Consider the following 70763-nt stretch of genomic DNA (forward strand, 5'->3'; position numbering starts at 1 on the left):
AGTCACCGGAAACTTAATTATATCATTTAACGTTGACGTTAAAGCTCCAGTAATGAAGCGGTGGGTTTACGGAACAGGCATCTCTCAGTGCCGGTTTGGTGACCAATTAACAGCCTTTCGATTAAAATATTAAAACACAGTGGAAAATAACGTTGTCACAAGGGCTGCCCTTGTTTTGGCGTTTGGTGTTGAGTTACACAATAGTCGGACGCACTTCCATTGTCTGGGATTGAAAACATTGACTGTACTTTCCATTCTGACCCGACGGAATCGGGCGAACTTTAGGACCAAGCCTCTCTTAGCGAGCGTTAAACTGAAACCAGTTCTGGCGAGATGGTTAGTTAATTCTGAACTGCGGTCTCGCCGCATGGCCACGCATTCCGACACAGTGGGTACAGTACACGCGCGAACCAATCCGAGCTCTGCAAGCAGTTGAAAAGCCGCTGGAGCTCTTTTTGTGTGGAGGAGTATAATCCTAGTTTGTGAATCGTCATCTCTCCCCGCCTCTTGACTTCCTGCTTTGCAGTATTCATATTCCGCAGCTGGAGTTTTGCTATGCTAATTGTAACAATGTAACGGAACCGGAGCGACGGTTTTAGTTCAGGGGGGGTTATTCATTAATCCAGGGCAGGAAGAATACACTACATAAGGAATGACGATCGCCACAGCTGCTTCGGCCACCGGGAGAAGAGCGCGCGATCTGGGAATTGGGATGGTAACATCGGGAGCTGATACATTTGAAGAAAAAAATCTTCGACTACTGAAAGGTACAGCTACAACCATTTACAGCACTCGTGTCGCTGCCGGCGAGAGCGTGGTCGTGTACGGCTGAGGTACTAAGTTTGAGCTGCATTGCGCAATGTAGGCTATTTTTGATGATGTCCTTATCCTCCTATAGGTGTTTTCTACAAACCGAACGATTGATCGTACGATAGTTAAACGCTAAGACGACCCCAGGAACACGAGCTTCTGTACATTTAAAGAACCAGCGGACGTCTTTGACGCATGATGGTTATTTGAAAAATAAAGTAACACCTTTCATGCGTTCTTTTCACTGGCGAACACTGATTAGGCGACATTGAGTCTAGGTGACGGATTCGGGTTTGATGCTTCGAAGTTCAATTGCTGCGGATGTACTGTAGAAGGAAGTCAGTGGCATGTTGCGACTGTTGCTTTCGAAGTTTTTTATCAGCAGTGGCGTATCTTTAGATAACGAAGTGGATTGGAGTAATCATGAGAGTTTTGTAAACCCACGTCGGAGGCGGCTTGAAAGGTTCCTTGTATTAGTTGGTACAAACTTGAGCTTTTACCGTGTAAGGCGCACCAGAACATCTCAAGCCTCCTATTTCTTACTTGCTTTGAGAGGTGATACGGAGGAAATGGAAGAGTAGTACTGCTATCGGAATTAATGTTGCTTTGCTTAATCCTGCCCACCCACCGTTTTAAGTAGCATGCCGCTTTGGTAGTACAAACAAGTCCTGTTAATTTAAAGTAAAGGGTTTTGCGATTTTACTTCTGGCTTTTTTAAACTTTTGAAAAGTATGTCTATTAATATGTGTTTAACATAACGAGTGCCTTTGGAGCTGCATCTTGCTCACTTGTATGCTGAGAGCACACCGAATGTGCGTGTCATTGCTCAGTTCCAATGCTCGGTATGGTGCTGACTGGTGCGCCTGTACAACACGGCGTTTCCAGCTCATAGCGCTTCGATTCCGCCTGCTGAAACCCAGGCTTAAGAAAAACAACCCGCCGTCGAGCTTGTAAGGAATATCACTTGGGAATTTGCAGTCTCTAGCACCGCGGGAAATCGTAAAGACAAGAACGAGGTGGGAAAAATCGCTATTACCCAGGCAATAGGGAATTTAGATCGATTCGGCGGTTACGACTTAAAAATTCATACAGATTGATAGGCGGATTCATCGCCTTCGAAAGACGTTATTTTCTCTGTCGCACACAGCAAAATTGCAGTACTGGAAGAGATTTAACACAGTATCATGTATTATCCGAGAGTCAGTAAAGATTAAATGACATGTAAATGCAGTCGATTCTGTAAAAGTATCAGCCGTTGTTAAGAATAATTTCGTCTTTTCTCGTCCCGTCGGTCCTTATTTTATCATGCAATTATGTCGCGATCTACACAGCAGTTCCTAAAGGAATACATCGAAAAACAAATACACTAAATGATTTGCAGTTATAAAAATCTGAACGCAATGGTGTCAGTTTTAATTTGCAGTAACGTACATACGCGTCCCTTCTGTATTTCTAGGTAACCGGGTGGATAAAATCTGAATTTATCCAGGCAAAGACCTGCTATCCAAGTTTTACAGACCTTTAAATATAAAAAAACCCTGCCACGTGTTGAAAGGTGAGACGATTCTATGCCCTGAGACGGCCTTGCAAGCTGGTTTTGAAAGTGGAAACACAGCTCTGAGCGCTGAGGAACTGGCGCTGACGTTGGTGTGACATCTGAACGAAATCCGAAGAAAAAGGCCATTCAACCAGGAATTCGGCGATTACAGCCATCATAACGTTTCTATTTGTGGGAGGATCAGCCAGTGTACAAATGTACATTTCTTACAAGAGTCCCTACGAGCTCATTTCAAAATTAGGTTTCGTCATTATAATGGAAAGTCTGTGAAAAATTGTAAACTTCTGCACTGAAGGTTAAAAAGTTCAGCTGGCTTTAGTTTTTCATTTGAGTGAAATAAAACTAAATTTGCAGAATAGTCATTTTTAACTTCCCCGTTTCTGGAAAAAAAAAGAGGTGCGTTGTTTGATGGAGATTGTTACCTGTGTGGTCCGCAAGCCAAAGTTACACTTGAAAGAGAAGAGAAGAACATCTGTCTTTGTTTTAAGCGCCTTAAAATAAATATTTTAGTACTTTCCGAAATATTTAAGGATAAATCATTTTGTAATATATAGTATGAACATATTTGAGTTCTTTAATGGGATAAATTAATTTAAAGCGTCGCAAATTTGGAGGAAAAGCAAGCTGGGAAGAGACTCGTTGCTTCGCCTGTTCATCTAAATAATTAATATATTTCCTGGAGTAACCGTATGGAACTTTGGTCGGAGGCTCAAGAAAAACAATCAAAAATGTCCACCGTCGCTGGAGAATCCAAAAAAGAAGCGTCTCTTCCCGTTTTCCACCACGCGAATGGGACAGTGCATCCGGTCATAAGGCCCGACAGCCAAGAGGAGCTTCGGCTAGAAGCTGGGGACTGCGAGCTGACGGAGGTCCCGGCCTTTTCGGACCGAGCCGAGCCTGACCGCGACAGGGCCGAAGTAGTGGTGATCGACTGCCGGGCCAACGCCAAGGGGCAGAGGGAGGAGGACGCGCTCTTGGAGAACGCCAGCCAGAGCAACGAGAGCGACATCAGCGCCGACCAAAGCCCCATGCCCGCGGCGCCGCTGAAGGAGACGTCCTTCTCCATCGGGCTGCAGGTCCTGTTCCCCTTCCTGCTGGCGGGGTTCGGAACAGTAGCCGCCGGCATGGTCCTGGACATCGTGCAGGTGAGTGAGCTTTGCGCCGCAGGAGCTGCGGTCAAGCAGCCATTCGGAACCCAATGACGCCCTGCGGCTTAAGGAGACAGAGTTTATCGTACATTAATAGTGTGCATAAAGACAGAATAATTAACTTGTATGTGTGTTGGAGTTAAACAGGACTGTGTCTTCTAGGTATACGTTTGTAAACTATCAACAGTACAGTAGTTATTCCCGGGAAGGAATAAGGGGGAACTCTGAACATGTTTACACTTGACTTTCTTTATGTGGTTACCCTAAATATGCAAAGCTCTGCAAGAATTGGCATTGAGTTTTGATGTGTTGTTGGGATGCCGAAACTCCACAGCCCCATGGCTACAGGCTACGTCTTTAGCTGACTGCTGTCACACCACAGACAGGGGTATCTCCAGATAAGAGATGAACACAGGGCTTTTACTAGCAGATTGCTCTATCATGGTAAGGAGAAGAGCTTGGAATGATATCAAACTGCTCACTGGTGATCCGCCCTTCCCCTAGGGCTGTGTGCAATTTTGAATAATGCAATAATTGTTATTCTATTTAGAGTCAAGTTACCATAATGGACCAATTTCATTTACTGGCTCATGTCCTAAAGCTTGAAAGTTACCCATCTCTGATAAATTACGACTCATTGATGCCAAATGGGTGGAATGCCGCCTTCTTGCTTAACAAAGGGAGATAAGGTGATGGTATCAGTGTACAGAATGGGTATCATATCTAAGAAAACAGTTTAAAGCTCTCGATCACTCAGTTGTAATCTACAGTAATTGGAATACATGCTTTAAGGTCTGGTACCCAAATGCTCAACAATCCACAGTTCTGTGAATAGAGCTTTTCAATTTTACAAAATTCACTGAATAATTTCCCAACCTTAAAGTAACCCATGTCATCCAGTTATGCTGAACTAAATAGCTGCTTCTCTTAAAAAAGTCTCAGAAATATTGCAGGATATAGGCATATTCCTGGCAAGTATCAACAATTCTCTATACTGTACATTCTCTTACAGCATGAATTTTCCTCATTCCCTATGTTTTGAATGTAATGTACTCAAAGCTCAATTTGGAGTCAAGAAGAGTGAAGCAAATTTTGCATTAGAGTGGGAAGTATTTCAAGTCACCTTGTCAGTGCGCAGTTTGTGCACATACAGTAGATGTAGTAGTGTAGGAATGTCTGTATTTAGAAAGCCATCTCCTTTGGATCTGGAAAGTAATTTGTTTTTGGCATTCCTCACTTCCGTGCATTTTGCCATGTTGTTCCCAAGCAGAGATCACAGTGAATCTGTTTTTCCCATCCTTTTCCCCCAGCCCAGAAACTCTCAAAGCATAATGATTTACAGATCTAGAGCATCATCTTACAAACTGCCAAAAATAGGAGATTTGGCTTGCTTTCCCACGGAACTTGCTGTCCTGGGGCGTTAATTACCCATGAACCAGGCCCCCTGTCTCATGATCCCTCATGAAGCACCTGCAGTTGTTAGTGTTGGTTCTGTTTTGTGAACAGTGGTTTCTCACATGGGTGCTAGAATCTGTGCCTCAGACGCTCGTCTTGATGTGACAGGGTTCCATGTACACACGTGTCCTGTAGCAAGTGTTGAGCCCTGCTGGCCAGCATCCACTTTTAGAAGCTGACGGGTAGTGGGAGGAGATGACCTTTTCTTCCTGTTAATGTCCTTGGGACCAATGCTAGTGGAGCTGCTGGCTCTGATGTCATTGGAAGGGGGTGTGGTCCTGGTCCAAGACCCAAGGACCAAGGACCAAGAAGGAGAAGGAAAAAAAAAGCCCCAACAAGACCCTTATCTCTGTCTGTGACCCTTCTGCTGTTGCCCCCAGTGCTGCCTGCTCGACTGTAATAGAGCACTTCTTAGTTTAAAGTCAACTAAGGTGCTCTTTCATTAGCTGTGGAAAACCTAGCGTGCTTTGGGAGGGGAAAAAAGTCAGTGTGGAATTTCTGTAATTGATTTGAAAGAGAAAAAATAACACCTGAAGGTTAATAGGCAGCTTTTAATTAATTTCACAAGATGCAATTTGATAACAATGAAAACCAAACCTAACAGTTGCAGGTTGTGTCCTTTTTCAAAATGTCTTTCTACTTTGTGCAGGGTGCATGCGTAAGTGTGTGTGCCCAGCTGGTTTAAAAATAACAGCCCCTGCATCGGTGGCAGGTCATTTATTTCTAAGGTCAGTCTTTCCTACAGTCGGATCGAGTTTGGAGTGTCTGGTTTCAAGGAAACACTGACGTTTTAGGGAGCTGACTGGCACACACTGGTGTCCTAATTCCTGTTGTTTCAATTTTATTTGTCATAATGTGACCTCGAATGACTAAAAACATGCTTTGACACAAGTTGCCTAAGGTTTGGAGTCTCACTGAAGAGGCAACTGTCATTTCTTAAACCTTCTGTGTCTTTAGCTCCTGAAACCTCTGCTTCTCTTTGTCCTTCAGCTGTTTCCTTCACTTGTTCCTGTGGAGTTGTCTGAGCGGAAAATAGTTTTCTGTAAAATAAGGTTTTAATAAATTAGTGATCATTTATTAATGACTAATTATGGTACTAGAAAGATCCATTACTTTTTTATATTTTTTCATATTCAATTTTTCATTCCTTGTAGAAGAAGTCTCGGTATTTATATATATTTAAAAAGCAACAATAAATACTTCATATGTCACTAAGGGCCCAAACCCTCTGGTAGGCTAATATTTTGGTCCCTTTATTGAAGGGTGAACAAGTTACAGTAGGCTGATTTTAATTACATACTGCTCCTTTTCTGCTTCCCTTTCCAACAGTTTTGTGCTTTGTGTTTAATTCTGGAAACCATGAACTCTGAAACCTAGCATAGTGACCCAAAGTGCATTGTCAACACCCTTGCCAAGTGTTGCTGAATGGGGCAGAGGTAATTGTCAGACTGCTTTTCCGGCCTGTAACGTATTATGGAGTGCATGCCGTCTGCAGAGTACTGCAGTTTTCAGGGTAGACGCCCCAACACCAGAAGAACAGGTGACAAGAAGACAATGAGATTGCCGTTTTGGTTCCTTTGCTAGAGAAGATGAAGAACCCAGGCTGTCCATTGAAATACCTGTTTCTCTTTCTTAGCATGCAGTGGGAGGAATGCTGCTAATTCCATTATCCAGGGAGCAGTCAAATAGGAGCTTAGTTCACCTGTGTCCTTGTAGGCAGGATTATAATACTGATGATGAACCTCTGCCAGCTTAGGAAGGGATGGATTTTCAGAAGCTCCTTAAGAACAATGTTAATGATAACGAACAAACAGGCACGCACAGAGGGGTGCCTTGGGTCTTTGTGGACAGCACAGGGAATGTTTAAGCAAGGCTGAGAGCTGGGTGTTGATTGTGTCATGTGGGGTACTGAACGGAACCGTGCTCTGTGCTGCAAGACCTCGGCCATGGCCACTTTTCAAGGAAACACTGCCATTTCAGACGGCTAATGGGAACAGACCAGTTTACTGATTCCTGTTGTTTTGACTTACATTTGTCATAATGTGATATTGAATAACTAAAAACAAACTTTGACACAACTGTTATTTCTTAAACCATCTGTGTCTTCAGCCCCTGAAGCCTCTCCTTCCCTTTTCCCTTCGCCTGAGCTTGTTCTTGCGGAATTGTTTGTGTGGAAAATAGTTTTGTGCAAAGTACAGTTTGTTACTTTCTACTTTGTTCATTCCTTACTAATTAAGATGCTACAAAGAATGTTCCATAAAGGCTAAGGTTTTCAAAATCTTTTTTTCCTTTATACATGTTCTGGGTTCTGCATACGTATTTAAAAAGCAGCAATAAATACCTCCAATGTCACCAAGGGCACATTACAGATAAATATCTATTATTATCCTCGTGAAGATGTATGTGGGTGTATGCATGAAAAAATTTGTATAAGAGTTACACATGTATACACTTTGAAAAGGTAGTTCTCCAAGATGCTAAGCTATTACTGCTTCCTATTCACAGATTAAGTCCACTGAAGAAAATTAATAGAAGAGGTCTGTGGACTAAATGTTTCTGTAATTTTGTAACAATTGCCCACCCAAGGCAATGTTTACACTAATTTTATTGTGCTCTGGATCGCTGCAGAGTGGCCATGCCCTGACTCCGCTGTGAGGCATGCTGGGAAACGAGCTTCTCAAGTACACAAGAGATTTCCCATTAATAAATGTATCATGTTTCCCTGGCTTTTGTGATTTAAATAGAAAAAAAAACAAAAGACTGATCTTAGCTGTTCCAGGGGCAGGAAGAGAAAGTGCAAGAGCTTACACATTCAAGAGGAAAATAACCTGTAAACAGAGCGATTTTCTCCCCCGCGGAAGGAATTCTTGGTTCACCACATCCAGTACCCAGCACATCATTATGGCCACTGCTGCGATGAGGAGAGAGGCACAGACGCTGTGTCTGAACTCAAGTGACACAGCTCCTCTCCCCCATCTAGCACAGCGAGGGTCTGTTCTGCCTCTCCCTGAGTCCCAGCTCACCCTCACATCATCCGCCCTGAGCCGTCGGACTGTGCATCCGGTTAGGAATTTCCAGACAGGGTCATTTTTATTCCTGGAAAACGAGGAGGTCCAGAGCCTGGAGAGGCTAAAACAGCCAAAACCTAACCCAAGACACTATGACCTACTGCTGAAGCCAAAGTGCCCATTTTACTTTTGTTTTTATTTTGTGAATTGGTTCATTGCAGTAACAGCTAGAGTGACTGTGACTGTCCCAACACATCAGGCCCATCACAGTGGCTTCCAGATTAATACAGTGATAGCACTTTAAAACAATGGGCTATTCAATCAGCCTTCATTATGGATAAGGGGCTCTTAACAATCACCAAGCAATAAACATCATTTGTTACTGTAACATCCTCAGAAATCAGTGGAAGGCATTCTGGGCATACAGTGCCCTCCATACATGTTGGAACAGTGAAGTCAAAATTGCTATTTTCGCCATATCCTCAAGTAATATCACTCAAAATACAGAATGTCACTTTTAGTGGGCATTTCTGTGTTTATATGTTATACCATTGTAGATAATCTCATGTGAAGGAGGACACAGTCAATATACTGGGCATTAGTTTGAAATTTCTGGACCAGGGTGAAGAGCACCACCAACTGGTCTACAACAACGCTTACACATAACCTAATTTTCCTTAGAGAGATACTATCGTCTGTAAAAAAAAAAAGATAAAATGGATAACTTTTAGCAAGGGGTGTACAGCCTTGTACCCAGAGAACCCCAACTCAGTGCTGTATAGTTCACCCCAAATCGCCCATTTTTAAGGATTCAAAACATTTGATTACAGTATACTGATCAATGAAGTAATTTATTTGTGGAGTTACATGAACAGTGGAACTAACCAATTTTCATTTTTTTACTAAATTTAATTTAAGAAATCTATGACTGAATTCTTTTAGTTTTCGGGTTGTGTTCAGGCTTATGTTCCTCGTGTTCTGCCTGGCAAAGGGGCTTAAAATGCTTTCGGGAATTTTGCATTTAATGTAATTAATGGTAAAGGACACACATTTTTACTGGCCGTCTTGTAATCCCTGCCCTGGCCCGTGACCATATATGCTGTAGTTAGCAAACAGCCTGCTCAAGCTGGCTATGCTACACAACTTGGAAACCTGATATGTAGCTGGGGAGCTGTGGAAAGGGAGTGTGTGGAATTCTGGGATTGGTGACTGGTGATCACCCTCATGGTACACTGCTGTGCTGTCCAGTGTCGTAGATCACAGGCACTGGAGCTAGGGCCAGACATCTCTGCACTAAGCATGCTGGACCTGTCTGAAAATTGTCTTGTCTCTGGGCATTCAGAGGGATTGTGATTGTAACTGTAACATCTTCATGTAAAGAAAAACGTTTTGTAATCTTCCATTGCAGTTATTACTCATTAGTTTATTGAGTTGAATTTAAAAGAAAACATTAAAATAAAATCCAAGTTGTATGCAATGTCGTATCCTTGTACCACTTTCAAGTATTTTTTGTAATGTATTTTGAGAATTGAAGCATGGCTTTGTACAAGCATGCTGTAAGTTTATACTCCTGTGCTGTTGCCAGTTGTGCTCATTTCATACTGTACATTTCTTGGTGTTTTGCCTGCTCCCTGTTTGTGTCGCAGATAAATTCATCTGGCACTGTGGCCATCCAACAGTGTGACTAATTCCTCTTGTTTTACAAAAATAAGTTTTGTTTTTTGTGGTCTCCCAAGAATATATATTCCTGGCCTGTTTGTCTAGGTTTCAATCTGGTAATGCTGTTGCTTTCTGAAAAAAGATCTTCTCGGAATTTGCTGTTTTTCAAAACAAACGCATCTGAAGTTTTTTCAGAGAGCGGATTATTTTTGTCCAACCAACACTTTTGTCTAATAAATCATATCCTTTATACCAAGGGCAAATAGTATGAGCAAAGGTCTGAGGATTTCAAGATGGATTCCAGTGACAGGAGATGGTGTCAAAATTACATGGAATCCCTGAGGTGGTTTCCTCGACTGTTGCCATTTTAAAACTGTGTTTTTTAAAAGTGCTGTGAGTTTGGGACTCACAGTTTGGGGTTATTTCCTTGGTTTCTATGCAGGAGTTCTCTGTTGCTGACAGCACGAGATCTCTGCTCAGTGGCCTGTGTCGGACCAGTGGGCATAGACAAACGGGGGACATCGGGCAGGGATGCGGTCAGTCCTAGCGCTGTGCGCGGGAGTCCTTGGGCAGGCACCACACTGAGCGAGCAGGCAGGCGGGCGAGAGTTCTGCCATGTGCCCTTGATCGGAGAAGCCTCATGATCATATCTTCACAGGCCGTCGCACGCTGCTCCTGGAGACCCCCTGAAACGGGGCACACAAGCTTGGCACCTCCCAGGCCCCCCGCTGGCATTGCTCCTCATGGTAATTCATGTGCTTTCCAGCGCCGCAGCATTAAGTGGGGCTTTGTTCTCAGTGTGCGGCCTTCAATCTGTCGTGCACAATCAAAGGGCTAATATTGGAAAGGCTGCTGTTTGTGGTTATACTGTACATCTTCTTTTTATGGTTTCGCATTTCTGCAGTAAAAGGTGATAGTTTTTTAAAACAGTACTTCCAAGCAGAAACCGGTACTGACATATCAGGCTTCAGTGTTTATCACAATGTAAATACCTGTATCTGCACATCTGCTGGTTTGTTTTAAAGCAAATAAGATGAGTCACTTTAGGGCCGATGTGTATACAGTTGTACTGCATGACTCTCAGCCGGAAAGACCTGATGCTGTTGTTGGTTCTAGAGCTCTGAAACAAGTTTGTGTACTTGCACAAAGAGCAACACAATCAGAATGCTCTCTCTTAAGTCACTTTAGTGTAACAAGTGTGATAGCAGTCCAGCCTCAGTCTGTCAGGGGTCTCCAACCCTGGTCCTGGGGAGCCTTAATCCAATCACAGGTTTCTAATGACTTGGAGCAGCAACTGAGACTACATAAGCAAGTAATTAGTTTAAAGTAATTTAACTAATGTAGGTTTCAATTAAGCCTTAAATCAGTGCTCTTCAGCCCTCAAGAACCAGAGTTTTCTTAATTGAACAGTTAACTTTCTTCATTCATCAGTAGTTTACAGGTCTTTCACATCTTTCAAAAACTGGTTACCCATAAAACTAATTGGATTGAGGTTCTGCAGGGTTGGTGACCCCTGGTCTTACAGAACACTGAGACAATACATTGATCTTGAGATGTATTGTACCATCTGGTTACTGTCAAAAGTGAAAGATATGCATCATTAGTCTATGCAAAGGTTTTCAAGGCATAAGAGACTTGTCCCAACAGAGATATACCCTTGCCATGTTCCATTATGACTGAGTCACTCTTCAAGATTTAAGAATGAATCTTTCTGGATTTCCTGTCTGTAAAGACCAGTGTAATTCAGCTAGTTTCATGATAATTACTGATACTAGCAATGGTTTACTGTAATGTGCAGCTTCTCATTCATCAGTATAATTTTTTGTACTCTTCACTACAATCAGCAGTTGGAACAAAAAACGTTTTCATGGTAAGAAATTAGTCATCATCCCCTTCTTGGTCTACTGCAATGTCTTTAACACCTTCTGGCCTGAACGTGTCAGATTTTAGAAGCTGACTAAGAATGGGCCTGGTCTGTACTGTGATGGGAGACTTTAATGGTAAACCTGGTAGATCCTGTATGTGGTGTTGGTGGACCAGTAGGTGGCGCTCCTACTTCTGAACCACAATGTCTAAACCAAGGTCCTGGTTACTTGGTTATTAGTGTTCCCATGGCACTGTTTGTAAGAGTAGGGTTGCCATAACAAAGTTCTTCTACATTCCACTCTTGGCTTGTACAGAGTAGCCTACCTAAAGCTCCCTTTTAGATCATTTAGCACAGGAAGTTCTTAGTTCCCATGATCTGCTGTGTAGTGGGGCTGCTGTGCATCACCCAAGCTCTTCAGCAGCGGCTCAACTATATTTCAAGCTCTTTGGAATGAAAATCGGTATTGAGACGTCAAGCGGTTATTCATTATTATTAATATAACAGAGGATATCGAATCCTTGACACCCTTACCCCTCCCACTGCAGGTGCTCACTGTACAGCTGCAGTAATTATCAAGCATTACCAGGTGATTATTTGAGAGGGTTTGGTTATTCCAGGACCTTGCAATGGAGTGATTTGAAAGTTCTGCTGGGTGGCAGCTTCGTACCCAGATGACGGGGGTCTGTTCCTCGTACCAGCGCCCCCTGCCAGGAGGCTGTGCCCAGTCAGGAGATGGAGACGGCGGGCCCCGTTCAGTCACCACATTGTTCTTTGTTTCTGTGTTTTCAGCACTGGACGGTGTTCAAGGAGGTGACGGAGGTGTTTATTCTAGTTCCTGCCCTCCTGGGGCTCAAGGGGAATCTGGAAATGACTCTGGCTTCCCGGCTCTCCACCGCAGTGAGTAAAACGCCAGACGCCGGCCGCCCCCTACGTCTCCTCCTGCCCCGCGTCTGCCTGCTCCTTGAGTAATGTCCCCAGGCACGGGAAGTTCAGCTCGTTTGGCCCCGTGACTCATGCGGGTCCGAGGTTTCGGATTTGGGTTCGGGCGCAAGTGGTCTGACTTTCTACACGGTGCAGGCCTGGCGTGCACTCCGTGCCACGCTTTATGATTATCCCTCCTGCTAATTATCTGAAGATTAACCACAATTACAGTTGCTAGCTGTGATGAAAAAAAATCTAATCCGATACCAACTAAGAAAAGATTAAGCAGAATGAATGCACATGACTGCATTATTTGAAGTTTTCTTTGAAGAAAACGTGTTACTCGTTCAAGGTCAGATTTGCCGCAGTAGTGAAAGGATTTTTTTTTCCTTTTACACTGAAGTGGTGGCCAGTGATAGCCTTTTCTTTTCCAGCGGGTGTCATTTTGTGCGGTTGATATTGTAAAAGAAGTATTTCTTGGGCAAGGTCAAGGTGAAGGAGAAGGCGACAAATTAGAAAATTCTCCTTCTCGAGTAGAAAAATACCTACTTTACTATGTGAAAGGTTACGCCCTCAATTTAGATCATTTTGCGGTGTCTCAGTAAGGCAGGTTTTCTATGCGTTCGTCAGTTCTAAAAAGTTTAATTTCATAAATTACATGTGGTTCTGATTTGATTTGATTCCAGAAGGAGGTGAAGGATTCGGACAGTGACATTTATAGTTCTGGTTATCTTTAAATCTTTGTAGATGTAACATTCATAGCTTTAGTCTTTTCCCTAAGTTAGACTCCAGTGGATTTCTCCAGTGGATCCCTGTTACTGTCGCACATGATTTCCACAGCCTTTTAAATACTAGGCTAAGGCTGTGTGACTCATAAACTGTTAATGTGCTCTTGAGAACTGAAGTGAATTTTCCCTGAAATGTTTTTGGGTGAAAACGTGACAAATAAAGAAGCCTATTTTTTTTTTTGCCTCCCACTTTCTCGGTTTCATCCGAGTTTCTCTCAGTGTGCAGCAGGGCTGGCTCAGACCTTTTATCTGCATCAACATTTACCCTCTTATCTCCCTCCAGACGAGAGTGTGTAGTGGGTAGATTGGAGAGCTTTCCCCCTGTGTGTTGCCAATACATGCTGTCAGGTTACTGTGACCAGATCAGGGGCACCTGGTTCTGAACCCTCAGCCAACACAAAGCTGGCACTCTGCAATGCCTCCAACTGCTCATTGTTGGGCGGAATTTAACCCCTGCAGTTCCAAAGCATGATCTGTATTTATTTTTCCTAATACTCCTTGTTCTATGACCTTTTATTTTGAGCAGCTGAGCTGAGGCTCAGGAGGTTTGCAGCACCATTGCTGAAAATGTTTTTTTTTCTCCTGAATGTCTGCATTAAGTTGGATTTTGTTACAGCCAATCAGCCCACTGCGTTAGCAGCAGTAACACACGTTCAGAGCAGCTTCCTGAAGTGCCAGAGGCTTTTAAAGGTGTTTAAACCTAATTATTAGCAGTGGTTTGGCAGAACACCTGTCAATGTCCCAGGCTTTGGGTTAAACATTGATTCAGTTTAAGAGCAGAGCAGCACGGCGAGGCCCTCTCAGTAACAAGCCGCTGCTGAGTGAGGAAATGGGGAGACGGATGACACAGCAACACTGAGAGACAGAATGACAAAGAAAGGGAGAGAGGGAGAGCTGCCCTGCGCTGACTTTAACACTCGGTGTTAAAGCTCGGTGGCCTTTCAGTTATTGAGGTTAGGAATCCTCAAAAAACTTTCATGTTTTTCTGCCTTTTGATCGTCTTTTGCAGTGTGACAATTAGCATAGACTTATTAGTAAGACGATACCCTGCACTCAGCCCCTGACCCTTAATTATATGTATGAGGACCAGGTCTTTTCAATGAAAGCTGTGTGGATCCAGTGATGCAAGAGTCCTCTTCAAACTGCCTGCAGGGTCTGTGCTTGGAGGTTGTAATTAACAGACAGTGAGCTGAGGTTAGCTGAGGACTTAAATATATGTTGACGATGATAGCTGTAGGGGTTTTATTTGAAGATCAAAACCTTTTTGTTTAAGATAGCAATCAAATAGACAATTTCTGGCTCAAGGACTCAGATCATCTTTCCACAACAAAACAAGCCGACACAATCAAGTTTGTCTGTGTGATGTGAGAACCCTTGACAGCACTTGACTGCTGGAGAAATGAAATGTAAAGGTGAAGAAAGATGAAGGCAAAATGTGTTGCTTTTCTTAATCCTTGAACCTTTTTTTTCTTATTCATTATGTTTTGTAAGATTGACATGACAGGACGTCATCAACAAACCTATTTATAACATAGTATATGACAAACATTCCCAGAATTCCACTGGGAGTAAAGTAATTTCTTGATTCCTTGTTCTTCAGGCCAACATTGGGCAGATGGACACTGCCAAGGAAATGTGGAAAATGATCATAGGAAACTTGGCTCTTATTCAGGTGAGAACAACCATTGTAAATCATGCACCTGATACTCTGTGGACAGCATGTCACCTGGACATTTTCCCTTAAGATTCGCTGCCAGCAAATTAACTTCCTGAAGATGCTCAACAACAGGTATATATAGCTTTTAGATTCCTGAACCAAGAGAGCCCTAGTTCGGCAATGCTTTAAGGTTACCCTAAATTGCATTTTCATAAAGACTAGTATATTTGTAAGTTTTTGAGCAGTCTGACAAGAAATGTGTTTAAGGTAACTCTGCTCCTTGTGGGCTGAAGGGTTGTCTGTTGTCAGAACTGCTTATTCATCAATGACATCCCTTCCAGGTTTATTGAGTACACTCATTCATCACAGGAGGTTTTCCTGCTCACATTTTCGTTAATGCACAAATAACATACTAGACTACAACACTTAATGTAGTAATATTGATTTTACTGCTGTATTGTATTCCTTTACCTAAGCCACTCTGTCATACTGGGTTTTTGAACTGAATTAAGGCGTATAACAGATAACAGCAGTAATTAACACTGAAGAGAAACGTTCTCTCCCATCTCTGGTGTAGGTTCAGGCCACAGTAGTGGGATTCCTGGCCTCCATTGCTGCTGTCATCTTTGGCTGGATCCCAGAGGGTCATTTCAAGATTGGCCATGCAATACTGCTGTGTGCCAGCAGTGTGGCCACAGCCTTCATCGCCTCCCTCCTGCTGGGTAAGGGTTCAAATAGGCACAAGGTCACATGATACACACATCCTGCTTCTAACAGCTCCACAAAATACTTGATTGATTTAACCCAGAAATATTTATCAACCTTTTTGCTCTAGAAGAGGTCCTTCTCCAGGGCCTTGTGTAGCTGACAAACATAGATGTGTGGGCAGGTATCACAATATTTTGGAGTCTTTAATTCCCTGCACTTTATAGGATTTTTACATGCCATGTCTAAGTTGATTTGATTCTGCCAGCTGCTTTCTGAATCAAATCTTTTAATGGGCTCAAAGAAAGGGTACAACAGCAAGAATCCCATTGCACAGCAGTTTGGTACATTTCAGGTTTTACAGATTGTATGCTCTTGTGCAAATAGTACTGATAAAGCAATGCATTTTTTTAATGAGAAATTCTGAATTCTTTCTGGGCAGGTCTGATCATGATTGGAGTGATCATTGGGTCTAGGAAGATAGGCATAAACCCGGACAACGTTGCAACGCCCATCGCGGCTAGCCTGGGCGACCTTATTACGCTGGCGCTCCTGGCTGGCATCAGCACGGGCCTGTACCAACAACTAGGTAAGACCTTGGCTGCCCTGAACACGGTCAGTGGAATTGTGCAATCAACGTTTTATGTCCTGTGACACCTGCCATGTTTCTACTGCAATTACAATATCTTTACCAGTGTGGCTTATGTCTTAACAGCTGACATCTGAAAGCAAAGACCTCGCTTCAAATCTGGTTTACACCCAGTCGGACCAAAGTTTTGAAAACACTAATGAGAGGTCATACATGTCACACACTCTTTTGTGTTTCATTTCAATCTGCTTTTCATATTGACAGGAAACCCGCCATTTGCTTATATGCAGAAATGAATATCTGGATTTTCTGGTTTGCTGGTGGACAGTATTCCTGTCCGTCACGGCTCAATAAAAGGAATAAGATAAGAAGGGGACTGCTGACGGGCACAGGACGAGCGCCCTGCTGCTTCCCAACTTTTTTGAGCAGCAGCATAGCCTGATGTTGCTCTAGTAATCGAGAGATTACGCTGAGAAGAGCTCTATGGGGCATTGCCTGTGATCAGAGAGCAGAAGAGAGAGATTCGGTGCCTTAGCTCGCAGGCAGCCCAGAGGGGTTTGCTAAACAGTGCCTGGGCTCTGCAGTGAATTATCTGTTGCCATGGATCTGCAGCTTTTGGATTGCATTAGAGCAGATCCCTGGGAGAGCTGGGGGAGATTGGCTTGCCTTTGCTTTGAATGTACTCTGGGAATAAAGAGGGAGTGGGTGAAGGTACTGTAGCTTTGTGCAATAAACTCATGCAGCTAGTTTCAGTTGCAAAGGCTTCTTCTCGGCTCTGCAAGTACACCGTGGCAGTGATGGCATCACGTGTGCTGAGCTGCTATCGATTCGCTAGCCGGAATGCTTCCCTAGGGGCTGTACGCTGCAGGTGCTGCAGATGCTGGAATCGTGCCAGCCTTTTTTTAACGATGCAAACTTTTCATTCAAACTATCATCGCTGCTTTGTTTCCCAAGACAAACCTAAAGCGGCTTTAGAAAGTCATGACAGAGAACGTGAATGGTGTAGAAATTCTCTATCCGATTTTTGTGGGCATTCTGAATATTGTTTTGCTGGGGAAGGGGGAGGGGGAGTTAGGCATTTGTTCACAATGAGGACAATTGTTCAAACAGAATTTCTGGACTCTCTTAAACAGTCCTTCATCCACAACAAAGAGGGCTTTTGTGTCAAGCAGAAGGAGCAGGACTTTGAGCATCCTGCCTAATTTGTCAGGTGTGCTCAGTCGATGAAAGTTGAAGGTTTGAGAATTGCACTGTAGAGGTGCTTGTTCATCTACGTGGTCACACCTGCCCGTCTCATACAGGAGCCTGAAGCATCATGGTGTTTGTTCAAAGAGTCTCACAGGTCATTATTAGTTGAAGTCTCAGAAGAACCACACCAGGGCCCTCCAGGCGGCGGTCCACCATGCATTAAATAACACAAAGGGCGTGTAGAGGTGCTCCTTGTCTTGCATCAGCCTGCCCTATGTAGCAAACACACCCCAAGCTCCCCCTGTGATACTAATGTAGTTGCAGACGCCGTGGGGCTCACAGTACCAGAAGCTGGTGGGAGGCTGTAAGGGTCCTAGCAGTCTAGTCTGCTGGCAACTCCACCACCTAAAGAAGAAAAACGTCAACATGTTTATTAATTTCAGAAGACAACAGTGTAGCCTGGGTGGGGGAGGGGTAGGTGTACCCCACCATCCTCTCAATATGGCCTGTCTGACCATACGCTTTGGTCACCGAGCTCTTTACAGATGTCTATAGCAGTTAACAATCTAGCTGTACCTAACAACAGTTGACCATTGGGCACAGAAGAGAGGTAAACAAAAACTCCCAGTAAAGAAACCTGTGGAGGTCCCAGGCCCAGTGGATATACCCCCCCCCCCCTCCAGGCAATACAATGGCCGTATGCTGCCTCTGTCTCCCAGTGGGTTGGGCTCACAGGCTGTGCTGTGTGGTTGCAGAGCTGAATGACTACGCCAATCCCCTGGTGTGTGCCTTCTTTGTGGCGCTGACCCCCCTGTGGATCGTCATCGCGCGCCGCATCCCCTCCACCCGCGAGGTGCTGTACTCGGGCTGGGAGCCCGTCATTATCGCCATGGCGATAAGCAGGTAACCAGGCAGCCTCACCCCCAGCCGTGCAGGTGACCCATATACAAAGCACATTGTGCAATACCCCATGTAGAAAGCAATGAAATGGGCACAAAGTCTTGAAAAAAAAATTCAAGCACCATCTCAAAACATCTCCACATAGTCATGGTACTTTAAGGCAGAGCCACTGTATAGAAGAACAGTAAAGTAAAACACGCTAACAATGTTTAATAAGTAAAATATCTCAAAACAAATGCAGTTTGCATTATGGATAAAGCACCTGGTTGTGAGTAGCTAATAGGTCACAGAATCTCATCCAGCCTGTTCTAAAAGGATCCCAGGTGATCAGTTTCAATAGCTTGGGGGCTTATTCAGGACCACTATTCTTAACCTTCGATGTAAGGAGTCGTCTTGTGTTCTTTCAAATAATTTGCACTTTATCTAGGTATTAAAATAGCTGTTTCCTATGTTCTTAACCAGCATTTCTGACTTCTGAAGCTGAAACGCCAGGTATTTGTGCTGTGCCAGGCCTCTGACTGCCGCCTGTTTGTCCCCCCTCTCCAGTGTCGGGGGGCTGATCCTGGATAAGACCGTGTCCGATCCCAACTTCGCTGGGATGGCGGTGTTCACTCCGGTCATCAACGGTGAGCATGTTCTCCTGCTGTCTCTTCTGGCTGAATTGCTGTAGTCCTCCAGATGAATTTCCCTCTCCCTATTCGTGAAGATTTAAGGAGCACGTTCTGAAGAATGTCCTGTAGCTGGAGTCCCTTGCCCTCCATGCCCTGAGTTGGAGACTGCTCTGTATTTACCAGCTCATGCATTAATTCCCCTAAAACACGTGTGAGTTGCTTGGTAGCTGTCTCCTACCTTCATCAGAGTTTTTGAGGCTGTTGTCCCGAGAGCCCTCTGCTATGGATCAGTTAGATGTTCCAGAACCATTTGAGGCTGTTGTCCCGAGAGCCCTCTGCTCTGGATCAGTTAGATGTTCCAGAACCATTGCACGTTGAAGCTACGTTTGCTTTATTTCTACAACATCATCATAATAATAATAATAATAATTGCTTACACTTATATAGCACTTTTCTGGACACTCCACTCAAAGCGCTTTACAGGTAATGGGGACTCCCCTCCACCACCACCAATGTGCAGCATTCACCTGGATGATGCGATGGCAGCCATAGTGCGCCAGACCACTCACCACACATCAGCTATCAGTGGGGAGGAGAGCAGAGTAATGAAGCCAATTAGGAGATTATTAGGGATTATTAGGCGGCCATGGTTGGTAAGGGCCAATGGGAAATTTGGCCAGGACGCCGGGGTAACACCCCTACTCTTTTCGAGAAACGCCCTGGGATTTTTAATGACCACAGAGAGTCAGGACCTTGGTTTTACATCTCAACCGAAGGACGGCGCCTGTTTACAGTATAGTGTCCCCGTCACTATACTGGGGCATTAGGACCCACATGGACCGCAGGGTGAGCGCCCCCTGCTGGCCCCACTAATACCTCTTCCAGCAGCAACCTTAGTTTTTCCCAGGAGGTCTCCCATCCAGGTACTGACCAGGCTCACGCCTGCTGAGCTTCAGTGGGTTGCCAGTTGTGAGTTGCAGAGTGATATGGCTGCTGGCTTTGAACATGAGAAGCCCCAGTTATCCCCCACCCTTCTTCTGCTCTGACGGCGGATGTGTGGGCGGGCTGCGATCCTCACGGGCTTGCTCTCGCCGGGCAGGTGTTGGTGGGAACCTGGTGGCGGTGCAGGCCAGCCGGATCTCCACCTACCTGCACATGAGCGGCATGCCAGGCCTGGAGCCCAGCGTCCCGCAGCGCAGGTGCCCCACGCCCTGCAGCACCTTCTTCGGATCCAGTGAGTCCCCCTCGCCTCCGCAGCATCCACACGCCCTGGCCCGTCGGCCAGCTGTCCTTCTGCTCTCAGTGCTCTGATTGTTTTGCAGGGACGTAAGTGACGACAGTTGGCTCATCTCCTTTGGCTTCTCTAAATCGTGGGTGGGCAGGACTGGTCCCGGAGGGCTGGTGTGTCTGCAGGATTTCTAGGTCTCTTCAAAGCAGCAGCACCTGGAGAGCTGGGAAACGCTGCTGAATTGGTCCCATTGAGCCTGTAATGAGCTGATTGAGGTTGTTGAGCTGGAAAGAAAACCTGCAGAGACGCTGGCCTTCCCAGCTCTGAGCAAAAGTATTAGATTGACTTGGGATCTCTGCGTTTCAGAAGTTTTATGCATTTTTTTTTTACTCTCAGTCAAAGACATTACACACTGAGTCACAGCTGCTTCATAAAAATGAAGACATTTACAAAAGGCGGCATTTCAGTATTTCTCATTAGTTTTTACAGGTGCACTCTCTGGGGATGATACAAATATTATAATATGACCAATTCATTAAAGATGTGTGATATGTTTACAGTTGGTCCCCTACTCAGTGCTGAGGCACTGTGGCGCTTACAATGTGTATCAAATAACCAGTTCTTCCTCCGCAGCACTGCAGGAATGGCTGAGGGCCCAGACGTCAGTTTGGCCATTCCAGTTTGGGTGGGCTTTAAGTCTGACTTTCTCACAGTGCTTCAATGCCCATGATTTAACTATCGCCCCTCTGCCCGAGTGCTTGGTGTCTGGCTCTGCCTGATCGTTCTGTGCTGCGACACGGTTGTATTATCTGTAATTGGTTTAGTACTTCTCTGTAATGCAGCAGGCCATGGTCAGCAGTTCTGAGAGTGTCCAGTGTGCGGCTGTGGTTGTGATGAGGGCCTTCTTGCTCTCTCCCTTGTCCTGCAGGCGTGAACTCGCGATCTTCACGGGTGCTCTTCCTCCTGGTGGTGCCCGGGCATCTGGTCTTCCTCTACACCATCAACTCCATGCAGGCGGGACACACCACCCTCACCTCCATTTTTGTTGCCTTTTACATGACTGCTGCACTGCTACAGGTACACAGTGGGGGAAAAGGGCTCTTTATTTTTTTTAAAGCTACTGCTTTGTCTGCTTAACCCAGTTCTGAAAAATGTATTGGCACTTATTGAATGGTATTAGGACACAAATTTAAAAGGACTTGCTCAGGCTGTTTTAAAAGTGTTAATTTATGAACAAACTATTGCCTATGTTGTCTTGCATGCCATAAGGAAGTGCTTCAGATTTTTAACTAGTGTTACACAGTGCTAAATAACAGCTTGTTCAGTAGGACAATATTGACAGCTGGTGAGTCAGCATCTCAGATGCTGACAAGCTGGGCCTTTACAATGTGCAAGTGCTTCTGACACACTTTGAACAATGACTGTCACTATCGGCAGATTTGTTGATGCTCTTGATCAGTGGAGGCTGAGACATAGTGCAGCATACAGGAAGTGCACAGACTCTGGTTTGGTCAGTGCTGGTCAGATCCAAGCCCACATAGACCCCTATACACTGATTGTCTCCATCAGCAGCGATGGCTAGCAGGACACTGGCGGTGACCTCAGGTCTAGACACCGGTCTAGTGTCGAGAATCATGGCGGACAGTGGTGTGCAGGACAGGAAGTTTGGCAGTGTCTTCTGTGAACGGCTGCACCCCTGGAGTTCCTCACATGAATAAATGAAGACCTGGAAAAGACCTATAGTGCCTGAACTGAGAAAATAACTAGGGCTTAATGCTGCTGAATTGTGTGCAGGCGCTCAGTAACACAGCGGGGCTCTCCTGTTCTCTCTCCAGGTGCTGATCCTGCTGTACTTTGCTGACTGGATGGTGCACTGGATGTGGGGCAGGGGCATGGACCCTGATAACTTCTCCATCCCGTACCTGACCGCCCTGGGGGACCTGCTGGGAACTGGCTTCCTGGCTTTGAGCTTTCACATCCTGTGGCTCATCGGGGACCGCGACACCGACGTCGGCGATTGAACGGCCCCCTGTGCCGGCCTGCCCCCGTCCTCCCTCTCTCCTTCCGCTTCCAGGACTTATTTATTAGAATAATTTGTTATTCGTTTTAGCGGGAGAAATCATTTTCTCATTATTTTTCAATGGGGATTTCTTTTTTTCCAATGGCCCTGTCGGCCACGTTTGTAAATGCGGAGATCATGTTAGCGTGCAGTGCCGAATACAAAAGCAAGCGTATAAAAACGAGGACATGTTGAGTTACGAAGTGCCGTATGTCATTGTTCTTGCTTTGTTCTTGAAAGGAGGTGCTGTTACAATATCCTTTTCGCCTTCTAGCCGAGCCCATCTACAGCTACAACAGAAGGCAAAGAAGCAAGCTGAGAACTTCGGACCAGAACGTACTGACCTGACTTCCCTGCTTGTCTGAAAGCTAGTAAAAAAGAGCTGTGGTGCCATTGGAATAGCTGTCTCGAGTGTTTGAGAATATTGCCCTGGATCTCGTACAGTACTCGTACAGTACTGTAGTCTTCAAAACTTGGAAAATATGTAGATCCTAGTGGCATTTCAGACGTAGTATGGCTCTGGATGACATTGCTCAGGTGACTTTAAGTGGATCAACTTTTTTTTTTAGTGTTTGACTTCCTACAAAATTTACTTTCCATCACCTTGTTACTGTCCAACAGGTTGTATATTAGAATTTGCTCTTGGGAGCAAACTATACCATATAACCTGCTGGGCAAGTTGAGGTGTCTTTGTGTTTAGATGCACAACCAACTAAAACCTAATTTACAACATGACATGCGTTTGCTTTGCGACCCGAAGCATAAAAAAGGCGTAAGGGCATGGAGAGATTTAACAAAGTACACAGTGGAGCAGGGTGGACAGTAGCCGTGGCCTACAACTGATGCAGCTGGTACAGATGTCTGCACCCTGGTCAGGGAGAGCCGTGGTCTACATGTCAGACAATGCAGGGAGATGACCGTAGAGGGTACTCTTAGCATCCACCACATACTGCATGACACTCCCAACGCTGCGCCGTGCACTCTCTTACAGACTCCTGAGATACGAGCGCCCCCTTGTGTGAACTGGCACCGTCACATTCTCACCGAACATTTCTCTCGGTACGTTTTCGTTTCTCGTTTTCATGTTTTCATAATGCAGGTGCCAAAATGCGCGCTACAATCTGCATCTACCTTCTGTGTATTTTTGCTGATGAACCCGTAGGCTCGTGGAATTGACCGGAGTCCGTGCGGCTCCCCCTGCCGAGATTTGGAGATCCTTGTTCCTTCTGTGCGGAACAAGAGGAAAGGAAATAGTCTCTGCTCGTGGCTTTGCAGTTTTTTTTAGACGTTGCCTTGAGGTCTTTCACTGATGTTCGGGTTTCATCTGCCTGGTCTCGGTGGATTGGGAATATTCGTTATTCTTTACCTTTGAGCGAACTAGACAACAGTGTGGGCTCTAAATTATGATTCTCGATGGGTGTCCATTATCTCTAAAGCTTTAAAGCTCCTGCCCTAAGTGATCCGGAAAGCAGGTCTCATGCCAGCGCAGTTAAATTACTGGCTCTGTAAGGACATTGGCATTGATAATGAGGGTTGAGCGCTAACAGGACGATGGGTTTGTTGTTTGGCAGTGAAATTTAATGCCGGCATAACTTCTGCTACATCTATGACAGATTTATAATCAGCTTTACGGAATGAATGACCGAACCACTATTCCCTTGTTGATATTATTAGCCAGAGGAACATTTAGCTCAGTAAAACGTGATTTTTTTTAAATAGAGGACGTTCTGAACACGACAAAATTGAGCTAACCAAAAACTGTTTATTTAAATAAGTTTTTCATTGAATGTATATGAAAGATAAGATTCACTGAGTTACAAAAATAGAGGCGAAAAAGAAAATTCTTTAAGTCTAGCAAAAATAAATATTTTTTTTTTATTACCAAAGCTGTCACTTTGAGATATATCAGGGTTACGTTTATTTTTGTCTCCTCTTCACACAGTGTCATTGCTGAAAAAAACATCAAGAATGAGTAGCGCTTTTCGATGTTTTTTTTTTCTGCGTAAAGCTTTTTAAAAAATGCTGTGCAATTTTACGGGCTATATATTCAGACGTTTAAACGTTTTAAGACATTTTATGTTGCAGCCACCTAGTGGAAATAGCGTGTAACTACAAAGATGTTTTCTGGGACTTCACTGTTCCAGAAAGGTAGCTTTTTGTTATTGTTCTAGGATTTTATAAAAATTAAATAGAAAACATTTTAACACTGGGTCTTTATTAAGCGTTCCGGTATTTGCCCTAAGTATATTTTGCACCATTTTCTTCCACTGAATGCTGTAATTATGTTGCAGTTCTGCCCTGTTTGGTAGGTCTTAAGCTTAATAGGTGGTCCAAGCAAAGACACCAGGATAAGATAAAGATCTCCTTAAAAGGACGTTCTCGGTTCGAGTTTCAGTTTTGGAAGCTGTGTGTTTGCCTGTGTGAGTGCTTGAACCTGCTTCTGCTGCCCTTACACACCTCAGGTGTAAAACCTGCGGAGTTAATATGAGTGATTAGCTAATAATGGCACAGCCTTTGATTGATGCATCCAGTGTATAATCAGTCTCCTGCCATGATATGTGCCTTTGGGCAGACCATGTGGATTTGTGTCTTAGCTGTTCAGGATGGCTCTCTTAAAATACAGCAGGTTCTGGGGAAACACATCAGCTGTCAGACACATGATTTCAGTTTTTATGAATCTGAATGGTGTTGCTCACGAAATATTTTTAAAACGTGTGTGTATGGAAGGATTTTATGTAATGGATGAATGATTGATTTCAAGTGTGGGGAAAGACATCTCAAGGCAAGATTGCCCATCCCCTATTAATGAAACAAATCATTTGTAAGATGTACTGTAATACTGTCCTCTTGAGCATCCAAAAAATGTCCATTTCTCTAGGTTCAGGAACAGAGAAGGTGTTGCTTTGTGAAAGGAAGGCCAGATCATTGCAATTCCATTAGATTCTGCTCTGAACTCTACGACTCAGAACTGGTGCCAACTTTGTGCCAGTTGTTGAGATCTTGAAAGTGCCCTTAGTGATTGTGAGCCTTCAGTTGCAGAAAAGTAGTGTCGAATGTTAGTCTTGTGGATTAAGATTATGATGCTATTTTCTATGCATATGTGCACAAATTATACATAAATATATTTATTCTGCAAATAAGTTATTTTTAATTTTGTGTTCTGTACTCTGTTTTGAATTTTGCCAGTATAGCAAACATTTAGTAACAGTATTGTGCCTAACGAGAGCAAAAAAAACAGAACAATCACTTACTATACAATGAATTAAGATAAATTATGTAAATCCTGTGCAAGATATGGAGTACCTTAAGAGCAAGAAACTGACTTTTCATGGTCATTCTGAAGTGAAATAGCTTTTTTATATTTTAAGAGTTTATTAGTTCAGAGGAGACATTACTTTATGCTGAACAAAACTGAGTATAACCTATTTGACTGTGATTATTAAACATGGATTTGTGAATTGCCTGCCAGTAACACTTTAAAAGAGAGAGAAACTCTGAAGATTAGAAGTCATCACTGTTATAAATGTCTGCATGGCACAGTGCACATTGTACACAGTGCACTTAAATGACTTGTGGGCTTGCGGACTCTGTGTTTTGGGTCAGTGGTCTATCCTCAGCCCAATTGCAGTTGGGTCCCAGCAGCTGCTCTCCGGATGAGGACGGACTGAGCTGGTGTGAAGTCCTGTGAGGGCAGGCAAGAGTCCTGCTCGAGTCCGTGACTGCAGCTGTGAGGAGGGGTGGGATGCCCATAGTGCTCTGCTGTTTTGCAGTGTCTGGCACTGCAAAGGCTGGATTGCATGCTGGGATGCACTTCTTCATGGTGATGGAGACAATATGTGCTTATTTTGGACTCCAGTTGCTTTCATCATTACAAGGCCATCATGGTTTATGGGGATGCAGAGATGATCTGAGCCCTCCATCTTGTTTTCAGCTTGTTATTTTCCGGTCTTTGCCCCTTTCCACACAATGTTAAGGCAGCTCTGCATGTTGGCATGATTGCCTGCACCCCAGTGCTCTTATGTCCCAATATTAATCATGGACTGCTCATCTGCTGTACTTTATAAATGTAAATTCTAGGAATAAAGAAATGTTATTTCTTAGCTCTGGAATCTTCTATTCAATACCAAAGGCAATGTCAACCATGAATTCTTGCATTTCAAGATTAAAACACTGTATCACTTTATTTTTTGCCTTTTCAAGCAGTTTTTTTTCTTTAAATGAGAAAGCCAACTAATATGACTAATTAAAACTAATTTGGCTGGCATTGCAGCTTTCAAAATGCCTTGTTTCATTAGAAATGCCTTCTGGAAAGCTCGCTACTGTTGCAGAGAGTGAAGGTGCTCATTAGGAATGCTGGTTGAACCTGATGCTAGAATAGTTTACAAGGTTACCCCACTGTGGCACAGGTTCACCCAGAAGTAGTGGCACAGTTGCCTGAGATGCACCAGGGCTAGGTGAGCTTGCCACACAACAGGGACTCTTGTAATATCTGGCAATCTATTTCTGCCAGCACTGGGCACAGTACTGGGCTCCTGGTTTGTGGTGAACAATGGCTCCGAGCTGTGTTCTACTCTGGCCCGCTGTCAGGTGGGGGATCTAGCAGCAGGGTTTAGATCAGTCATCACCTTCAGCCTGTGACTGTACCTGATGTGAGTTTCCTAGGCACTCAGTTTACACAGAACTACCCTGTATCCACAAAAAAGAAACTCAATTTGGGTTATGTTTTATGAGGGAACAAGCACACAAAGCTATGCTTTTGTTTTCTCTGTCTGAGATGAGACAATAGCCTCTATTGTGGAAACAAGTAAATGTATCCTGGGTAGACTGAATGCTACAGAAAAATGAGTCATCTGTTCACAGTACAGGAATTACAGCCTGAAAGTTAAATATGGACCTTGTGACCTGATCTGGATCCAAGGCCAACTGTATTGTGCCAGCGCAGCCCTGCCAGTGCAATCCTGCACTTCAGCTTTTGCTTCATCTCCTGTGGCTGGTGACGTTACACTCTTTGCTGTGGAATTCACAGGCCTGATAGCAGTTTGGGCACAAGCGCATCACGCCAGATAAGGCCACTTACATTACGTCTTCCACAAGATATCGGAGAACTCAGTGTTCGAACACGTCTGCAAGTGTCACGTTTAAAGACAGAATGTTGATCTTCAAAATCTACATGTATCTAAACTACTTTACAGGTTTGTTAACATTTTGATTCCTGGCCTAAAGCTTCTGAAACTTCTGAATCTGAGTTTTGGACATTTTTATTTTTATTTTAGATTCCCACATGAGCCTTGAGCAGAGACAGAAGTAAGAGAGCAGGGTCACTTGCAGTTTCATTACATTATTAATTAGCTTAGAAGAACTATGCTCTGTTACTAATGATTGATTCTCGAACAAGAGAAACGATGATCAGTCCCTCAGGGAGGGTTATTTCATAAGAATCCCCAGCTTAGACCTAAAATCAGTAACTGAAAAGGATACTCTTAATTATGAGGTACTGAAAGCAGAACTGCAGGTTCATAAATCCCCCACGAGCTCTGTCAGATTAGACTTGGAGATAGAGCTGGTTTTACACACTATTGGATCTGAGGTGGAAGTTTTCTCTGCATTTCTGGAGGTGTACTGGACAGAGGTTGAAGACCCCACCTCTCTCTCTCTCTCGTACGTCAGAGTCTGCAGTGTGAAAACAGAATTTACAAAATTCAAAATGAAAGAATCCAATTTATTCCCTGGCCTTATATTTTTTGCTGGCCCATCTCTTTCCTTGCACATCAATACTCTTGAGCTAAAGCCTTTCATTGCAAGCCAAGGGTTGAATCATGTTATTTCTACATTTTATTTTTGCTTAAATCAGTGCATTGATATGGTGAATCTTCCAGGGTTTCTTACAGTACATTCACAAGCTGTGGAATAGAAAGACAATATAATATATAGTCTAGTTACACAAATCCCCAATTTCACCATGAAACACATTGAGGAATGCAAAAGGCGCTGATTGAATTACTACACTTGCAACACAAGTTTTTTTTCTATACACCTTTTTACCAAGATGTGGACAGTTAGACCGAAGAGACATTTCAAGGAAAACAAGAGAGGGAGTTGTATGTTACATACAGACCATTCCTCTGCAATAAAATAGCACAAAGGGATGCTACATGTCATAAATATCATCCATTTATACAGTACAATTCTGAATAACTATGCATCTGTGAAAATCATATTTGGATAAACTTAGCTTTTGAATTAGGAGATTGTAGGTACCTGAGCTGCGGCCGAGAAACAGGACTTGAAGAGGTCTGGCAGTGAAAAAGCCAGGGCACTTTGTTGGATGAACTTGCCTGAACATCCTTTGTCTCATTGACTGTCAGAGCTGCTGTATTTGGAGCCAGTAAATGGACCCCTTGGACAGGAACAACACCCCCAGCAGTCAATTGATCATCTTTACTCAGTCCAGCTTTCATGCCCACCTCTTCCTCCTAGCAGCTTTAAGGGTTCCAATTCATCCAATCTGTGTAGGAGCCCCTCTGCTCTCCGATGTTCCAGATCCCAGGAAAAGCTGGGAGACCCAGTGGAAGCACTGGGATGTCCTGTCCCTGCATTCCCATCTACTCTGGGCTTGAAAAGGACTCCAGGCATTGATCGGATTGAAATGTTTTGTCAAAATTCCACTTGATGTCCTATCTAGTTCACAGGGTGTCCATGGTCTCTCTGCCTCTGCCTGTCATTGTTGCCCTCACACCCTGTCTGATGCCTGGAATTTGACCCAGATGCCCAGATGCAAGCTTGATGGCTTACAAGAGTGACCCCTGACTGACTAAAAAGGCATCAGACCAGGACCGTGATCAAGTTGCGTGATTCAAATCCAAAAAGCCCCTCTTCCCTGGCGTCACTCTCAGCCGCAGGGAAGCACTGGGGTTGAATCTCTTCCACCCTCTGTACCATCCCATAATGCACCCGTGTGCGCTCAGCAGGAGATGAGGAGGGGGTTGGCCATGCCACGCGGGTTCCTGCTCCCAGGCTGCCCTCCGCTGCATTCGCACAGCAGCTCGCAGGCCAGCAGCTGCTGGCACAGAGTATCCAGGACCTGAAGAGAGTGAGAGGGGCCTGTGGGGAGACAGGTGAGAGAGCGATTGCACATTTTCATGCACGACAGTACACATTGCGATGGTTGATGTGCTATGCTGCATGATTTTAGGCTGATGCTTTTATCCACAGTGACTTGCGTTTGCACCCATTTACACAGCTGGGAATTATACTGGAGTAATTCAAGTAAAGAAACTTGCTCAAGGGTACAACAGCAGTGTCTCAGCTGGGATTCAAATCTACAACATTGCAGTTACAGGTCCAGAACCTTATCCACTTCTCCACATGGCTTCCAAAAGTTACTGTTGTACCATACCCGTATGCACATAAATGATTTCACTTTGCTTAAGCACTCTTTATGCTTCTGAGAAATGGTGCAGCAATTGTTTGCAAGTGGAAGACTTTACTTCATTACAATACCCAATATTTTTTTTAGTGTGACGGAGTATTGAGTCCACTGAAACTGCTTGGCAGATTGCTGTGATAATGTTGAGTCTAAATGTCTTTAATAAAGAGGTCATAAGAAAGAAAACATAATAAGATCTGTTTAGAAAACTAAGTATATAAGCGGGCTGTGATATCACAGACTAAAGAAGGAATGCATAAAATTAGTTTAAAGCTTCTCACGGTATCTGGTATCAGGATTTATTAGGTTCAATTTTGATAAAGGCAAGAGAGAGGATTACCATGACCAGCTTTGCTACAAACTTCTAAAGTGTCCATCAGGATCTTCCCCAGGGCTCGGCGAGATATATTCTGTAAAACAGAGGGTGGGTTTCATCTGAGGCTGTGCTACAGTCAAAACATCGTAATTCTCAGAAATGCAGTTCCACCACTTACTCCTAGGTGGCACTGTTGACCATGGTAACAGCTGAAGCAGGTGGGCTGAAAGAGGTGATCTTTCTAATTCAAGAGAGGGACAGATGGTGCTGCCTCTGCTTTTCTAAACACTGACTAACCACTTGACAGAGTGCAAGCCTCTGGAGGAGCAGCAGAACGTCAGTGGTATTTTCCTGAGTTTGATCATCTTTCCACTCCCACACCTGGAAACTCTGTGGAAAAGGAAGCGTTTTCCAGGGCAGCAGTCCTGGCGCTCTGCTTCTGTATTACCTTGCTGCGCAGCTGGAGCAGCAGAGTCAGCACGTCGGCCAGCTTCTCCTCCAGCAGGGACAGGCGGACGCGCTCAGTCTCCACCATCTGCAGCTCCAGCCTCAGCATCTCTGCTTCCTCCTGCTTCAGCTGGAGGTCCTTCCCCACCGAGCACAGCAGCTGAGGGAGAGAAGCCCCTGAAAACTCAGCTCGGTAACTCTCCTTGATTCCCATTTCCTTAGCTCTCATCTCTAACGAATACGCCGCGGCGTATAACAGGGATCTCAGCCACCCGGGCTGGGGGAGTTCTCCTTTAGCTCAGCTGACAAGTTCCCTGTTGCGTGACCTCAGAGACCTGGGTTCGCACCCAGGCAGTGAGGGATGAACTGGCAGGGCAGGAGTGGCAAGGGTGGAAACCCCAAGAACCTTTATAGTTACAGCCTGTGAAGAGATGTGACTCATCAGTCCAGGCAGTAGGACAATAAGGCAGAGGGTTTCCTGTTCTAGTCTTACGGGATCCCTGAGTCTTCTGGTTTGTGCTCCAAATGAGAATTTCACTCTTGAACTAATGTCTTAAACTGGCCCAGCGAAGTAACTGAGGCCTGAGACAACAGGAGATATGCCTGCCTTCTGGGGAACTGAGTTTCACGCCCCTGATCCAGGTACCTTCTCCAGCTCGCTCTCTCTCTCCGTGCCCCTCTCCTTCTCTTCGGAGCGGGCGTGGCTTTTCCAGCTCCTCCCTCTGAGCTCTGCCGTCATGGAGATGCCGTCTGGGGTGTTACCGTGGTAACAGGTCTGGCTGATGAGCAGGTGGCGTGCAGCAGTGTTCTGACAGCTGTCAGGAAAGAGAAGGAGGAGGCAGCAGTTCACTAAACTTAATCAGAGGAGAATGAGAAAAGGCAGGTGTTCCCATTTAACTTATGTACCTACAAAAGAACAGTGTACATGGCTCACTGAGGCAGCACAATGCATCTGTGGGTTTCTAAATTTGGACAGTTCTTGGTGTCTCACGTACACTTTGTAGGTTGTGTGGCTTGTACACTCAAGGTTAGCCAAATCCACTGGCATCTTCTTAAAGTTCATTGGGATGTGCCGTAGAAGGTGAAGTGATATCAGGGTGAAGCCCTGGTACAGCACAGAGAGATCTGGTAAAGAATAGCAGTCAGGGGCAGGCATGACAAAGCAAAGCCAAAGCAAGGTGGCAAGTAAGGCAAGGCATAACAAATCCATCATGATCTACTTTCATAGACACAGATGCCGATCAGCGGCCAAGCTTTGTCTGTCTGTGCAGCTCGGCTCTGGAGCAGAGGTGCTTATGTGACAGCAGTTGCAACAGAAAGACAGCGAGTGGACTGGACTGGACTGGCTGCTGTGGGCCACAGAAGCTCAGCCTCTTCGAATACTTCTAAAGATCGGAATCGCAGGGACCTTCCAGACGAAGAGACTTGGAAAATGTCCTATTTGTCCTTATAAGGAGAAGACTGAAATTACATTGGAGAGAGTTCTTTATTCTGTATCCTCGCGCTGCACTAGTGAAACGAGTCAGATACAGTTGTGAGGGAACAGGGAATTGAACCAGACCTGAAAGGCCCGAATAGTGGGTTCTGTCCCAAAATATGAACACAAACCAGCAACCAAAACAGAAACAAAGAGGTGTTTTTTTCCTTAGTCAGGATTCTCTTCAATCTAGTCTTTGTAAAGCAACAAGACCCATTTTCCCTGTTGCAGAGACACTAAATGTGTTCTCTCCTTCTTCAGCACCTCTTGTTATTAAGTTATTAAATACAAAGGGGGGCACAGTGGTGTGGAGGTTAGCACTGCCTCTCAGCTGCTATATCATGGGTTCTGGACAAGGGAACGGTCTGTGTGGAGTCTGCATGTTCTGTTATGGGCCATGTGGGTTTTCACTGGGTGTTCTGGTCTCCTATTGCAGTCTAAAGATTGTATGGAGGTGTGAGTGAATGTGTGTCTGCCCTGTTATGGACTGATGTCCTGTCCAGGGGAGAGTCACTCGCTCTGTGTTAACTTATCACTATGGAAGCCAGGACAAGCACTGGCCTGACAAGCTCTTGGATTTTGAAATTACCCACTTACAGCTCTTCAAGCATAGAACCCATGAGTCCAGTGAACTCATATTTGCCAGCAAAAACTGGACTGCAGTCTGTGAGTGGGCAATGCTCTGTGAGCAAAGTGGTACAGTGAGTCAGAAGACATCTAAAAATGGGAGGTACGTCCTTATATAAGGCTGTAAGGCTAAGGAACAAACTGCCAGGCCGAGTTATTGGATGAGATCTGGGACTGATGTCAGCAGTAATAAATGAGCAGGCGGGCTCCCTGCTGTTCTGCAGCTCACCCCTTGGCGCAGCAGTGGAGGCGGCTGATCAGCCTCTTGACTTCCACAAGGCAGCACTGCCCTTCCTCGCCGCCCCTCTCCTCCTCCTCGTCTGAAGCGGCGCGCCCCTCCACGGCTCTCTGCAGCCCCTCTTCCGCCTGGGGGGAGACGCAGACTGCCGTCACGGCCTCGCTGGCCGCCTGCTGCCCGCTTTGGGAGCGGGCTTCGTCTCCTCGGGCGCAGGAGTCGTCTCGGCCTGTGGGGGAGTGGCGCTGCGAGGGGCCCTGGGGGTCGGAGGTCGTTGGGGCAGCGGCCCCCTGACTCACAGTGTCCGTCTTGCACGTGCACCGAGCCCGAGTCCTGCGGAAGACAAGTCAACACGCCCTGAAGGGGGAGCACCTGGGCTGGTCTCATCTCTGCCCTGCGAGACCTTTATCTTCTCTTTCATTTACTCATTTTCATCACATTTTTCTGTCCCGCAGGTGTGACGACAAAGGCAAATATTGCAGCTATTTATTTAAAAGAACAGAAAAAACACAAGGAAAGAAATGCAATCTTGGACGACCGAAGGAGAAAAACCAGAGAAGGCTGCAGGTTATAGAAATGAGATTTCAGATCAGTTTTAGAAAAACAAATCTGAGGATAGAAACTTCTGAGGCAAACATCGCAACAGCCTGGGGTGACAAAGCTGACAAAAAACGCTCCTGTTTAACTAATCTTGCGTTTTCGTTTTGGGTCAGGCACCAAGAAGAGGCCTGCACAATGACACCTACAGTGTGAAATGAGGTATTGTATGTCATTTGTTTTAAATAAGTATTTTGTGGCCTCTGAACCATTCCTCAGACAGCAACAGCTGCTTTCCTGTTTGTCATCAGTCAAACTGATGAGGATGAACTCATTGCTCTTGGGAATAGACCTCTCTTTTTTTTCCTCAAACAAAGCAAATATGCAAAGGTGTTTACACAAAGTTCTTGGCATCGTGGGTGATCTAGGGAATGAATGCAGTAGTAGGGCTGAAAAGAGAGAAGTCATCTCCTGTTGGCAGTGTCGCTGTTTGCCTTCAGCTGTGGGGGGTGATTCTTCTCCTCTGCCCCAACACCTGGAATAATGTGACCTTGCTCTCCGTTGACAAACCCCACTGAGCTCTTTCTCACTGGGGAGGAGGTTGGGGAAAGTGGGGGAGCAGTCACGCCTGGCGCTGAGGCTGTGAGTGGGGGCACACTGTCCCCACAGGATCCTGTTTGCTCAGAGCAGGCGAGAATGGAGATTAGCTGGGCCCTGCTGGGAGGGAGTTACTGGGAGAGAGCTTTCCCGTCATGCTAAGGGGTCATCAGCCTGGTAAGCACCAGCTGCTCTCGCTGCTGCAGTCCTCAGCCTTCCAGCCTGCAGCTCTGATTGCCACATTCCAAAAACACACATCGCTGCTCTGGAATATAAGAAGAGCAACCACTATATTCATGGGCATTAACGAACATCTTAGACTTAGGTTAAAAGAACTGCCACTGGATACTCTTTAGTTTTGAAATAAAAAGGCTACAAGAGGACTTGATCCACTGAGAACAGGAAGCATGTCTTTACATACAGGGTTATGGGAGTCGGGATTTCTTTTAAGAAGCAAATGGCAGCAAAACCAGCTAGATGAGCTGAATGTCTTCCTCTCCTTTGTAACCATTCTTTTGTTCTTATCTCTCTCCGCTTGCAAAGGTGACCAACACACAAGGACAGCAAACAGCAGTCAGTGACGCTAGCCAGACGCACTCCTGTCCCTGCAGCGACACGCTTCCCTGAGGCGAACTGCTGTTCCTCCCTGGGCAAGAGCACCGAATTCAGTGGAGTCTGAGGACAACGGGTCCTCTGGGGAACAGGAAGGAGGCAGGCGCATGTCTTTCACTCACAGTGCTCCAGCCCGAGCTGTTTGCTAAACATGTCAGTGATTCTTCATTGTCAGGTCCTGCGGGTGCTGTGCTCAGAACGGAACAGCAAAAACAATATCATCATTGTATCCTTCTCTTTTTTTCCTCATCAAACACACACATTTACACAATAACTAATATTTATAAATCTGTCTTTGCACCATGATTAAGAAAAAACTAGTAGGTTGAAAATTTTTACTAGGATTTTAGATATTTTAACATGATTTTATATAGGGTCTTTAAAAACCATCTCAAAGTGCTTATTTCTTCAACAAGTAAAGACTTCTTAATCCTCTAGGGAAGGAAATAAAAGCATAATAATAAATTATATGAAAGGCTAAACAGGAAACTGGAGGAATTGTGAAATGGTAATTATAAGGTCAGAATTTAAAAGACGAATCTGAACTGGCAGCTCAATCAAGGAATGAATTTTAAAAAGGGCTAATTCCCTAAGTCTATTTTTTTGGTTTACAGATTTTAAAAAAGCATCTACAGATAACTCCATGGAGACATCACGAGACGGAAAATTCGATCTGGCCATCCTGAAATGTGATGATAATGCCTTTCACTGCCCAGCGCTGCTTTAATTGGAGAAGCCTGAGTTGGAGGAGGTAGCACTGCATGAGCCTGTTAGCAGCAACTAATGAGCTCCACCTGCCTCTCTCCGCTCACTGCAGCGCGTCAGCCGGCTCACCAGGGTGGGCTTCAGGGGGGCTAACAAGCAAAAGGAGGGAGAGGGAAGCAGGAGGATAGCTGAGCTACCCCTGGCTTCTATACCTCCCACACCGGAGCTGGGCTTGAGAAGTGGGCCCTTCTTCCTCACGCGGTTTGGCTGGCTAACTCGAAACTCGGAATACACACACCCTGCAAAAGCTTGTCCCTTGCTCAAAATAAGGAGGGCAGGAGCACATAAGAATAAGAGCAGTTATAAAGGACAGGAAGTTGTCTGGCCCATCAGTCTTGTTTGGTACGTGGCTAATTGATCCAGGGATCTTTTGAAAGAAGCCAAGGTAACTTGTTTCATTCTCCCACAACTCTTGGGGTAGCCTCCTGTTTTTTAAATGCACTTTCCTCTTAGTTTGCATGTGTGCCCTCTGGTTTGTGGTTTACTGAACCCTGTAAAAGTCTTACAGGTGCAGTGTGCTTTGATCTCCAGGGTCAGGGTTTAGTGAAAAAAGGAGGGGCTCACTGCAATTTCACTCACTTTCTGGAATTGATGCTTCTCTGCCGTATTTTGGCCTGGGCAGTCAGGGAGGCTTCACATTATCTGCTGATTTACAGATCAGGAGCAAGTACTGGCCTGTCTGCTCTAAAAGACGAGGGAATTCAGGGGTCGGCACCCCTGATCCTTAGGTATACAACTCAATGGGCACATTTCCCTTTCATCAACATGACTCAGAAATGTTGAACATCAGCTGGCCAGTAGGTGTGGAGCAGATTAATTAACAGAAGACATATGAAAAGACAAAGACTGCATTATCAGAATCATTATATATACTGCATACTGTACACACTGTTTTCTTCTCCTGTCATTTGTTCAGCAAGTATGGGACTAACCCTGCTCTCCTAGGGAGATATTCTGACTTAGAAATGTTCATCCATGAGCCCACAGATAGTATCTTTGCACAACTGGCTTCTCAGTCACGCACATACAGCAAATGCATGATTGGAAATTGCAGGTTCGTCTTGTACCAGGATTGCTATTGTAGAGGTACAGCAGGAGGGCACAGCTAACCAGCTTCATGGCAAGATACCTATTCCCTATTAGTGCGTGACCAATCCAGCACAGGGTGAATTTTGCTTAAGCAGCTTTATTATTGGCTTGCTGTAGTGGAGAGACAGGGTCTTAGGCTTGTGGGTTCAGTGGGAGTCTTGGTGGGGAGGCTGGTCACTGAGCTGCTAGAATAATGGCTATATCTAGAGCACTGAAATTGTGACACTTTGTAATTGTGTTCAGGTTTTGCTGCTTAGCTGTTCTCACAAGTGGTCAGCAGGTCTGTCCCTAGCGTTGAAATTGGAGTACTGTTTGCTGTTTCTCCCTCTGCCATCTATGCTGTTTTTCTTATTAAATTACATAGTGAACCCGTGAAGCACTAGGGTTATTTCAAGTACCTGACATCCACAGCTTTAGCAGGATGAAAACCTTGAGTAGAGTCTTGGTAAACCTAGTCTAACTGCTCCAGGGGTCTGTTCACTGCGGTGCTGTGATTCACTTTGCCTGCAGCTGTGGACTGAATTAGTTTTCGCATGCGAATACAGAGACAGGGCTTATTGAAACCTGAAAAGACAGGAGGACAAGATTCAGATCCTCCCCCCACCAGGCTGCATGACACCCCCTGCTGGGCACTCCTGTATTAAACCCACACTGTCCCCCTCGACCTCTATTCCTGCCTCCAGGCTTTTGTCAGCTCAGAAGAGTGTCAATTTGTCGGCTCTGTGGGCAGCAAAAGAGCTTTGCTCCCTGCAGCCTAGTCTTTCCCCACCTGCAAAATGTGCATTTGACCAGCCAGCCTCTTTTCTTTGTCTTCACAAGACCTCCCGCTTCAATGGCAAGTGCACTGTCCCTCACTTCTCTGCCTTTGTCATTCTTGCCAATCCAAAACCTTCAAACCCCCCTACATCTTTGCAGGCCCCTTGAGAGTTGCTGGGTCAGTACAGGAGCTCTTCTGTGTCCCTGTACAATCACATCAAATCCCATTGCTTAGCCTCCTCCTGCACCGATTAAATTAGTAAACTGAATAATCAGCAGAGAGAGTCATGCAGACCCTTAGACTTCACATTTAAACATAGGAATTGGTCCCCTGAATCTGAAGCAAGAAAATCCATTAATGCACTGGGTACCATAGATATTTGTCAGACTGCTATTTGTCCACATCTGTGTACGACTGTACTTTCTATTCAAGAACAACAAAGATCCTTGCTCATTAACAAAGTGCTGAACTACGATCTTCTCATGTTCCTGATTAATAGTCATCGAACAGTTTACAGAGATAATGAAGGAAATGCCTGACTTAGTACAGCCTGGCCGTGGGTAGGAAACAGAGGACAGACGGGGTGGAAGCGAGTGTCTGTGTCCCAGGCCCTCTCCCTCTTGTTCCAATGAGATTAGGAAACCCTGAGGTCCTGTATTCACTGGCTTCAGGATGCAGGCTGGAAGAATAAACCTGGCCCTGTAGATGGTAATCTCCTTAATAATAACAAGCCAGAAACATATAATTAAGTCGTCCCAAAGATTTCCTTATCTGTTGATGGCAAATTGTCCACTCCATCCCCTCCCCAGCTGCTCCCCTCCGCAGCCGGCCAGCCTGTCTTGTGTCTCAGAGCAATCCCAGGCCTCCTCTTTGTCTCCAAACCTCACACCATCTCAGACAGTAGTCGAGAAACACAGTAAATGAGGACATTTTGCCATCTAATTAAGTTATCTAAATCAAACTGAACAATCCGTGTGCCTACTCTACATTATTACTCGTAGAGAAAAACACTGCCCAGGACACATACTGTAACAGAGAGGCACCGCAGCACTGTCTCTGAGCTATGCCTGTGCTCAGCTATTTTATATTGCACTAGCACATAATGGTCAGTGAGACACTAGCGCAGGACTTTCCATGGTGAACGGAGGTGTGATTAAGTTTTTTTTTACCACAATTGCAATTACAATAGTCTTTTCAGCATTTTTTCTGGGTCTTAGTTAGGGCCAGGCTTAATATGTTTAAATGCTGAAGAAACTCCCAGACTAAAACACACTGGTAAAAACAAGGACCATTCTGAAAAAGTCTCAAAAAAGCAAGAGACAGCACAGGAAGAGATTTTGTTTCGTAATGAGCCACCGAAAATAAAACCAAATCACTGCAGGAAAGTGTTTAGAGGGACCAGTGTCTTGGAAGAGTCTTGGAGTCAAAAAAGAATTCTATCAGCACTTCATAGCTCTTTTTAGCTCTTTTATCAAAATTATTTTAACTCTTTTCTTTCCTTAGGATCACATACTCAAGTCCAAAAGACAAAAGAACGCCTTCAAGATGAGAATCTCAGCTCTAAAATCATTTAAGACCCCCTAGCACAGCTTAATGCCCAGCAGACACTGAGGAAGGCCTGTGTCATCATTGAAGACTCTTCTCCTATTCTTCATCAGTCTTTTGAACTTCCTTCAGGAAGACGGTTTCACACATAGAGGAAAATTTAGCTTTGTTCCAGAGGCCATCAGACTTGCAAACAATGAGTGCAAAGAAGTTTTATCAATATGATCTCTGCCCCCTCTGTATAAATACATGTATGTTAATACTTTCTTAAATACCTAACAAACTGATTATTATTTTAATTTGTATTATAGTACAGAGATCTTACAATGCATGTGCATTCCGTTAATGTCATAATCATTTTATGGACCTTTAGCAGTTTTTACTTTTTTTTCTTAGCAATGTTGCGATACCATGTTTCTTCCAATTGTATTTGGGATGTGTTGTGTTTTGCACTGCTTGCTCTCTAAGTTGCCTCCATTGGGGATGAACTGAACTGGGAGTGTCTGACTCACCTGTATGACTGGATCTCTGCCTCCAGCTCCTGAACCCGGTCCTCTAAAGCAGGGACCAGGCTTGCTCGGCCCTGCATCTCTCGCACCTTGGCCAGCCCGGTGACCAGGGCGGAGCGGGCGTCCTCCGCCTTCCTCTTAATGTCGCCGTTCTCGTGCTGCAGCCAGGAAACCAGCACCCCCAGCCGGCGCGCCTCCCCTGCCGCTGCCCCCAGCTCCTCCTCCAGCCTCTGATTGAAGCGCATGGCCTCCTCCAGCTGCCCGTCCCGGGACGCCCGCACGAGCTCCAGCTCCCTGAGCAGCGCTCGGGTCCCCCGTGTGCTCCGGTCCGCTCGGGGGTCCCTGTCCGCGGGCACCTTCTTCCTGTCCGCATCTCGGGGAGACCCCTCCCCCTGCCTGCGGGCGGCCACCTCCAATGCCAGACAGCGGGCGTCGCTGCCCTGCAGGGCTGCGCGCATGTCCTCCACCAGCTCCCGCAGGCTGGCATTCTCTATCTCCAGCTGGCTCAACGCCGCCCCCTGTGGACCGGAGTCTGCAAGTAAGGGGAGGGAACAGGAAAGTCTGTTACAATGGTGCACAACTGCTGTGCTCAGACACTCTCCTACAAGTTTCAGATGTTTAGCTGGTGGTTGGTACTAAACATAATTAATCAATTTAAGAATCCAATTAGAAAAAAAATAATTTCTGGAACCTTTCCTCCCAATTTAGTGCTGCACTGACCTTGGAAGATACACAGTAGCCATTCTGTTCCAGTCACTCCTCTACACCACATACCAGGTGTGAGCAGTTGCTTCAACATTCCAAGTGGATGGATGGGAGGCCAGATTAGACGAACACAAGGTGGAATTCAGCCAGGACACTATGTCTAAGAACCTCCTCCTGAACAAGGCCGAGAGATCATCGAGGACTGAGTTGTCAGGCACCTCCTACAACAGTGTCCACAATCACCTGATAGAAGCATTGCTTTGGAAATTTGTTAACCAATGTGAACAGTGTCACCTGCTGTTCCACCAGAACAACTTGCCACGGCAACCTTGTTTTCTTTAGCCTCCCATCCCAGTACTGACATGGCCCAACATTGCTTAACTTGTAGGATCTGATGAGATCAGGCTATAAGGTGGTAACGCTGTTACCTCCTTAAATCAGATACTGTGTTTAAGGGTATAAATACAGTAACAAAAAAGTATGTCATTTTTGGACTAGGTGTTCTTCACTGCTGGTTTAATTGGGGATGTGGGGTTTATACTGTGTCTCAGTAGTGCATGTCTCTGAACTCCTACTTTGTCTCTACTGTGTATCCATCCCAGCAGGGCAGAGCTGTCAGTCTGGACTTGGGACTCAAAGGAATAGGCGTGGCCTCAGTGTTTCCAGGGGGTTGACTGGGCAGTGTCAGATGAGTTTTCCCCTCTGCTGTCCCACAAGACCAAGATTAGCTGAAGATCACCCTGGTGTTTACATGCAGACTTCTGGACATTTTGTAAATCTTAAAATATGATTTGTACTGTTAAGCACCTAATCTGTAACTCAGATTTAAGTCCAGCCCTTATAGCCTAGACTTCCACAGCCTTGATCAAGACCAAGAAACAAGAGGACACCCACTTATTTTCAACCCTTTTGTTATGTAGGATTACCGCATTTAAAATTTCATGCTGGGTTGTTTTTTTGGATGTTTGCAGATATTGTAGATCATTAGTGACTTGTCTCAAGAACCATACGAGACACTCGTGACACCAAAAAGCAGTAAGCCCATAGTGGAAGCTTGCTTAAGTTTCATTGTAAACGTTTCTCAATCTGCACGGCTGTCTTAATTTCTTAAGGGTGACAAAAAAAATGACCCATAATGACAGATCAGGTGACTAGGAGCAAACTTTGTGATGAATAAAGTCCATTGTGCCCCGACCATTGCTACCCCTTATTTTTGTAATATAATCAATTTTTATAAAGCAGACAAAAGTCATCTTGTATTTCAAATGCATAATGATATAGCCTAAAGGGAAAGTCTCACTATATGAAAATGTGGAGAGCAATCATGTCATGTATTTCCATTGCATATTCTGACTTGTTCGCTCTATTTTTTTTTTTCAAAAAGCAAGGTCATCTCTTATCGGGTTTCTGCAGTACGGGAATCACAAGTCAGACCGAATCCAGGATGGATCGAGGCCCTGCAGCACTGACCTGACAATCTGGGGTATGTGTTTTTTTCCTTGCTATTCTTGTTGTTTTACATTCAGAAGAACTGCACAAATGTGGCACAAGCTGTCCGTGAGCCACAGTTTCAGCTTTTACGACATTTTAAAAATGCATACAGTATGCACATAATAAATCTGTCATGCAAATCAAGCAAACCTCAAGTCCCAGAGGAGCAAAAGTGCTGGATATTAAGTTACACCAAGGACTTCCTTAGCGCATCCTGATCTGGACAAGATTAGGACACTTAGGACACTGGGTAGTAGTTCAAACGGGGTGAAATTAGGGTAAATAAAATGAGCTGGGACATCCTTGAAACAAAGGAATTTCAACCAATTGCTAGATGCAGTATACTTATCTGGGTGTTGTCAGCCTGCCAGTATTATCTTTACCTCTTGAAGATGACTTGATAAGAAAACAGATTGTAAAAGTGACAAAGGCAACAAGTTCAAACTGATTGATTTTGTTTGTAATGACAGACACTGTTATAAAACCAGGCAAGGAGACTGTGTGTGAGAGCATGTGTCTATAAATTGACCAATCAATTGCATTAATCTTTTGGCCAGTTACTATGGATTAGAACTCTTTCATGCATGCCTAAAGCCAAAGCTCTTGCAGCTCAGGCAGCTCCTTTTGAGATTGAAATAGAAATCGTTTTTACCAAAGGGAGGAGGATCACCACTTTTTTAAAGCAGGATTTCATTTGCAAAGAAAAGCAAAAATGTTTTCGGTAATACGTTAGTCTTTTAAACTGTTCTTAAACTGGTAAGAGTGAGCAGATGCATGTTTAGTACTTCTTAACTAATTCTTAACTGAACATGCAGTTAAGAATTTAAAAGATTAGAATATTAGAGTTCACTATAAATACACTGAAAATATCCACCATAAAAAAACAGAAACACTTCTGAAACTGAGACTGGGAAAACAAGTGTCAGGCACAGGTATTGAATAATTTTGCAGTACTTCCATTTCTAATGAGTAGTTTATGATTATGACAATTAATGTATTTTGAGCTTCATACCATTAGTGTCCATATACTGTACACTGCCCCTGATCTATGCAGTCCGTACACCATATACAGTCCCCAGTGGATTTATTAAATGTTATTACTTAATTATATACTTATCAGACAATGGGAATTTAGCCTTGTTTGATAGTTTAATTATTTTTTCTAGTCAAATTTTACTTCGACTGATAATAGACATTACTGATTATATAATCGTGTCTACCTTAACAGTGCAGAAAACGAATTAAATGCGGGACTTGAACTTCAAATGTAACGTTTTAGCGTTGGGGGTTACATAAAGGTTAATTTTCAGAAAACAAAAGTGTTTTGTTATTTGTTATGAGTAACAACATGTAAAGAATTGCGCGAGTAGTCAAGGAGCAAATAACAGCTCGTGCCTTGCATGGAGAGGTCTACCTGTCTCATCCTCTGACTCCTCGGAGCAGTGGTGCAGATTGTCGAGCTTCAGGATTGACCGCGATTTGTGGATCTGTTTCTTCCCTGAAGGGACGTCTTTGGAGAGGTCGAAACTGACGCACTTTCTCCTCCGAACCCGCGGCCAACGGAGCCTGATCTCGCGCTCTATGTGTTCAGTTTCCTCGGCCACGGGAAGGCGGGCGTCAGCTTTACTGCCCCCGGAGCGGAGGCAGAAGTACCCGCAGAGACGAGAGTGGAACTCCTTGAAGCCCAGCTCCGGGGGCAGCCTCGAGCAGATCCCCTGTGTCTCTCCCCCATCTGCCTTCTCCTCCTCTCCCTGCTCGGCCTCGAGGATTCCCAGGACCGCACACAGCAGCCTAAAATCCTCCGCGGACACGAGGTCGTCCCCGCTGTAGTAAGCCAGATGGTGGAATATTTCCTGCAGGTACTGGTCGATGCCAGTCGCCAGGACCACAATCTCGTTTTCGACGCCCGGGTCCGGATCGTAATGGTGAGTTAGAGCGCTACGGAGCCACTCGCTCTTGCGGGATGGACGAAAAGTTGAGAGTGTCCGAGGAGAACTAGGTGGATCTGTTACTGTGGGATTCTGAGAGTGTCGCATCTTTTACTGAAGAAACAGTACTTAAAGAGAATTATCTAGGTAATCCTGAAAAATGTATTGTTTTTTGAAGCAGGAAGCATAAATTTAGAAAATGCTCGCAAAGTTCTTGTAATTTAAATTTGTTTAAGCGTTTAAAGAAAATTCCAAAGCTCCAGTTTTAGAAAAAAAAGCAATTAATATTCGTTCTTGACTGCGATAACACGCTCGCCTATAAAGTGACAAAGCAGTGACTTTGGCGTTCACACCTCAGCAACGACAGGTAAATCATTTAACTCGCTGGCAAATCACTTTCAGTGGTAGCGAGGTGATAAAACTAAAACGTTTTTAAACCTCTCAAACTCAAAACCTGTGAAGGGTTATAGGAATGTGCGTTTATTACAGTTTTAGAAAAACCGCAGGTATAACCGCCTAAATGATATACCTGCTAACTAAAGCAAATAAATGAGATATACGAAGAGAAACCAAATCTGTTTAAGAAAGGAATAGTAATAAAGATTCCCAATAAAAAGCGTCAAGAGCTGTAAAGCGGTATTTAGTCCACAGATGAGCACGCGCAAATAAAAAGTATACAAAAAAGTTATTAGTTATTCTCTTAATGGATAGCGGTCCTGTAAACCACAGATTGAATGTGATGACGATGGATTACATCAGAGAGATGTCCCGTCCTTGAGGGCTTCTGTAACATCCAGTACGGATCATCTTCGTCACTTTCTTCCTCCTGCCGGGCTCCGGGCTCGTGTCCTTCAGCTCTCGCTGTGCTCTGACTTGACTGAGCCGCAGACGGGGGCACGGGAAGTTTTCAATTTACTACTCAACTCCCCCCCTCCGCTCGCTCGCAGACCGGCCAGCACCACCCACCGCGCCCGCCCGGGTGTTGTCAAGAGCTGAGATCAAGCGCAGCTGAAGAGTCGAGTCCTGGAATTCATCGAGCGTATAGACAGCGGGTCCTAGCGCCTCCGGGCTGCTAATGCCAAATTATCATGTGGTTCACACGGAGCCGAAAAAATAGTCTTAATTTATTTAATGAAAAGCAGGGAAAACAGTAGGTAAATTTGTAATATGTTTTAAAATTACGAATATTGCTTTGAAACATGGGAAGGGAGAATCTAACACAATAATCCGTTGAAAGTACAATTTCACATTGCTGATCTATAAATTAATTTTTTTATCAAGTTAGAAAAAAATGTGTTGAGACAGCTTCACAGCTGATGGGTTGAGAAACGTATGCGTAAAAATAATGCGCAGAAGTGTGGCTTTGAATGGAATCTGGACTTGTGGATGTTGGGGGAAAAGGCAGGAAAAAGCATACATATTTATAGAAAATGTATAACTCAAGTTAATCAATAACTAAAGCAGACTGGCAGGTGTGTATGCTTTTCTGCACGGTTTACTGTCTATTGGGAATGTTCTAGTCATCAGTATCGTCGTTCAGTGAAGTGGGTTTGTCTGCTTATGGAATCTGACGGAAATAACCCGCTTAAGATCACACTCGTTGACTTGAGCAAACAGGGGAGGGGGATTTTTACGAAACTCTCCTTCCCTACAGAATAAGCATGGGAATTCCTGCATAATGTTTGTTTAACGTCGGACTCTTGTGTTTTTGCCGTGCACTTCACACAATGGAGCCCTTGTGTGGTAGCGGGCCCTGTAGCTGCAGTAAAACAATTTATATATTTTCAGTGATAACGAAGCGGGCAGCAGATAGGTACAGCCTGCTTCACCCAACTGTACATTCTTCCGTTTTTCACCAGGGTCACCGAAAGCCCCTCTGCGCGTTAAGGATAAGAATTGAACTGATAGAATTCTTGTGTCGTCCCCTCGCCCTGCTATCAACGGTGCACGTCCAATTTAGAAAATTAGTACTTTTGCTCCCCATACACGGAAGTAAGAGATTTTACCTTTTAAGTTAAATCTGATATAAAAAGTGAGAGTCGGATAAATTTATAAAAACATATAGCGCGACTACCATACTAGGACACTACCAATGCGACAGTTTCCGAATTTATTACACGTATTCACCGGAGACGCATTCAATAGCGGGCGCACAGGTCTGTTAAAGTCTAAGAAACTAAACCGCAATTAATAAATCCTGTCCTATTCGTCAGACATCATTATAGCATATATGAACACGATTTCAATCTTAACAACTCTTCTAAATGAGTTTGAAATGTCTCGTTAGGATTGGTATTATAAACTTACAAAACCATCTTTGGTCTTTTAAAAAAGATGACAGGAGAATTATGAACAAAAAGCACGACATTCCACCCGCAATGCTTGGCACAGTTATCATATCATTACTCAGATTTGAAGTTTTTTTCCTATATATCCCAATAAAACGTCCGCTAATGTATTTTACCTTCATTACCTGAAGGTACTAAAACTGACTTTTAACTAAAAGAGTTTTAGAAGGTACTAAAACTAAAAACCCAAGCGGACGCAGGAACTGAAAGGCAGTGTGCGAGTCTCGGAGAATGCGGGCAGGGCGGTGCTGAGTGACCGTAGCGCAGAGAGAAGAGGCCGGTGCTGAGTGATACGGATCTGAAGGGGAGAAGTGAGTCTTTCAAAACGCCAACAGGCACCTCGACGCGCTGCCGGCTGACAGCCCTCCCGCGCTGGTAATTTACGGCGACAGACCCGATATTGTCAAGAAACCACGAAAGAAAAAAAAAACAAGCTTTGAATTCAGCATGCTGAAACCAGCCTCTGAACAATAACGAGCTCGTTGCGCCTTCTCCTTCGTGGCGAGGCACGACCCAGTTAAAGGAAGTTTTATCAGACAAGAATTTGTATGCATAACATGTTATGTAACCCTGAACGATCAGGCTGATAGATACTTCTGGAACAGTGTATTGGTGTGGGCATGAGAAGAAAATAAGTGTTGGAATCAAATAAAATGTTCATTTTAAAACAATTTTAGATTTAACAAGGAGTGAGGTGGCACTAACTGTTCTCTTCCTCATCCATCAGCTTTCTTGAATTACTTAGATCCTGATTTCTTCCTGTGACTAAATGACAGATTAAAGGCATTTAATACCTGCCTGGAATAAGACTGCACATGCACATGCAGAAAACACAGCACCTGGGCTTAGAAGACATTGCCTATGTGTCACCCCCGATGATAAAAGCAGAGGCCTGAGATTACTCCCACAGATCCCAGCAATTAATGTCATGTAAAACTTCCTGCCTCGTCCCCCTCCCGCTGCCTGCACTACTCAGTCACTGCAAGTGAATGAAAGATGAAGTCTGATAGGGCAAGGGGGAAGCACTGCGGGCTATTCCTCGCTCACTAAGAGGGATGACTCAGGCGAAGAGATCAGAGAGCACTAAGAAAAACCCAAAGAAATTAGTCACCAGCAGATGGGATTGATGTCCTTCATAATAATTAAAGGAGACAAATGCACAATGCTTCATGCCAGGTGATTTCCTTTCCATTCATCTTGACATGCTTGGAAGTGTGGAAGTCGCGATGGTCCCACGGATGGAGGGGATTTCATTTGTCTGGTGTGCTGTTGGAGACCGCTTCCCAGCTTCGGGGTTGTCCTTTGGCTTGGCCAGGTCCCGGTGCGAGAAAGGGGGAGTCACGCGGAAGACTTCCTTGACCGGTCACACCGGACCTCCACGAGCCGCCGAGCCCGTCCCAGTGGGGAATGCCATTTAGGCGGGAATAGGAATACATGAAAACAGAAAAGGGGCAAAAAACCCGAGCACATTGATAAAACGATCCACTTGCGGCAGCGAGAGTCACATGTCATTAACTCTTTCGTTACAAATCGTGCTGGTGTGCAGCAATGGGTCTTCCAGAAGATGCCCCCTTTATTTGCTTCACTTGTGTCTGCTCGTCACAGTGCCACCCGAGGTTATCTCGTCATGTGAATTGAATTATGTCCAGACTCATTGTGAACTGACAGCCGGGATTAAACACCAGCAGCCAGGGGGATGTATTGCTGCCCATGAGGTGACTGCGCTCTGGTTAAAAATCCTGTTCCAGCAGCCAGATAGAACGACAGTGAGGGCAGGCCGCCTGCGGCGCGGCTGCAGCTCCCCTCCTGGCTGGCTCTGTGAATGGGGGCCGTTACAGCCCATCCGCAGTGCAACATCTGCCCTCAGGAAAGACGGGCCGATTAGATTATCTCTCGGCAGTGTTGTGCAATCGGTCTTCACACAGCACCCTGACAAAGCAAGGCATTGTGCTGCTCTGAAGGGTGCACGTAAACATGCACGCAGCCACACAGACACAGATGGCCCCATGTGCCCTGTAGAAACATATACTTTATATACGGTACGTGCAGACCGAGACACTTGCGAATGGGGAGACACATAATCTCTCACACACTTGTACAGTTAAATATTACTTTTGCAATAACCATGATGACCCTCCAAACTTACTTGCTTGACAACACTTTTGACCTCTCCTATAGAAATGCAAAATGCTTGCTTTTCCATTTTATGAAAGGTATTTGAGATTTTTCCTGTGCATCAAGTGGGGATAAGGTTTAACATTAAGCTATTTCTTAGTGTCTGCAACGGTCAGTACCTTTAATGTTCAGTATGCTTGAAAATACTGTACATGTACACCTTTTATATTAAATATAGTAATTGGCATTTTTATGTTCTTTTTGTCTTTGAAACGTCTTTCACACTTTACATGGAGTGGGTAGGCATTTTGTGATGCTTTACACCCTGCATTCCATATTCTCTGTTCTTCATTTTGTTTAGAAATGTTCCTTTTGTAAAATGAACATTTCCAGACTCTGAAATATTTCCTCTTTCAGGATTTAAAGTTAAAACAGCAAAGGCAATTGTTTTGTGCTCCTTTGGTGGTTTTCAAAGAAAAATACCTGTGCACTGTCATGCAATACGGAAACCAGTACTGAATGAGAGATTAAGCAAGTCTAAAAGCTTTTGTATCTCTTTGAATCTGGACAGCATTTGGGGCTGTGCAGCAACGCAGTGCAGTGCCTTTACATGCCCTGTGTCCTTTTGCCTTCTGAAAGCACATTTAATCAACCTGAAAAGGACTGTTTTAAAATGAAAAGCTTTAGATAAACATGAAGGGGGTGGCGGATGGTGTAATGGTTGGGGGGCAGGAACGCATTTTGTTTTTATGGAGACCAAGTAACAGCCCGGGCAGTGTTGGAAGGCTGTGTGTGGTGTCCGTACCATATGTCTCTGCTGGGCTCTTCATCCCTTGAAACACAAAGGCCTGGCTAAATTTACTGCACCGAACTGGATGCCTGCAGCTGCTGTGTTTTTCTTCCTACACTAGGTCTTGCGGTGACCTTTCACCTCTCGACAAGAACTGGTCAGTGTCAGCTGCTCAGTGAAGCTATTCTCAAGTCTGAGACTTTGTCCCCCAGCTCTCCGCTCCCCAGCCCCCTTTACTGCTCCGTTCTCCAGGCCTGTGTGTCAAGGTCCTCGCTCCGCGGTGCAATCTGTACCCTTGCTTATTATTGGAGAACAAAGTCAGCATTCTGTTGCCAAACTGGCATCAAAGAGCCGAAGCACTCAGTTCAAGGCCATAAAACCATCCGGAAATTGTTCATGAGTTGTGGGGCTTTTCTTTGGAGTCTGTGTGTGAGATTCTAAAGTGTGAAGAAGCTGCATTTTAATACTCCTTGCTCAGTTTCTTTCAGTTGCTATATCTGAGATTACGGAGATCTATGTGTCCTCTGCTCATGTGTCAATATACAGTGAGTGCACAATCTATTCAGACTACACTATATAATATTGCAATGGTCTGGAGCACTCAAGCTGTAATAGAGCAGAGCCCAGCATGACAGATGCGTGAAGGAGTGCAGTGAGGTTTACTGAAGATCACATTACAGATGACCAGTGGAAGACAATAAAGCCATGGACCTGATCATCGCAGTCTTATTGCCACTGGAGCAAAAAGCATCAGCCTTATAGGACAGCACAACTCCCTTTGACAAAAGAAGATCTTATTTTTCTGTTTTCCTCTTCCTCCCTTAGCTACCATCCATAGTTACCAGAGTCTTTATAATACATGAAAATCCGCAGTTATATTCAATGTACATCAAGCCGGTGCAGTATTTCTGAATGAAGTGCACAGTATTCGAAAGATCAGCAGATATGGGTATTGTTGCATTTTTTATCATTTGTGTGTAATTTAACCTGTGATAGTTTATTTTAAACCACTTGTCTTGTAGGCTTTGCATCCTTAAAGACTGAAAAAAGTTTCTGAAAAAGCAGTTGCAAGCTGGTTGTTCGTTTCTGTGTGGGGTGGGTTAGAGGCTCAGTGGGGAAGAGAATGACTGGAGTTCAGTCTTTGCTTAAGTCTGGTAATGGCAGCAATCTGATCCGGACAAAATGCCCTGGAGGTAGATGGTGCATTAGCTGTGATAATATTTGTGTAACATGACAGCTGAAGGCCGCTATCAGTGAGACTTTCAGGACATTATGACTTCCAATCAGGGGATGCACAGCAGGACACTACAGCAGCTATATGGTTAGAGAGAGACACTGATGCACACAAGCAGGGCAGTAGGGCATGGCTGGGAAAACTGAATCACTTCATTTGTAGAACGAAGAGCATTTTTTAAAGGTTCTTTCAATGGCAGCAGTGAAGGAACTTGACAACATAACAAGACTGGCTTCCCCTATACCTGCAAAGTGCCCAGCATGCCTCAGGACAGAAGGGAGACTGAACCGTGCTGCACATATTCCCAGTTGAACTGGCATCTACCAGCCTCAGAACCAGCCTGATAATTGCTATTGTACCAAGGTTGGGGGAGGGGGCATGTGGGTGCCTGAATGAGTGTGGTTCACTCTCCAGCTCTGCAGGCATGGACCCCAGAACTCTCCCCTTCCCTCTCCCTCCCCTGTTCCAGAGTGGGCTGTTTGATCTCCACTGCCACAGGTCTGGAGCAGGCCCAGCTATTCACCCGGCTCTGCACATGCCTGTCCACGCCCTCTCATCTCCATAAATCTGCCCTGCACTCCCTGCTCCAGCTTAACCCCTGCCTGTCCGGGGACAATGGGTCTTGATTTACAGGACAAGTGCAGCAGAATGAGCTCTGCTCTGTGGGCTTCTCTCCGGCTGGCAGCATGGCAGCAGCTGCATCTCTCCTTCTTCCTCCACCCCCCTGACAGTTTACATAGGGTTCTCTCAGCGGAACTGGTCCCCACAGTGCTGCCACTCTCACGAATCTATTTATTTCAGTAGTTGAGAAAGTTTCATTGTATCTGTATTAGAAACGGCAGTAGATGTAACTGATATAATCTGTGAATAAATCTGAGTGTTCTCTAGCATAGCTTGGAGACCCATGATGGTGAATGACCTGACCAAGAGGCAACATGTGAATACTGTATGGTATACGCAGACTCTGTGCTGTTCATATGTTTGGTCTTGTGTGCACCAGCACAAACCATCATGAACCTTCTTAAGTACATGGGACAACACCAGATTTCCAACAGCCGAATAGAAGCTGAATCAAGTTGGATATCACAAAGAATGGTATTAAAAGATGAACCTAAATCCAGAATAATTATATTAAATAGCCGAGTGTCAGAAGTGTCAGAACTTCTGCATAAAATGAAATGATGTTGCGCTGTTTTTCTAAGTGATTTAAGACAGACTTTTTCTTGCAAAAGATTCCCCCTCTTTTTCTCTGTTTGCCTGACTGCATCTGTCTCAATAATGAGTTTGATGATGTGCACACATTTCCTCACCATTGGGTTATTAGAGGAATGCTGAGCCTGGAGATCCACCCTGCTTGACAGACAGCGGGTCTTACAACAACATTCCAACTCCCAGAACAATAGGGAGAGTGCCAGTCTGGAGAGGAAGGATCTGACAGCAAGACTTGTTTTCACAGGCTTTGGCGCATTACATCAGCGGGGTACACATCCACACAAGACAGCTCAGCGTCTTCTCGGGAACGCCAGCCCTTAATGGACACCTCGCTTCCCTGCACCTCTTCCTCAGTGATAGGACTGGTGGTGACACTGTCAAAACAGTGGAACCCTGTGTTACAGTGGTAGCTGTGTGTGGCTTGCCGCGAGATTCCCCACGGTTTTCCGCAGGAATTCACCAGTAATCCCTGAGCTGTGGCTGTCGGTGCAGGTCTGGGCTTCTTGGATTGCTGAAGGCAAGACAGCGCTCATTCCTTTAGAGTGAGAGCTACCAGCCACCAGATACCCAATTTGTGATCAGGGCTCATGGCTGTGTAGGGCGTTACATGATGTGTTTGCACAGATTAAAGTAAGTCCAGGTCCGCACACAGGGAGTATTGTATTTGGTTTTTTGGTTAGAAACTGGTTAAATAAACTCCTGCAGGGAAGCGGAAGCCCGCAGCTTGTGTGCACTCCCCCCCACACACACACTCACACACGCGGACACGGCATTCTCATGCTTCATGCTCTGTGTGCCGCCTCCCCTCACACACATTGTTTGCACAGTCACAACAGAGCTCTGCTGTTTTAGAGACAGCCCTCTGAAAACAACCAGAAGTGTCCAGTGTGCCGACAGCAAAATTCTGTTCCTGTGGTACGAGCATCACATGAACAGCACAGAGTCTGTGTATACCATACAGTATTCACATGATGCCTCTTGGTCAGATCATTCACCATCATGGGTCTCCAAGCAATGCTAGAAAACACTCAGATTTATTCACAGATTATATCAGTTACAGCTACTGCTGTTTGTAATATAGATAGCCGTTTCCATGAGGCCAAGCTCCGGCATTAGTAGGTGCTGCAGTGTTTGTGCCTGCTGTGTTTTGTGCTTGGTATTGTGTGTGCACCCTTTCTCATATTTTACTATTTCATGGCCATGGTGGATATTTTTTTGCTTAGTTGTTGCATCTTCCTGGTTTCTGATAGCTTATAATCCTGTCTGGCCCCTGTCCTTCTGTGTTTCATGGCATGTTTTAGTCCTGGGTTGGTTTTTTTTATCTGTTTTAGAAATAAAAAGAAACCAGTTCCCCCATTGTGAGCGTAGTGTATCGTAGAGAGCAGTTCTGTCGGTTTTTATGGTCCCTTTGAAGTGGCAGTTCTTGATGAGCTGAAAGATGCTGTTACATCAGTAACCAGAGGGCTGAAGGCAGGGCAAGTAGAGAGAGATGAGACAAGTTAGAGAATGAACAAAAGAAAAAAACAGCAAAATCCAGAGAAAGCAAAAATGAGAAAGTGCACAACTAAACTAAAGAAGAGAATAAAAGAAAGGAGATCACAGAAAACAGAAAAGAAGGGAGAAAGCATAAGAGAGAAGGATGGAGGATGAGAAAGATTAGAAAAAGAAAAATGGGCAGAGATGTCAGAGCAGTAGGCACAGGGAGATCTGGGCTATGACTCATCAGGACCCCAGCACTAATCACGAACCATCTAAACAAGCACAGCCCTGATGCAGGGTTGAACCCCACTGTTTGCCAGCAGGCACGGCACATTCCAGCCGGGCATTCCCATGGGCATTAGCACTGCATACCCTAGGGGCCCTCAGGGGCACCTGTCTGTTTAGTGAAAGTTGCTCCCCTTGAAGTTGGAGCCAGTGACTGAGCAAACTAATGACCTTTGACCTTGCCTAGAGAAGCAATTTCCTCTCCACAACACTGGGCTTCACTTGAAGTTGAGAGACACTTTGACCTTGTACTTAGAAGTTAGAGACAAGCTTACTGGAGGCTTTCATTTCGAAAAAACCAAAAACTGTCTGCAGTCTAGGTTTCGGTTTTTAAGGTTCGACAGAAAAACAGGGATTGACTTTTTTTTCTAAATTAGATTTACATTTGAGAACAGGTTTAAAGGTAGTTCTGATCCCAGGAACTAGTCTATCCTGCTTTAAATCTAATTAAAATTTGAAAGAAACCCTGTAGCTATCACACGCCTACCACATGCCAAATAATGTATCATGTAAATACTGTAATTATGTTGAACTATAAACAGAGAACATGCATCCTGCTACAGTTATAATTTTCAGCAGCACAAGCCTAGAGCATGCCCGAGCACAGTCTTTCTCATGAATCTGATGTAGAAAAACACACGATGCAAACTCACAGCTTTTAGCACATCTCCCCTTAAATGGTAAGGACTTTTCTGTAATCCGCCCCACCCCAACATTAATAACTCGTATTTCCGTCTGAAGGGTGTAATTTTCTTTGATCTCCCTGCAGGTATTTATCTATCAGCGGAGCCTGTCGACTGAAAGGTGATACTTCAGGTCATGACAACGGATCTGCCGGCCGAGTTCAAACACAGTGGTGCATTAGGATCCAAGAGGGTGCAGACATCAGGTATACAGTACAGGCGCCTGGCAGAGTGCATGATTGTGTCCAGAAATGTAGAAGATGGCTTCACAGGAACACCATCCTCTACATTTAGCTCAGGATTATCCTAGACTGATGTTGTGCAGAAATTACCAGCACTGTTGCAATAGATGCCTCTAACTCTACTAGACCTTACATTCAGAGCTGTCCCTTGGCTTAGGTGAACTAGGTCACTGCCTGGGGCCCCGAGGCCACCAGGGGGCCCCCCTCAATGTGCAACACAACAGATTTTTTTTTATCGACTTGCTCACAAATGTGAACAAAAATTCCCTCCAGTGGCTCTTTCTGTTGCTGATGTGCTAATGTAGGCTGTTAAGGTTTGTTAGTTATAAATGATAATATTACTTATTACAGGTTAGCGTAGTAGTTTATTTCACTGCCAATTTAGTAAATGACTCTCATCTTCGCAGTAAGATGACAATACCAGAAAGCAGTCAATGGTGTGATGATCACTTTCAGATCAATTTTATTAATCATCGAACACGTTATGAAACATTACAAGCGAACTTTTACTTGCGGCGCAAACTACGTTGTAATGGTTTAAAATTAAAATCATGCGCAGTTGCTGCAACCGGTAAACGCACATCGTCCTCTAAAAGGACGTGCTGTACCTATCGGGCATTGAGAAAAGGAAAAGCAGAAAAGAAGAGCAGGATGAGCGATCTCAAAACAGAGGGACGCCAAATCAAATCACTGTTGGAATAATGCGCTTGTATTTCATTCGGTTTTGAGTCTGTCAGATTCATGTAACCAGCGAACGATACACAAGCCACATTTTCTAGCCAGACACGTAGACTGCTTGAGGTGTTTTACTAGAAGTTAACAGATTCACGTTTCACGTTATTGCTTTCGATGTTAAAATGTCATCTTTGTAAAATGTCTTCTTCTTGTACTTGCTTGTAAATTATTTATAACGTGTCCTTCAAAGCAGGTTAATAAAAGTTTTCTAGTTATATAATTCATTTATTTAATTGTTATTAATTGTCAAATAAGGTTGGTGTGGGGGCTAATAATAGTAGTGTCTGCGTAAATTGTGATCTGGAGCGAATCCATTCCAAGATCTTGCCTTGGTCACCCAAAACACGGGCTGGCCCTGTCTAGAATAGTCAGTGGTCCCGAGAGTAATATGAAAAAGTCTGTTTTAGAATGCGATTCATCGTATCAGTCGATGACTGGCGATGTCCCTCCAGTGTTTTTAACTTTCTTCCAGTTCGTCAAATTCCTTTTCAGGAACAAGCAATGGGTTTATTCCATGCTGAAAAAAAGAAGAAAGAAAACACAACGTTTCGGCCGTGGAGCAACCCTCACACCTGAAGAAGGCTCCACGGCCGAAACGTTGTGTTTTCTTTTTTCTTTTTTTTCAGCATGGAATAAAACCATTACTTGTTCCTTTGCAGCCTACGCACGCTGACGCAGCTCCCCACCTGAACTAGATCCCCTTTCAGACGATGTAAGGGTAGTTTCCAATAATACGTCACGCCGGTTTTCTTCTACCACTGAGGAACAGCGGCCACCTGCCGACAGGTCGCGCTTTCCGTAGCGCCTGGAAGTGTATGCGCAGGCTAAAGCGCAGTCATGCAATAGATTTTTTTAGAAAAACTACAGCGTATATAAACAATACTTTTATATCAGCTTCCTCGGATCTGGGGATTTGCGAGCCTCTCCATGTAGCGCCTAAGACTGGTCACACAATATAAGCTCTTTACTGACCCCTAGTGGAGACACGTTTATGACATATATAAATATTGTAGTTTGTCCTGTGCCGGTAAAATGACTTGGTCTCGTGTTGCAGTATCTTGTGTTATGTGTGTGCTGTGATGTTACTAGGGGACGTACAGCGAGCTACTATCGTTAATTAAAGGGAGAAACGGTTACAGTTACACCTGGACAATGCAAGGTACAAAGGAAGACAACAGCGCTCTCATATAAGGCTTTGATCTATCAGTATGAAGACGAAGATTTTTAACTACCATCTCGTGTTTAAAACTCTTGATCTTTTGTCAGTTAAAATAGTTATGTATAACGTCGTCCTTAATATTCGATTTTTCATTATTTTACTTTAAGTACAATTAATTTGTTGCTGCTTTCTGTTAATTACTCCCTTATAACGTGCATATTACGTTAGTCATCCCCAACATTTGTGGGATCGCGCATTTCAGTTTGCCAACAATCACAGGTAGTACAGCAAACTGGGAATCACACACTAGCTCGGAAACGCCCGAGAAAATCCGGAGAATCTCGAAGAAACTCCCCTTTCGGATCCGAATGCGACTGTAACATAAACCCGGGCATTAGTCTTGCCTAGCGTGTCAATCGCAACATATTAGCCTCATTAAAATGGGGGATGGTTTCTTTATTCTCCGGTCAAGCACGAGGTGCGCATTTTTTTCATATTTCTGTTCTGTTCTTATACGGTTAAGTCAGTGTTTACTTCGGTCTTCCTCCCGCCAGTGGGAGACAGCGATTCTTCTGAGACGCGTATTTTCATTTTCGTAGCCGGACCGCCTTCCTCCTCCTCCTACCCCTCTGCGTCACCGCATCGCCGGGCTTGGATCCGGCTGGTCGGGTTTGAATATTCAGAGTGGGCGTCTACCCTTTGCTTGTCGCTGGCTCCTGTCGCCTCCCGTGACCGTGGGCTTGCCGGGCTGCTGTCGAGCCGCACCGAGTCTCCACGATCGGGTGATTGTCGGCGAGGGCGGCGCCAGAATTGCCATGACCGGCTGCTTCTAGAGTAGTACCGCGCAAACACGCACATCGGCACCATCCTCTGTAAAACAGCATCATTTTGGTTGCGCTATCAAGGCGCCGTGTGGGTTATCGCTGCAGAGAGCACCCTTTCCTCTTCTGAATCTCTGCCCCCCCACCAACTATCGGCAATCCGGCCTCACGGTCTGACTTTGCTTGTCTCACGGCTGACACCAAATTTGCCAACAAAAAAGGGTAAAAGGAAGCCAAAATGGAGACTGAGATACACGTGCCGGTCGGCTCGCCGGTGATAAGGAAGGTGCCCATTTGTGTGGACGAGCACGACGTAACAGCTGGCGCACTGAAATTGATACAAGAGCTGCGACCGGCTTGGGACATCGATCGCGTCAGGACGAAGGTAAGTAGGAGGTTCACATCCTTAACACGGTCTCCCTTTAATCCGACAGAGCCTTCTCGGTTTTCTTTCCTTTCCAACATAATATTAATGCCGCTCCAGGAAACCGAGATCATTCTTTTTTTATTTAAAAGGTGCCATTTCCCTCCTCTTTTGCCAAAAAACAGCAATGTCACGAACTAAACAACGTCTGTCTTCAGACACCTCGTCATAAACTGCAAGTCAGTTGCTGTACATATTTGACGGTTTACTCGTCATTTCAATGAAGATAACACCGTTTACAATTAAAATTTAAATGCTACAAGGAAAGGATGCAACCTATTGGAGATCCAAAGCTATTTCTTTTAGCTAAGAGCGTGTTTCACAATCCAGGGGTTGATTTGTATTTTATTTGAATACGGCCCTGATGGCGATAATTCTGTTTTAATTTGTAAATTAAACATATCCATGCATTATCAGATGCAGTTACTGCGTTTTGTGTGTTCATTAAATATGCTTTTGCGACAGGCCTTTATCCGTTTCACAGATTACTGTATTGTTAAACAGTGACGGATGCGTGTACTCAGTCGCCAGACCAAGTTTAGTGTCGCACCTGCAAACTAGCCACAGCCCGGCACCGAGCAGCGAGCAGTCACAACTGAAAGTGACAGCCGCTCTTAAAGGGCCAGTCCCCTCTTCTCCCAATCTGGAGTCCGCCTAGCCTCGCCACAGCAATCAAAGCCAGGTTGTGGTTATTCACGGTAGATATTAAACTCTTTTAACCGTTTCCAGGCGTACCGTGCTGACTCGTGTCTTTCAAAGAGCGAATTGTTTCCTTTAAAATCGTGTTAAACGTCTGGAGTTCCCCTATGTTTTTAACTGTTAAAACAACAGTTTCTTGCTGTGGTCCTGGGAAGTTTCTTTCTTTACATATTTAATTTATTTAGCAATTTAGCTTAAAGGATCAGGACAGTTTTTGTTTAACGTTTCTGTAAAGTATAGTAGTTACTCGGTTTTACTCCAACGTTTCAGTGCATTTCTGTAGACGTTAGGGAGTAGAACAATCTTGCTGCTGAAACTAATTTCTAATTATTTCGATTTTTCACACAAATTAACACTTAGTTACACATATTATGAACATGCGTATTAAAAACTAAATATGTCTTCTTTGAATGTCTTCGGCCTACTTAAAAAGATTAACAAAACAATGCAGCTAAATACAAAAACACGCACACAGTTTGCAATACGAGGTCAACTCTAAAATCTCCGTAAGAAATCCACCTGACCATATGAATGAAATGGTGGTCTGTGATCTTTGGATTGCAGTGATGGTGTGCTGGTTGCCTTGGTGACTGAGAGCTCCTGTCATGACTCACTGCGGACGGTGCGCTGTATCTTACCGACAGAATGGCTTTGACGCCCATCCATAGTACAGGAGCCTCATTGCGCGCTAATGACATAAGTCTGGAGAGGCCGACTAAACTGTTGCCCCCTGGGAAATTTCTTTGACTAGTCGTGTAGACCACGTCATTTTATAATTGGGGTGACTCAGTGTAAGCCTTATGTTGTAAGGGACTCAGAAAGCTTGGCCGGGATATTGTGATTAAAAACCCTGAAGAACAAAGTCCATTACAAGCACACACTGAGACAGTAGGACAGTACTCGTATGATTTTAATGAAGTAAAAACTCGTTGGTCTTGCAGTATATCTTGTTATGGGCATCTTGTTCATTGACTATCAGTCTTTTTGTTTTCTCTCTGTTTTCAAACTCAGAGTATAGTAGGCTGGTAGACTCAATTTTCTTCTTTTATCCGAATTGTTTTCCTTTGTGCTGCATCTCTCTTTTCCAGCTTCACTGGTTGACTAGATTACAGTTGGGGATCTCACTGTTAATGGTCACTTTCCAATGTGCTTATCTTTTCAATGGTGCTGTTTGCTGCAATACCTCATCTTTATCATTATTTATTTGACTGAAACTTATTACCTTAACCAAAGTGTCTCATGAAGCTACAGTGTCATGATATACAAGGTGAGTCCTGCCGCCTTGTACAGTATCTTTTGGGTCTTGGGTTTGATTCTGGACTGCGGCACCCTTTGTGTGGAGTTTGCATGCTCTCTTTGTGTTCCCTGCGGGCTTGTCCAGGTGATCTGGTTTCCTGCCACTTCCTGAAGTCGTGATGGCTGGGTTACTGTGTGTCTCAGCTGTTGCTTTGTGCTTGTGTGGGCTGTGCTGGATAAATAGCCCAGCACGGGGTGTATTCCCTACTTTGTGCCCTCTCCTTCTGGGATAGCCTCTGGGTTGCCAAGATCCTTCTCGGGTATTAAACTGTTTTCTGTTAATGGCTGAATGATAGAAAAGAAACATTATATGCTCACAGGTAACTGCATACCAGAAAGTTGTGGAGTGCAGTGGTGACCAGAGAGACATAACAAACTGCAGGATGCAGCAGAAATGTAATGCAATTAGTTACTGATCTGCAGGCACTTATGTAAGTTATTACCTTTGGAACATCTGTTTCCTGGAGTATTAAGACACACTTAACTGGAGCATGGCTGGTCATTAAAATTCAACCATTCTCGGCAAGGCAGAGGAATCGGGGACACCGTTTATATAGCAAGGGTGTTATTCTGGATTTTCACATACATCTACTATGTACCATAGGGCAGCAGTGAGGAGCAATGGTCAGGGTTCTGGACTCATAACTGAGAGGCTGTGGGGTCATATCCCAGGTGAGACACTCCTGTTGTACCCGTAAGCAAGGTGCTTTGCATAAATTCCTAGCTCTATGAATTCGTGCAAATGTAAGTCACTTAGGATAAAGGCACCTGATTATATAAATAAGTAAGCCGGTAATAAGTTTACATATAAATCTGTACACATATGCTGTTTGTTCATTAATTGGCTATCCCTCGCCATCAAGCATCTAGATAAATTCATTATCTGGCAGATAAAGTGGGTTTTGTCTCTGGGGATATCTGAACCTAATCTGAGCAGTGTCACTTTACTTCCTCATTCTGACACCTTTGGACCTGGGATCTTTCCCAGATATTGTTTCTCCATCTAGTTCGGTCATGAGGCATGATCTCAGAGGAGCTGATAACAGTGTTGTTTTTCTTCTATCTTGTCTTAGAAATGGTTCTTTTCTCCTCTGGTGTGATTGATTTGGTAGACCGGGAGAAGAAGAGAACTGTCTTTTGTCATCTGGTCAGTGTCTGCTGCATGTTGTACTGTACTTTTTTCAGCCCCTTGCAGAAAGTAGGAATGCTGTCTGCATTGTAGACTCCCAGTGTTGTTTCAGGTTTAATGTTGAGATCTTCAATCACCAACTTGTTCTGATGGCCAAATGCTGCACTTGCTGTTTTTAGGTCACGCTGGATTTGTGCCTCAGTATCAGGTCTTCTGTGAAGGGTAACTCCCCTGTTATTGGAAGTGCTTTACAGTCTCCAAGCACTTATTGTGACTCTGATTTGATGGTGCTGTGTCATGTGCACCTGGGGTTTCTGGTGGAGGATGTTGGGCTTCTGAATGTTCAGTTTAGCTTCCATCTTACTGTATGCCTCAGTTAAAATGCCGACAGCCGTTCCTGTCAAGGTGTATACTGCGCCATTGTCAGCAGGTTTTGCTGATGATCAGTAGCAGAGTTCAATGACTGAAGTTAGTTTTGGAACAGATTTTTTTTTGGACAATAAGAAAATATATTGTCTGTTCAGTAAGTTAGCTACATTCCAAGAGGGAGTTTGTAGGTGGCGACATATTACTACAATAGTGTTGTCTAATGAAAAGACATCTGTAGATAGCTTAAAAACACAATTCATTTGAAATACATACTGTCAGTGTTACTGGACTTTTGGCTGTCTGTACAGCCACTGTAATGTTTGTGCTTCTGGTAGGACAGTATGTCCATATAAAGAATGTCAGGAATGTTACTGTAGGCGCAGCTCAGAGTATGTTGTGCGTGGCAGTTAGATCAATAGAGTAACAGTGGTGGGGAAATGAAGAATACTAATTCAAGTGTTTAAGCCTAGTCATATTTTTACTGTTTTTTAAACCCTCTGCAGTAAACATATTTTCAAAAGCTGTCAGAGCTGTAACACGCATATTTAGGAGTAAAGCTTAAAGATGCTTTCAGATCCAGCCTATGGCTGCTTTATAATAGGGAGACGATGGAGAGGGACATAAGAAGGACTCCTCTGGTCTGTAGCCAGAGATTGGGCCTAGACCACCTGATTGGGAAACCTGTTCCAGAAACTCACGGCTCTGTGTAAAAAGTCATTTGCTATGTATTTATATTCTAGTGCATTATAGAGCTTAAGCGTAACTTCCTTTGATTTAATTTCCACACTTTTTACTATATATCTGAGCATACTGTTTCTTTTTTTTATTGCTTCCACACATTGTATTAGTGAGGACATAGAAAAGTCAACATCCAGATCCCTTTCCTGCAGCTCAGAGTCACCCACATGATAGCGTGAGTCCTACTTCCTGTGTGGATTACTTTGCACATATAAATGCAAACTTTAATTTGTCACATGACTGCCCGCTCCATGATTTTGTTGATGTCATTTTGCCATTCCCTAATGCGGGGGGGTGGTCAATACAGAAATACCATTTTTATATCATTTGCAAATGTCATTAATTTTGTAAATATACCAGGATCTAATAATAAATATAGATCAGGAAGAGCAGTGGACCTAAAGCAGACACTTGCTGTACTCCGCTGCTTACTTGTCCACAGTTAGAGGTCATGCATCATGCCCCTGGAGATGTTTCCTGTTCCTAATCAGGTCTCTATCAATGTGTATACATTACCTTAGATTCCTATGGCTTTTAACTTGAGAATTTGCTTCTGTTAATCTAAATTGGTTTAGTGTTGTAAGTTTTCCTGGTTGTTTGTTTGAAGAATTCTCCTAAATTAATCAAGACCTGCCCTTTCAACTGCCGTGTTCTAGTTTAGCTCCATCATTTCCATAATATTTCCAGTGACAGACGTTAAACTGATTGTTCTGCAGTTCCTTTCTTTTTATAAATTCATATAAATTCTCCCTTTAATTAACTGGTAAAATGTCCTTCCTAGTGTCTATGCACAACTTTCCTTGTTTATTTAAGATATTGAAACTCTTTTTCCTGAATGTCAGAGAGTCTGCTCTGCCGGTGTTGTTGGTGGTGTTGGTTTACAGTAGTGTTGGTTTACACAGCCTGATTACTGAAACTGATTAAGTAGAGTGGTATTCAGCCGGGCTTTTCATGAGAAGGTTCTCTGTGCTTGTTTGGACCTAAGAAATTGATCCAGGATAAGTAGGAGTGAGTCTATAAGTGCCCTTCCTGCTTGACTCCGCCCCTCTCCTTCTGTCTCCGCCCCCTCCTCCAGCTCTTCACTGATGGCATCACCAACAAGCTGGTTGGCTGCTATGTGGAGGAGTGCCCCGAAGATATGGTGCTGGTCCGGGTGTACGGCAACAAGACAGAGCTTCTGGTGGACCGGGACAACGAGCTGAAGAGCTTCCAGGTGCTGCACGCAAACGGCTGCGCCCCCCACCTGTACTGCACCTTCCAGAACGGGCTGTGTTATGAGTTCATGCAGGGAGACGCGCTGGGGCCCCAGGATGTCCGGGACCCCAAGCTTTTCAGGTATACCTCTACAAGACGAGCCGGTGGTCCAGGACTCTGAGGGTTCAGGTCCCTACAGGCCGACGGGGAGCTGGGGTGCCTCTGGGTGAAGACACTCGGCATATTGCCATGGATTGTAAATGTAACCTCGAATGATTTTCCGGAAGTAACTATACTGGATTGAAAATACTCCTCCTGTACAGCAATATAAAAATTTTATTTTCTGTAGAAACTCATAGGGAGAATTTTGAGATTTTTTGTCCCTTAATGGACACTGAAAGAGGAAATGTTCGGTGCATTGTTAGCTTCACACAGGGAATCCACCTTAGGGGCATTCTGGAAAAAAACAGGAAAGAGCAAGGTTATTTTTATATGAGGGCCCTTCCTGTCTTAGGACTTTACCTCCCATGTTATAAGAAATAAATACTATTGACATCACCTGTTGTTTAAAAACAGATGCAAGGGGCCATCACAGATGAGGGCAGCATTCCGGAAATGTGACATATCGGGAGACTTTGTCCTGACTAGTAGAAGCAAATTGCTACCAAAGAAGTTTGGCTAAAGACCAGCTGTCCTTTAACCGAGTTCCAGATTTCCAGATTCTTGAAGTTATTAATTTTGCCTGGTTAAATTTGGGTCAGGAGGTCCCCCTAAGAAAATTGGGTCTGCAGACAGGCTGCCCAGCTTTTTTCTCAGAACAGCCTGGCATTCTTACAGCAGGAAAATGCCTGCCTGCTTAATATTATGATGTCTTTTCAAATGACTATATATGTAATTCGATTACGCTTTAAATGTAGGTCATCTTCTATATTTTAAGGTGCAGGTACAGATGCACCACGTCACTTCTGCAACTTCCCTAGCACACAGTGTCATCACCCACCTCTGAAATGTGGACAGTGTAAACTCTGCCACAGCAGGTGTCAGGTCTTCTGGGTCATCTCGTGTGGCAGAGTTAGCCACTGTTTAGGGAATGGAGCTGTGTGTGACTGAATCCCAGCAGGAGCAGGGAGACCCACACTTATCACACAGGCTTAGGGCACAATTAGTGGTAAGATAAGACAAAGGATGAACCCTTTAAGATCTCATCAAGTGTAAAAGTACAGATGAATTAATTGTATTTAATGATTTCATTGACCAGGGCAATGATTCTCATCCTACTTTGTGTGTGTATTTAGAATGATGCATTAAATGCTTCTCCATCTGGCTCTTTCTGTGCCGCAGGCTGATAGCTCGGGAGATGGCCCGAATTCATGCCATCCATGCCCATAATGGCTGTATACCCAAGCCCAACCTCTGGATCAAGCTCCGCAAATATTTCTCCCTTGTGGCCACTGAGTTCACCGACCAGGCCTCTAACACCAGGTAACATTGCAGAATCAGGCTGGACTACAGCCAGTCTAAATACACAGAACCAATGTCTTTCTATGCTTCCATTCATAGAATTTTAATATACAGCTGCGTGGAAGATGTTGGCTAACTGTTGCTTAATTGTAGAGTCCAGCAACCACAGTACCTGCATTTGAAATCAAAACGTGTTTCTTTTGTCTGAAAACTGAAAAGGAAAAAAGAAATAAACGAATGGAGTAGAAATTCCTTGTGAGGTACGCTCTGCTTTTCTGCACAAGTTCCCTTACATAAACTGGTGTGTTTGCAGGGAAATTGGTTTCGCAGACATCTGCAGAGAATGAGAGCAAATTAGTCTGTGGCTGTATTATGTATTGCTGCTCCTGCCTATTGGAAGGAGTTGTGCTCATGGGTCTGGCTATTAGAGGGATTACTGCTCTTTAAGCCCATTAGGATGGGGAAGGCGACAGGACTGATTGGCTCAGCCAGGCCACCTTGCGTTTGGAATGACCCCTGTCTTGTTGCAGTATTTCTTAGTCAGGCCACACGGTAACCTTCTGGAATGCTCTCAATGACGAAAGCTCATAACCTGCTTGTCTGTGACCTTTCCTATCCTGAGCTCCTGGGTGCTAATTTCCACCAACTCAGGCTTTGAGAAGGGGCAGAATGAATATTTCTGCTACATGTGTTTGACATCAGTAAGTATATACTGTACATATCCGTTAAGGTCTCTTCCGTTATTAAAATGTCAAACATTCCTTTTGAGCTAACATGCATTCAGGCCGACCAGAAAACACAACAGTTGCAAGTACAACAATGTCCGGTAGCCTGGCCTTGTGCAACGTGCAGGGCCTTACGCAGAGGCTTGTTCAGAAATGTTTCTGATTCTGAAATGTTGTGAAACTCATTAATTCTGTTATATTTGAATATGTTGATTTTGAATTGGATTTGTGTTTACACCCAACCAGATAAATACTTTTTATATTTATACGTACAAAAAATACATTCATATATGATATATATTAATATGCGTCACTAACTCCTTTTAGTTTCGGGAAAGAAATGGTGTTGCGCTCTGGATAAATTAGCCCTTTAACAAGCCTCCAAAACATCTCAAAATGTGAAACTCTGAGAATTCAGGTTATCTTTATTTGGGGCCTGATGTTTTATTTTTTTGCTGTTTCTGAAGAATCCAACAGGAAGTGCCTAGTCAGGAAGTCCTGGAGCAGGAAATGACCTGGATGAAGGACCATTTGTCGCAGCTGGGCTCTCCCATAGTGCTTTGCCACAACGACTTGCTGTGTAAAAACATTATCCACAATGTGAAAGAAGGTAAATACTCTACTCTGTTTGTGAACTTACCTTTAAAAACATGTTCATACTTTCAAATAACAGCTGTAAATCCATATGCCTCCTGACTGAGCAGCATGGGTTTCAGGCACATGATTTATAAAGACATTTCTTGTAACAAATTATGTTGGATAGATAATTTTTGATGATCACTAACCATTTCAGTACTATCGGTAAATATTGAATTGTGCATTGTTTTCAACTGTGACCAAAAATGGGATTCATTATTTTTGTTGCTATGTGTGATTATTTTTTTTTTCTGTAGAGTCAGACATTAAGGTGGAAAAGTGCCATTAAGCATTTCTTAAACTGCTAAGTATTCTCTCTTGTTCTTGCAGGGCATGTCAGATTTATAGATTATGAGTATGCCAGCTACAATTACCAGGCCTTTGACATTGGGAACCATTTCAATGAGTTTGCAGGTAAGTGGGTATGAGGTTGCTAGGCAAAGGCTAACTGAGGGAGCAACAGGGGAAGGAGGCAGGTGTGCATTCTGGGAAGAGTGCCCAGGGACAGCCAGGGATAGTGGCAGAATGTGTCCTGTCTGTCAGGCGAGACTGAGCTCCATTTCTCAAGGGCCTCTAGTCTGACACAATAGCAACAAGGAGTTGAAAGGCCTCTACTAAATGTAGATTGTAATTTCTGAGGCATGATCGTGTTTGTTTAAAAGTTGTAACTGTTTTTTTCTCTCTCTCTTCTCTTTTGCATATCTTGTGTTGCCTGTCCGTTTGCTGTTTTGTGGGTTTGTGGGTTGTGTTTGTATGTGATGGGTTGACGTGTTGTTGTGTCATGCTTTCTTTGGTGTTTTGCTGTGTGTGTGGGTGCTCCTTGTCTAACCGCTGCTTGTATAACTGATGGTCTGTGTTTGTGCTATTTGTGTGTGTGTTTTCCCTATATTGTTTGTGTTGTGTGCTTGTGTGTAACTGATGACTTATGTGTATGTGTGCTGTTTCTATGTGGGTGTCTGATGGCTGCTGTGTGTGTCAGGAGTGAGCGAGGTGGATTACTCGCTGTATCCCAGCAGGGAGCTCCAGCTGCAGTGGCTCCACTCCTACCTGCAGGCCTACAAGCTCTTCACCAAGAAGGGGGAGGAGGTGAGCAGCCGGGAGATAGAGACGCTCTACGTGCAAGTAAATAAGTTTGCTCTGGTGAGTGCATTCACACAAGAATTTAATATTTCTTTTGTTTTTTATCATTCCAGTCCATTGTGGCCCAAAATGATATCAGAGACTGTCCTCGCCTCTTTTAACATAGCCTGTCATGCACATGATTCACTCACCCTAGTCAACATCAGAAAGGCTACAAATGAGGTGGAGGTTGTACTGCACTGTGCTTTGCTAACAGCAGATGGATTTAAAGCTGTCATGCAGGATCCAGGGGAACTGGCTTCAAAAACATTGCTTTATCTGGGCATTTGTTTTTTTTTTATGCCTACCATTCTTTCCACCATTTGGTAGTTAGAAGTTAATTGATCCCAGGATCTCATCCAGCCATTTCTTGAAAGAAGCCAGGGTAGTGGCTTCCACACTATGGCTGGGTAGCTTTGAAATAATAGATTTAAAATTTGATTGTTGAAATTAGTTCCCAACAGGTTGTATTCTTTGTTTATTTGCATGCATTATTTTTCGTATTAGAGAGACATTATTGCTTGAAACGTTGACAGCTGAAACCAGATGTTTCATGTGGGCCAATTACTTTAAATCTTTTTACCAGACTTGTTTTTTTCAAACTCCTGAAGCCTGTTGAGTAGCAGTTCCTGAAGACACATATCAGTCACTTGAGGCAGTGAACTTGTTTTCATGATTGAGGCTGCATACATTTGCTGAATGAGATACAGAGAAAGGCAGGTGCCTGCTGTCCTGCTGTCTATAAAACCAAGGTCCTGTGTAAGACATTAATACTGTATCTGTGTCATTTCTCTTGGCAGGCATCTCATTTCTTTTGGGGGTTCTGGGCTCTGATCCAGGCCAAGTATTCCACCATTGACTTTGACTTCCTTGGGTAAGAGAACTTCCCAGAATCAGGATTTATTCAAAACTGAAATGCTAATGCAAGTCTAGAAATAGAATTCCCATTGCATAGGTGTTTGAGTTGGTTCAGGATTTCTGCACTACTAGACTGATTCTAGTCTGATGGCTGGTGTGTGTTTGCTGTGTGTGTTGAAGAGAAGCTGTCACCACGTGGTGGGTATCTCATATGTGGTACAATATGTTAAATATATTTGCATAGATACTTGTATGCTATAAATGCTCACTAGTCCAATAACTGGTGTTGTAGGGTTTGTTAGCTGGAGGTCTGAGCTCTGTGCTTTCTTGAGCTCTTTACTTGCAGCTGAAACACCCAGTGTGTGGTGGTGGTGCACTTCACCGCACCGCCTGAGTTAACCTCACGCTTATAATGGCAGCTGTGATGTCTTGAAAGAGGAGTGGCTTGTGGTAGGCATGGTCAGAGGGGCCTGCCTGCACATCCTCTTTCTCCCCGTGTGCGGTGGCAGGGTCTGTAGCTGCAGGCCGAGACATTAAAGACACACATGAATGACATTGGCCATTCCAAATGTGGTAGGTATAACAGAAATGATTGGTGATTTGATTTGATTTAAAACAAAAACTAATGGGGAAAAAAAAACAAAATTCTTCAAATTTATGCGTGTAATTGCTCCTAGAAAAAAAATCAGTAGTCCAATATTTTAACCCAAATGAGCAAGTTCATGTGAATTCCCATAAAATAGTCAACATGTTGTTGCGTGAGTGATGACTGGTAGAGAAATGAGAACCAGGGTTGTCAGTCTGCAGTGATTTTGAAATAGAAGATTTTCCTGACCCTCACATTCTGTTACCCCTTTCTCTGATGGAGCTTAAGGTGGACTTTCTCTCTTTCTCCCCCTGTCTTTGCCTCCCAGCTATGCGGTGCTGCGGTTCACCCAGTACTTCAAGATGAAGCCGGAAGTGATGTCGCTGGGGATTGTGGAGTGATGGGGGTGCAGAACACGCAAGAAGTCTTCACTCACTCTCTCTCCGTCTCTCTCTTCATCGAGACTGAAACTGCAAAACTGAGGCTCCTCTCTATAGGAGAAGAAAGGGCTGGGGGTGGGGGTGGGAATTTGGGGGTAGGATGGCAGATTACTGTAGAGGATGGAGTTAGGAGAGTGTGCGAAGGGGGGGTATGTGCGATGAGAGGTGGGATCAACTCATTTCCCTTTGGATTTGCGATTCCCTTTGAGAAATATGCCCCCCTGTTTCCCAGCGTGGCACTTTGTTAATAAGGCTAATATGTATTTTGTTCTGCTTTCAAAGAGTAGTGTCATTTAGGGTTTATGAGCCCTTTCCCATTGAAAATGGGCTTTGTTGATGGTTGTGACAAAACACAATTCACAGAATGGAACAGGAAGAAACGTCTGTCTCTGCTGGCTTGGCCTTGCATGCCTTGCAGGGCCTGATGCAGATGATCCTGCTGAAGGCTGTTATGCTATATATACTGCGGACATGGAACAATTTGGGGTGAATGTGGGATTCAGGGTTGGAACGTTTTTTTTTTTTTGGAATGCTTGTACATTGGCAGGGTTTTGCATTTTTGTTTTTGTGTGTAAAATGGGTATCCAGGAAGTTACAGTTCAGAATGGATTCCTTATTTGTATCCTCAGAAAATCTAAAAGAAACGAGTTGTTGGCAGACATTCTGAGGCTTGTCTTCTTCAGCGCCCTGCCCTGTTTTGGGGTGTTTTGCAGGTTGACGTGATGGAGTATCTAAGCTGAATGATGAGCCTCTAGAATCTGGCTCTGCTCCCTGCCCCCTACTTGAGCTGTCTCTGCATTACCAATGGGGGCCAGAATCTAGGCAGCTGCTTACTGTAAACACGACAGTGAGCTGGTACTTTTTGCACTTAAAGCTGTGACACATTCTTTACTGACCTCTGTCTCAAGTCATTCTCATGGTCCGGTCATTGTCACTGGAAACTTTGGGACGAAATCTATCTTGATTCTGAAACTGTAATAGCAGCAGAAATAATTGTGGCCAGTGTAGTAGTGGTGGTTTTCTAGAGCTCACTCAGTAATGCTTCTTGGTAGATGGCTGCATTTGGTATCTCTTCTGCTTTTGTGTTATTGTCTTTGACCTCAATGACGGGTGGTGGGGCTGAACTGTCATTGTGCACTTGGCAATACCAGCACAGGAACTGGAGCAGCAACAGGAGATGATACGAGCCAGGTTTCCTGTTGCTGTCACCTTGGCAAATGCTGTAATAAGGGGGGAAGAGAGGTGAGGGAGGAGCGTTGGATGAGTTGGATGGATAACTGCGCTAGAGGCCCTTAAGATATGTGGTCTGCATAGCCTGTGGTTAATGTAATGAGAGAGGTGGCGGCCATGTGCACTATACTGCGCAATGCTAGCTGGAAAATTAGAGTATGCTCTGAATGATTTGGAAAGCTTTGTAGAAAGTCTTTAACCTTGAGGTCCTGCGTGAGTGTGTTGTCATTTAGCGGTATGGGCAGTGGTTGGCTTACTGAGGTGTGTAAGTTAATGGCTGTGTTCCAGTCTCCCCCTCCCCCGACCATCCATGCATGAAATTTTTGGTAAAGGTTAAAAAGAAGGTTCTCTGCAGAAGTAGGTTTCAAATTAAAATCTGGCATGGATGGTACAAGTACAGTAGCAAGCGACTGATGAAAAGATGTTGCCTACCCTGTAGAAAAAATAAATTCGTCTTTTGCTTTCTTAGAAAAGCTTATCCCACAGTGGCTTGGAAGATCTGGCCTTTGGAGTTAACGGGGAAGCGTTTTGTCCTACGCTTTCCTTTAGTTGCAGCTGACTGATGAACGGACCGAATCAACAGCCAGGACCAGATGATTTTTCTTTACGTTTGATTAATCACTTGGCCATGCTTCTGTACTCTTCTGGGGAACAAGCAGTGTGGAACAATACACGACAAGGTGGAAAGTGGATAGTTCTGTTTTGTTTTCTGTGGATCAGATCCAGATAAATAGGCACTTGAAATGCCCCACAAATATTTTCCCTCTTTGATGAGCATAGTGGAGACTTCACAGGCCACAAATCATAATTCACTATACAGAATGCCTGTATACCTGTCAACCCTAGACTTGGAGAACCAAAACCCAGCAGGTTTTTTAGGTCATCCTTGCATTGTTAACATAAACATTTTGAAACAGTTTTGTTTCTTGGACAAACAAACATGTTATTTGTCCAATTAAGAAGTTTAGTCATCAGCGATGAGTATTGAAAATACCCTACTTTAAAGGTACTATTTCCAAAATCTTCAGCGCACAGAACTTTACACAGCCTCTCCCTAACAAACCTGCTCTTATTTCTGACTAAACAGCTTCTTACTAGTTGATCAATTAATAATGAACTGACGCTGGTGGGCGTGACACTGTACATGATGCTCACAGTGAGCGTTTTGTCCTTCTGCAGAGGCCCAGTTGGTTACATTCCAGGCAGCACATCTGAATGAGGGCAGGTCTGAAACTCAGAAATGGGTCCCGAGTTGATCCCAATTACAAATCCCATTGAATCTTTTCAGACCTGAAAGCAAACATGAAAATGTGTTCCAAATAGAAGACTAAAATCAATGAGCCTATGCTTAAGAACTTGACTGGGGCAAAATCCAGAATACATAGTGTTCGTCCAGGACCAGGGTTCAGAACCACTGTCTGTAGATCATTAGTAGCCATCTTTACAGCAGCCCTGGTTATCACGAGCCACTAGGGCTGGTTAATGTTGAGGAGCCACAAGTCAAAACACCTGTTCCTCTGACGTGTTTCCTCAGCACTCGTG

General features: G+C 44.3%; 3 protein-coding genes across 5 annotated transcripts in view; 2 read left to right on the plus strand and 1 right to left on the minus strand.

Annotated features, from left to right (window-relative positions):
* The first annotated feature begins 633 nt into the window (after nucleotides 1-633).
* Nucleotides 634-26251, plus strand: slc41a1 (solute carrier family 41 member 1). The gene is made up of 11 exons (XM_088922255.1): nucleotides 634-767; nucleotides 2267-3513; nucleotides 12295-12402; nucleotides 14815-14886; nucleotides 15449-15593; nucleotides 16019-16165; nucleotides 18109-18256; nucleotides 18800-18879; nucleotides 19964-20098; nucleotides 21021-21169; nucleotides 21928-26251. Exons 2-11 carry the CDS (start codon nucleotides 3058-3060, stop codon nucleotides 22111-22113), a joined length of 1626 nt encoding a protein of 541 aa, XP_088778381.1. The 5' UTR covers nucleotides 634-767; nucleotides 2267-3057; the 3' UTR covers nucleotides 22114-26251.
* Nucleotides 26252-28096: 1845 nt separating this feature from the next.
* On the minus strand, nucleotides 28097-43322 carry LOC148830989 (EF-hand and coiled-coil domain-containing protein 1). Its single transcript, XM_088922053.1, has 7 exons — nucleotides 42701-43322; nucleotides 39094-39622; nucleotides 32674-33012; nucleotides 30987-31155; nucleotides 30342-30500; nucleotides 29918-29987; nucleotides 28097-29252 (listed from the first exon to the last, which is right to left on the minus strand). Exons 1-7 carry the CDS (start codon nucleotides 43320-43322, stop codon nucleotides 29113-29115), a joined length of 2028 nt encoding a protein of 675 aa, XP_088778179.1. The 3' UTR covers nucleotides 28097-29112.
* Nucleotides 43323-56189: 12867 nt separating this feature from the next.
* The window catches only part of etnk2 (ethanolamine kinase 2), a 16742-nt gene continuing 2168 nt past the window's right edge, over nucleotides 56190-70763 (plus strand). Inside the window, exons 1-10 of one of the 3 annotated variants that reach the window (XM_088922268.1) lie at nucleotides 58663-58707; nucleotides 59341-59408; nucleotides 59810-59883; nucleotides 62048-62307; nucleotides 63508-63648; nucleotides 64820-64962; nucleotides 65319-65402; nucleotides 65968-66128; nucleotides 66908-66981; nucleotides 67880-70763. The exon at nucleotides 67880-70763 is cut by the window's right edge and continues 2168 nt beyond it. In XM_088922268.1, coding sequence (XP_088778394.1) covers nucleotides 59812-59883; nucleotides 62048-62307; nucleotides 63508-63648; nucleotides 64820-64962; nucleotides 65319-65402; nucleotides 65968-66128; nucleotides 66908-66981; nucleotides 67880-67952 — 1008 coding nt within the window. In that variant the 5' untranslated portion in view covers nucleotides 58663-58707; nucleotides 59341-59408; nucleotides 59810-59811 and the 3' untranslated portion in view covers nucleotides 67953-70763. Of the gene's footprint in view, nucleotides 56703-58662; nucleotides 58708-59340; nucleotides 59409-59809; nucleotides 59884-61080; nucleotides 61148-62047; nucleotides 62308-63507; nucleotides 63649-64819; nucleotides 64963-65318; nucleotides 65403-65967; nucleotides 66129-66907; nucleotides 66982-67879 lie in introns of those variants that run through there. The other 2 variants (XM_088922267.1, XM_088922269.1) reach the window with 2 other exon arrangements.

This window comes from Atractosteus spatula, chromosome 7 (assembly GCF_055471065.1).
Source record: "Atractosteus spatula isolate fAtrSpa1 chromosome 7, fAtrSpa1.hap1, whole genome shotgun sequence".
Classification (NCBI taxonomy): Eukaryota; Metazoa; Chordata; class Actinopteri; order Semionotiformes; family Lepisosteidae; genus Atractosteus; species Atractosteus spatula.

Excerpts from the sequence above, each read along its gene's own strand:
- slc41a1 (XM_088922255.1), top strand. The coding sequence starts at position 3,058 with ATGGAACTTTGGTCGGAGGCTCAAGAAAAACAATCAAAAATGTCCACC. Across the intron at positions 3,514-12,294 it reads TGGTCCTGGACATCGTGCAG|CACTGGACGGTGTTCAAGGA; the intron begins GTGAGTGAGCTT and ends CTGTGTTTTCAG. Across the intron at positions 14,887-15,448 it reads GAAACTTGGCTCTTATTCAG|GTTCAGGCCACAGTAGTGGG; the intron begins GTGAGAACAACC and ends TCTCTGGTGTAG.
- LOC148830989 (XM_088922053.1), bottom strand. The coding sequence starts at position 43,322 with ATGCGACACTCTCAGAATCCCACAGTAACAGATCCACCTAGTTCTCCT. Across the intron at positions 33,013-39,093 it reads GCAGAGATCCAGTCATACAG|GACTCGGGCTCGGTGCACGT; the intron begins GTGAGTCAGACA and ends TGTCTTCCGCAG. Across the intron at positions 30,501-30,986 it reads GAGAGAGCGAGCTGGAGAAG|CTGCTGTGCTCGGTGGGGAA; the intron begins GTACCTGGATCA and ends TCTCTCCCTCAG.